Consider the following 60,948-nt stretch of genomic DNA (forward strand, 5'->3'; position numbering starts at 1 on the left):
TTCTGGGTTGTCTTGCCCTTCCTACACATGTGCTGCATAAACTTTCCACTAGGCACAACAACAGGGATGTGAGTGCCATCTATTGCTCCTATGCAACCCTTGAATTCAGGGTAGAACCGATTGTTTTGCAGCCTAGGATGCAATGTTGTAAAGTGTGGGTCACGAGGTTTAATTATGTCGGCAGATAAGTCTACTAGACTATTGAGGACTTTGTAAAATAGCTTATGAACTGTGGCTAGTGATCTCTCGAATCTATCCTCTGCTTGCCTAACTGATTGCGGTGCCCCACATATCCAAAGGAACAATCCTAGAGCCTCAATAGTGCTGGTTCTGTTAGATGTTGTAAGACCGTACTGAGATGTCAACAAATCATGTAGGCTATGAAACATGTGTGGGGTCATCCTAAACATATTGTAGCAGGCTGAATCATTGTCAAGCTTGTTAAGTACCCATTGCTCCCCACTCAAGGCTGGATTCCTATAAGGCCGCCTATTGCAATAGTTGTCTACATGAGTACCAGAGGCATACATACCGTGTTGAGACGCCTGCTGCAACCACGCGTCCAACCCGGCCTTGTAAAGTTCCAGCACTTCGTCCAATTCATCTTCTGAACTTTCATCTTCGTACTGTTCATCTAGGAAGGCAAGACGTACCAAGGCTTCAGTGCCATCTACTACTGCTTGAAGAGCAGCAGTTCGAGCAGCTTCACCTTGGACGGCTTCATCTTGTGCAGCTTGACCTTGTGACCCATCATCTTCTGTAGCATCAGAAGGTTCAACATCCTGGGTATTGGAAACAAGACAGGCACAGTTAGTTCAATTCAGTTTCTATCAACATTACTACAGCCCCCTACCTCCATTCAAACTCTCATTCATGTCACACAGAGCCAATCATTTTCAGGAATAATAATAAACATTTCTAAAGGAAAGAACCATTCTTGTAATTAAACATAGGCTGACATAGTTCGTCATAGTTCATCATCACAGCTTAAATAATTAGGACAACAACATAAATGACCTACACGCCATGACCATCACACACAAAAGACAGGCCATCATGCCAACAGTACTAAAGGGACAGTAACTAAACAATGCATGGATGTTAGGGTCTGGTATTAGACCGTAGGAGCATTTTGCTTGATCATGGTTAGCCTTGCTTCATCTGGTGCAACTATGAACATCGTACGTAGATCTTCATCCTTGCTGATGTTTACCACACCATGCCATAGATTTGCGTCCATGAGGTGCACTCCAAGCGCTTTTGCTGCATCTGTAACTTGTTTAATTTCTTCTTTCCGAGCACGCCTTTCTTCAATGACATCTTGCTTTGTTTGCGTCAGCTGGGCAAACATAGCGTCCCTTGATTGGTCCTGATGTGCGTGCCTAGCCGCTCTATCTTGTTTCCTCTTCTCCAGTACCTCATCAATGCCCTGCTTTATGTTATCGACCACCACCCTTTCCACTACAGGTGCCAATCTCTGGCTGCGAGGTGTGCTGCCCTTGTTCTTCTTGGGGCTTGTACCTGTGCTGCGCAAGCTGCTGGTGCTCCTCTTGCTCCCAGTGCTCACAGGGGTCGCACAGCTCCGAGGGGTGCCACCCTCAGCTTCAGCGTCGTCGTCCTCGCCGCTGGATATGAAGCTAATCTGCCGGTTGACTCCGGGAACAAAGGAGGTCTCTCCAGTGACTGCAACCCCACTGAACATCCGGTCCAAAAGATCAATGTACGGTGGCCATCCGTCCTTCAACTCAGACCACTCAGTGTGCCCCTGCAATGCATATACATCACACATAAACTCCTGAAGGTAGTACACATATGTTCTAATTACACAATGAGGCTTTGACTCATCATTTACCTGTGTCTTACCCTCCCACCACTCTTCAGACGCAACAACAGAGCCATCTTCCCTGTGCCCCAAGCCTGTGCACTTGGTGCGAAGATAGTTGATGAATGTCCACAGCGACCTCAAACATCTGTACTTGTAACCAAACTGCTCGCTGGTTCTAAACTTCCCTGTGGCCTCGAGGAACTTATCCCTAACATTTATCCAGCCCCATTTGGTCATGTTACCGTTCTTGCAGGTACCCAAGTCAATCTGCTGGTAGTAAAGCTCACAGAACAAATGAGTGTCCTCTTTGGTCCACTTGGCTCTGGTTCGCTCATTCTGTGCACAATGTAATTGAAACAGCAATGCATGAAACAGCAATGCAATGTATGCACAATGTAAGCAAACCAGTAATGCATGAACTCGTATGACAGTAACCATAACTAGCCTACACACATGACTGTCCTACAGATTTCATGGCAACCAGTTGAACAGGTAATGGAAGGCAAGAGGGGGTGAGGCAGCAAGTACCGAAGTGTTGTCGGCCTGAACTGCTGCAGCGGCGCCTCCACGCCGGGAACCGCGGCCCGTGCCTGCAGCTCGCCGTTGCCGACGCCCGGGAGCCGCGCCCTGACCACCGCTACCGGAAGCCTCTCCGCGGGGACGGGGGGCCCGGCTGCTGCCCCCTGCTGCGCCATGGTGGCCGGACCGAAGGATGCCTTCGTAGTCCTCCATGTGCGCCCAGCCGGAGGAGGAGTTGAGGTTGAGGCCCGACATGCCCAGGTGGCTTGGGGTGGGCACGGTGGACGACGGCATGTGCTGCGGCCCGGAGGAGTAGGGGTTGTACGCTCCGGTCCCTGAGCCCGGCGGCGCAAGGGAGAAGAAGGTCCTTGTGCGGTGGCCGCCATCGAGGTCGGGGGCGCTGCCGAAGTCCACCCCCGAAGAATCGCCGTATCCCCCGCCGTGGTAGGCGGCGGGGTTGCCGGAACCTCCGGTGCCGAAGCCCGCGGAACCTCTGGATCCGCCGGAGAGGAAGGGCGCGGGCACTCTGGATCCGCCGGCGTTGAATGCCCCGGGGTACCCGGACCCGCCCGGGTACCCCTCGGAGCCGGTCCCGTCGCCGTTGAAGTCGTCCATCGCCGCGGACCGGGTCAAGAACGGTGGATCCGGGACAGGGCGCGGTGGATCTGACGGAGAACGTCCTAGATCTGGTGCTGCAGTGGTCTATTCGAGCGCAGGCGGCGAGGTGAGCGGCGGGGGAGACGGCGCGTGGCGGGGGAGGGGGACAGCGGCCGGGTCTGGGGGAGCGGCGGGGGAGAGGGAGAGCGGCGGGGGAGGGGGACAGCGGCCGGGTCTGGGGGAGCGGCGGGGGAGAGGGAGAGCGGCGGGGGAGGCGGCGAGCGCCGGGGGAGAGGGAGAGCGGCGGGGGAGCGCAAAGCGGCGCAGGGGTAGAGGGAGAGGGAGTGGGGGCGGTGCTAGGGTTCGGCGCGCGGCCGGTGGTAATAGAGGTCTCGAATTTTGGGCCGAAATCGGGACTTCCTGAGGCCGAATTTGGACCCAACTTTGGAAGCCCGTTTACTTGCAAACTCCCAAAAGGTGGCCCTTTTACTGTGCAAACACCAATTCGGGCCACAAGTGAACAAGGGCTAGATGCACTCCCGCGGCTGCGAGGAGCGCGTCTAGGGGACCCACCAGCAGCCCTCCCGGACCATGAAATAGGATGGAGCAGTGCATGTCCCTCCGTCGATTGGATCATGCTAAACCTCCCCCAGGGGTAGTCCCAGCTCAAAACATATGAGTGGTGGCCTGCTAATGACTGGGCCTTTGGAGCTACAAGGGAAATGGGCCAAATTCCATTGAAAAATCAGAATTTGAGTGGTGGCCCGTGCTGCCACTAGGCCAATGCTGGATCACCCCTACCCCCCGGCCCCCTCCCACGTTTGCACCGTCGGAGCTCCTTTTCGGGTCACCGTCGGAGCTCCTTTTCGGGTCCGTTCATCCAGGGTGTTACCATTACCGGTTGTTGACCGCAATAGGGAGGGAGAGAGACACGATAGAACGGGAGAGGCGTGTCGAACTGAGAAGGCTATCCGTTCAGGAGGGAGGGGGAGGTGGTGGCAATTTTGTTGTAGTTACAGCCAACTCTAGGGACACTTTTGTACTGAATGCTGCGAAGCATCAGGGAGCCGGTTTTTGGAACTCCGCCCCTTCAGTACAATAATTCAAAGATCGAGTAGATTCTTCAGTGCTCCAGTGCGGAGCTGTTTTTATACGTGTTTGGTAGAAGCCACTTGAGAAGTCAGGAAAGCCCTACCAAACAGGCATGTAATTCTTCTCTACATTATTATAGTAGTTTATTGATTTCTACTGCTTTATAATACCCAACCAACATCTATAACTCCATCCGGACATCTAGGAGTTATTACCTACTCTTTTGTATGAGTTACTAACTCACTATTTTGACCTTATTCTTCTCAAGGGCATACATAAAGTCTTGGAAGGCGAAGAATATATAAAGAAACAAAGAAGTACTGTCCCGCAAGGCATTTCTTTTGAAGGGTCATGCTGTGTCAAAACCATGAAAGAAAAGTGCATCCTTGTTTCCCTAGTAGAGACTTACATGTATGGTGGTTTAGGCTTGGAGGGCAACAGGAGGAAGTGACATGGATCCAAGCGATCCCTAAGATTAGCCTACGGAAAGGACAGTTGATTTAATTGCCCGGGTAGGGCAATCCCAATGAGTCTTCCTACTCGAAAACCTAGTCCACGCCCTTTTCCCTCATCCGTTCCTCTAGATGTCCTGGTAGGGCGAGGCCAACGAGTGCTCTATCCTACGTGAAACCCGAGTCATCCGTGCACATGCCGCTCATTTGGTGAACATCTGCACGTCCACTTCTGGTATGGCATTGCCGGCCTCATCAAGTTTAGTAGTTTACCATCCTTTTCACTCAGATTGGCCGTAGTAGTTCAGAGCAATGGTTTGTTGCCTTGTACTCCCGCCGTATCAAAAGATTTATCGTTGTTGGCTTTTTCTTGCAATGTTTGACCATGCATTCCTCTTTTTAAAAAATTATTGCAAATGTTAGAAGTGATGCTCAAAATACCTATGATGGTAAAGTAAACCACAAATAAAAATAAATGATACTTACATAATTTTTTTGAATAAGACGGATGGTCAAACGTCGTGATCAAAAGTCAACATCAACAAATATTTTGATACGGAGATGCTATGTTTTTACAGAGAAGGGAATAGGCCGGCTATATATCAGTACAATTATCAGTGATCACAGCACATAGCAAGCGTATGTTGGCGTCTTATTTTGAATAATGGAAGGTGTAGTGTCCAACTTGAAAAGGGACGATGTTCTACGCGATGCATGGCTCGTGCCCACTGAACAGATTAGGCATGCACAATTCAACTGAACTATGTCAAGGTTTGTTGGAGATAACCACCTTGCAATAGCAAATAAGCATGTTAGACACACAAGACAAAGAGTTGTTTGGTGTCATTATTAACCATTTCTGAATCTGTTTAATCCACCACAGCATATACTCTCACTCTCTCTCTCTCCATTGTAAACACAATAATTTTTATGATAAATAAATTAATTAAAAATATACTATACCTATTTAAAACGAATGTAGTAGGTGCATGCACACAGTATCATTTTAGGGCGGCACAGTCCACCTCACATGTTCAACCAACCTTCGTCCTTCTCGATATATACTGCAACAACTTGTATACAACTATGCATATATGAGTTGCGGCATGCGACACTTAATAATCACACGCATAAACACAGGAGCCTCGACGAGCGAGCGTGGCGTGCCAACATTACGTGCGGCGAGGTTTTGATGGGAATCCAAACACACACATCCTTAGGCAGTTAGGCTTTGGAGGCAACGGGAAAAAGGTAACTTGGATGATTCTGGACCGTCATCAGTTGCTCTTGGTATCGTGAGCAAGCTACGTGGCAACAGCGAGCGCTCCCGCTAGAAGGTTTACAAACTGGGCCTCCATTTGCCAGCAGCACACAGACTGATCATATGCTATCGTTGAATTGCACACAGGCTGAACAGATAGCACCAACAACCCCAACCATATACGGAAAGAAATAAGAAAGAAATCTTTGTTGCATATATCAATCACCATGTCCACTCATTTTTATTTTAGAATCGGAGGATCTTTTTCAAGTTTTCATTCTTTTTTCATGTTGAATCTGGCTCTTCTATTTTCGATTTTTTCTTTGTTCTTCTAAATTTAATTTTTTTTATTCTTTCTCCATCTTTCTTGCTCCTTCCCATTCCAGCTTCTTCTCCACACTTCTCAAGAAAAATCCTGAATTTGACCCAAAACTGACTGAATTAGATGTGTACAAAGAGGAATATGTATGTTCCAGGGAAAAGCACAATTCATCTCCTCTTATAAACAAAAAAAACGACAAAATCTTTTGGAAAAAAAAACTACGGCACTTTCTTGCTTCTTCTTTTGACCAATTACACGTTTTCTTCTTTTGACCAATTTTGGTTTTATCATTCACAAAGGTTATATATATATGCAATTGTTTTGGAAGCTGAAGAATATATAGCTAGAGGGAACGAAAAAGAACAAGAGCCCGTTGTTAGTTTTTGCCTCTCAAGGCATTGTCTTCTGAGAGATCATGCTTTGTTTGGATTTTGGGGAAAATGGCATCCTGTGTTTATTGGCAGTGACAATGTTGGTCTAGGTTTGGAAGGCAGCAGGAGCAGATCGCATGAATCCAAGAGATGGCTAGAGCGAGCGCACGGAACAGTCAGTTGCTCTTGATCGACCTCATGAGAGCGCGAAGAAGAACGCGTCCCTGCACGAAGCTCTTGTCACACTTAATTGTCCCTCGTTGGGTGAGCATCTCACTTCCAGGCCATTTAGGACCAGGAACCTGCAAACAGATGGCTTGGCATCACCGGTTCCGTCGAGTTTCCTAGCAGTGCTTGACTTCTTTGTGAAATCAGGTATCCCTCCTGGTCATCGAGAGAGATTGCTAATTGCCTTGTATCCATGTACTCTCGCTGGCATCTTCTTTCAGGTGTAACCAGTGCATTGCTTGCCGCCTAACTCAAACATATTTTCTGCAAAAGAAAAAACACGGTCGCTTTGAAAGAAAATAGAGAAAGAATTGGTCAACTTTGCCGTCTCAAATAATCCGGGTTGCCCACCTTTTATTAGCTTCTGAACAACATTTCGGCTCAATTTGCTCCCAAACCATTTCAATTAGTCCAACCTACTCATAATGAGTTTTAAGTTCAAATTTTGTCGTGTTAAAATTTAAAATCTTGTGTGGGTGATAAATATAGTTTTCTATATGTTAGAAAAATACTTTGAACTTTAAGTCAACTTGCATGTGTTTAAACCGAAACAAGATAAAATCTTATTTGGGGCTAGATGAATCAGACAAAATAGTTTGGAAGATTAAGTTGTGCTCAAATTATGTTTAGGGGTCAAATATACAAAAGTGAATTGCTCAAGTAGTAAAATAGTTATTTTTTAGAAAAGACTGCTGGGCCTCCCTGGGCCTCCTAAAAGGGCTATGGCACCAATCACCATACAGCGTGAGCCGGCCCATATGACAAAGATCTCCAGGCCCAGCCCGACATTCCCCATCACGTACCACCGCATGCCCAAAATCATCCTGGCACAGTGACATCCAGTGCAGTCCTTAATAAGTCTCACTTTACCCACTCTTTTATACTCTCTCCGTTCGAAATTACTATTTCTTTTAGGTTTTCTACATACATAATTTTTACCATGCACCTAGATATATATTATATCTAGATGCATAGCAAAGTTATGCATCTAGAAATGTCGAAACGAATAATAATTTGGGACAGAGAGAGTATTAGTTATGAAATCATTTTTTGGGTTTTATTCTTATCAAGGGTGATATATATATAGATCTCTTGGAATTCAAAGAATATAAAAGAAACAGACAAAAGAGTTCCCCTTGCTGTGCCCCACTAGGCATTGTTTTTGAGAGATCATGTTGAAATGGTTTAGGCTTGGGAGGCAACAGGAGCAGATTAAATCGATCCAAGCGACGTTCTCCAAATGTGGCACTGCGTTACCGGTCCTGTCGAGCTTTATGCCGGCTCACCGAGATCGCGTGGTGGTCAAATAAGATCCCTGGTCAGTTCCTGCGTGGCATTGTCTTTTGAAAGAAAAAATGGCATCCTTGTTTTACTAGCTAGCAGTGGCAATGCGATGTTAGATTGTTAGTCCAGCTTGGAAGGCAGCAGGAGCAGATCACATGGATCCACCGTACCACACTGCAATGCCGAGCGCGCGGAACGGCCAGTTGCTCTCGACCACATGAGAGGGGCTAGGCGAATGCTATTGCTGCAGAACATTGCACTTGTCCCTCTTTTGGTGAGCATCACACGTCCAGGCCATTTAGGCCGAGCTCCTGATGTTGGTGGCGTTGATCACGCATGCATTGCCTGGCATCACAGGCCCTGACGAGTTTACTGCCACGATCACACTGCCACGAGTTTCCTGATGTGGTGGCGTTGATCGTTGAGAGCAGCAGCTACTTCTTTCGGATGTAACAATAATTTTTGGGAGAAGTTTACATATAAGGTTGGGGTTTTCAACTTGAAAAAGGTGTGCTCGTGGTCAACTAAGTATGGTGGAATCTGGAATGAGCATGCTCCCATGGGAAAATCTGGCGTATTTTCCAAAAAAAAAAAAGAAAGAGCATGTTTGGTAGGTGAAGCCAACGCATTGCTTTTGGAAGAGCATGTTTGGTTTGTTTCCTTAGGTAGCCATGCTAAACTCAGGCCGTCTGTATGGTGAGCGATTCATCCACCACACTATCAGCGAGTTGTAGCGTGACGAAACTTAATCATGAATCCAAACAGCAGCATGCCAAACTTAATTAGGCTTGGGAGGCAGCGGAAGAAGGTAGCGTAGATCCAGGTGTGAGCAAAGGTAGGTTCGTAGGCCTTCTAAATTGTCAGTTGCTCTTGATCTCATGAGTAAAGATGGGGGTGGTGCGGTTCAGCCCATCGGTTCGCTGAACCGACCCATGAAAATGGTTCTAATGGGCCCCTTTTCTAAACCGTGAACCAAGTTTGGATCGATGGATCAGAATCACTCGAACCTTGGCATCCTCGTTCCAAGCAGCGGCGGCGCTCATGGAGACGCGCGCCCCCCAGTTCATCGGCGGCCACGTTCCTCCGTCGGCACCATCTATCCCAACTTCTCCCGCCTGCCATCCCCTTGCTCACTCACTTCTCAAAGTACACTTACGGAGTTTTTCATGATATAAATGTTTCTTCTTCAATTTAAATGAGTGCCACTGTCACTACTAAAAAACATTGTATGCATTCTGATGTATGTGCCTGTCTCGACCATGAATCCATGATCACAACATCATCTATCTTCCATCATAGTCCGATATATTGTGATTCATTTCTGCTTCTTCTGGCAACATCGGGAAGGACATGCTGAAAGGTAGTTAAACGTACCTATTTATATTGCGGACCCAGTATCAAACTGAAACTCAGATATGCGGTTACTGCTTGTTGCACTACACTTGAGAGTTTATAAAATGTAGTATAGTGTTCCTTCTGATTGTGCATTTCAAATCTGCACTTGTAACTTCATATTGAGGTTTTGAACTGGAGGCATATTCATTCTGATTGTTCAGCTGTTAGGTTCTCATCTAGGTACGTGGATCATTCAGTTCTACATAAGTTCTCTGAATGGCCATGCGTTGCTGTATTTAACTCATTACCTTCTCAATTTCGAACCACTAGTTCCTCCTAAGTTGGTTCTAATTTTTTCACTTCACAATTTTGAACTTAAAATTCAGTTTGAGTGTTTTTAAACAGAAAGAATATAAATCTTAGGAGGGGCTAGTTGGGATCAATTGAAGTAGTCTGGAAGAGTTAAGCTGAAATAATGTTTAGGGGTAAAATGGATAGAGTGAATTGTTTGAGGTAGTAAAACAGATTTAGAAGAAAAACAGATTTGAATTATGTGAAGGCAAGTTATGATTTCTTGTGGTACCTCAAAAAATTTAACTTAAAACTCAACTTGCATGTGTTTTAAGAAAAATGAAAGCCAGGATTTGACCAATTGATCCAGTTTGGGAGATAAGTCGAGCTGAAATGTTGTTTAGGGGCCAAATATTGATATGCTGGGCCTCCTTCGGCCTCCTAAAAGGGCGTTGCGCACCAGCACACAGACAGACAGCATAAGCCGGCCCATACGAGCGGTCTACAGGCCCAGCCCACACATTCCCCATCACATCCCACCGCTCGCTCCAAATCAACGGACCAGATCTCTCCCGCTAACCCCCGCACGCAAACCCTAGTCACCTCCACCTATATAGCCTCTTCCCCTCGCGCCCCGCCTCCATTCGCACCCCCGCCGCGCCGCGCCGCCCCAAAACCCTAGCCGCCTACGCCGCCGCCATGGTCGCCTTCAGCCGCCCCCTCGTCTCCGTGAAGGCCCTGGAGGGCGACATGGCCACCGATGCCACGGGCCTCCCTTACCCGGCGGTCTTCAGCGCGCCGATCCGCCCCGACGTCGTCACCTTCACCCACAAGCTGCTGTCCTGCAACAAGCGCCAGCCCTACGCCGTCTCCCGACGCGCCGGCCACCAGACCTCCGCGGAGTCCTGGGGTACCGGGCGCGCGGTGTCCCGTATCCCCCGTGTCCCCGGCGGCGGCACCCACCGCGCCGGCCAGGGAGCCTTCGGCAACATGTGCCGCGGCGGGCGGATGTTCGCGCCCACCAAGATCTGGCGCAAGTGGCACCGCCGCGTCAACGTCAACCTCCGCCGCGTCGCCGTCGCCTCGGCGCTCGCCGCCACCGCCGTCCCGGCCCTCGTCCAGGCGCGCGGCCACCGTATCGAGACCGTCCCCGAGCTGCCCCTGGTCATCTCCGACTCCGCTGAGTCCATCGAGAAGACCTCCCAGGCGCTCAAGATCCTCAAGCAGGTTGGCGCCTACGCCGACGTCGAGAAGGCCAAGGACTCTGTCGGCATCCGCCCCGGCAAAGGTAAGATGCGCAACCGCCGCTACATCAACCGCAAGGGCCCGCTCATCGTCTACGGCACCGAGGGCTCCAAGATTGTCAAGGCCTTCCGCAACCTCCCCGGTGTGGATGTCGCCAACGTCGAGCGCCTCAACCTGCTCGACCTCGCCCCTGGTGGCCACCTCGGGCGCTTTGTGATCTGGACCGAGAGTGCCTTCAAGAAGCTTGAGGAGGTGTATGGAACATTTGACACCCCGTCACAGAAGAAGAAGGGCTTCGTGCTGCCAAGGCCCAAGATGGCCAACGCTGACCTAGGCAGAATCATCAACTCTGACGAGGTCCAGTCTGTGGTGAAGCCACTCAACAAGGAGGTGAAGCGCAGGGAGAAGAGGAAGAACCCGCTGAAGAACATGGCTGCTGTGCTCAAGCTCAACCCCTACCTCGGCACTGCCCGCAAGATGGCTACCCTCGCTGAGGCTGCCCGCGTCAAGGCAAGGAAAGAGAAGCTCGAATCCAAGAGGACCAAGCTTAGCCCGGTATGACCATTTCTCTCCCTCCATTTCATTTCTGATGATGTCAATAATACCTGAATTGGTCACTTAGATTGCACATGTAGTTCTGGTGTACTGTTTATGACTTGTAGTGTTTGCCATGGTACATTTTCTGCCCCTTGTATGAATGGTTTAATTTGTTTGATGTATCATAATTTGAGCAAATTTCATTGGTTGAAAGTATTAGTACTGCAGTTCTGTGTGAACAACATGATTCTGCTGTAGTGATTCTTGTTGTGGTTTATTTATGTGCATTGATCTAATGTTGTGCCAACAAATATTCTTGTAATTGTGCGTTTGTGCTGTATCAGTATGCATGGGTAACCTAGTTTGTCATTGTTTACTATTTGCTCAGGGTGTTTCTGTATCCTTAATTGTTTTTAGTAAGACATTCGACTGTGTTCTGTTCCATTTCTTTATATGCTAGGAGATATCTGAGCAATTGTTTGTTCTACTCTTTTCTTGGAAATGATTTATGGTACTGGAAGCTTCGGTAATCTTTGCACATATAGCATATGACAAGCCCTGTAACTCATAGGTCAGGGTTTATCTTGAATGTGTTAGTTCGATCCCTCTTGTTGATTTGTGTTCTGAATTGGTAACTTAGGAGTATGCCTTGTTAGAATGTGATGAATAGATTGATGTTTTACTGAGTGTTTTGGTTACAGAATTCTTGAATGAATGTTATTACATTATCCATGTTTCAAACTGAATCCCAAAACTTCCTGAATCCCTGCACATCCATATATCTCCTGAATATTTGTTTAACTGTATAGTTTGATATGTTTATATTGTTGTCAAGATTCTCCGTTGCATGCCCATATATCTCCTGAACACTACAGAGCTGACCAATATCTGAACTACTGTTGGTTTAATATATCAGATGCTGATTATTTTGTTCAGCTGTACGCCTTTTTGTCAACAAACATGTACTGAACAATATCTGTTGATCCATTGTTGTAGGAGGAGGCTGCCAAGGTCAAGGCTGCTGGAAAGGCATGGCACAGGACCATGATCTCAGACAGCGACTACACCGAGTTTGAGAACTTCTCAAAGTGGCTCGGCGTGACTCAGTGAGCGGGTGCTATCTAGTTAAGTTTTGAGTAGTAGTGTCGCTGAACTTATCTCGAGAGGGTTTATCACTCTGTTTTATCCTGCACCATCATAAGACCTGTGGGATTTTAAGACAAGTCTTCCTTTTTGTTAATGTGTTGCTGTGAGAACATAGAGTATGAGCAGTTTCAAACCGGTTACCTAAATTATGCTTGTGATCCGTGCACCGTGATGGTCAAACTTGTTCTCCATTTGTGGCCATGCATGAGAATTGAGAACTGGAGACCATTCTGAATTTTTGCTCCTTACAGATTGCTTTGTGTATCCCTTGCTCATTATGAAATTCGTGGCGTGATACGTCTTCGTGACCTTTTGTACTTTAGTTGGCTTTGTTTTTGGATTTTATTGTTGTGCCTCCGTCTTCCATGTGGCGCTGATATTCGTCTGTGGCACGGGTGTTGGTGCTGCTATACGCAATGGGACTTCGCTGATGAGTTTTCCTTTGGCTCACAATTGACGCAGTTGGGTCGGGATGGTGTTCAGCTGCTGTTCGCTGGTAGACTGTTTATTTTTTTTGGGAGTATAAAGGGGTGGATCATCCATCATATCTCAGCAATATGATTAGTGCAAATCATGATGGTCAGCGTCTTGTTTCTCCTATCGTTTTGGTCAACCAACCACGGTTTCTTTGATGGTTTCCTATTCATCGTAATCGCTTTCGTTGCTTGCTTCTTGCTGCCCGCATTCCTATTCTCCCGTCGGCTCGTCGCTTCATCATCAGCCTGTTTTGCTGGCAGGCCTCCTGAACACTTAAATTTTGACGGAAAACTTCCCCAAATCTTGTAAATCCCCAGCTCAAAACGAAAAAAAGAATCCTATAAATCCTATAAAACAATCACCAGCGCATGCCAAATCCATGGATCTTCCTGGTTAAAAGCATTCACATTCACCACTTAAATCCATTGATCTTCAGGGTTAAAGCTGGTTAAAAGCATGGAGATTAATACTTTGCTTTAGATTGAACGAGCCAGGTAATCTTGTCAAGAGATTCAGCTAAAGACGGTCATCATTCTGATACGTGGTTGAGCCTGGAATGATGACATGAGCTTTTGTACCTGCAGACCTCCGACTGACTGAAACGTTGTCCACGGATTAGTTGTTTGGCACTGTCATTCTTTCCAAAATTATGTGCTAGCCCATCCCATGTCTGTCCGTGTCCGAACATCTTCATGTTCCAGCCCATGGATTTGTTTCCTCTCTCAAGTTTTGAGAGAAATCTTGCCTTAAAAAAAAGGTAAATACCTAGACAATGGCGCAATGTGACGTCTCACACAAAGTACCCTACCAGAGGATTTTTTTTAAGAATGCAGAGAAAGAAACATGCCTCTGTTTTCCAAGCAAAGCATATATTCTTTCTGGAAGGTCAACGACAAGGCCCCGGCTGTTCCAAGCTTCTCGCTGGCCTAGCCGTCGCGTCCATTCCAAGCTCAGAGTCAGAGGCGACTGCCGTTCCGAGCCCCAAGGGCCCACGCGATGGGAAGCGGCGCGGTTCTTGACGGTAGTGTTGTTCCTCGCCGCGGGGGTCCCCTTCGCGCCCGAATCGCTGGCGCCTCGGCGGCCACCGCATGGGGCACCGGCCTCTGGGTCGCATTCATCGGCGGCACCATCCTATTCAGGTAAGTAAGCGCCGCCGCTGCCGCTTCGTCCGCCCCCAAATCAGATGGTTGGAAGCAAGCGAGGGATGGATTCTGTCATGTTTACTAATATACCATTATACCCAAGCCTGAATGTGATATGCTGCTGCTGTCATAGCATTCACATTCAAATCCAATTTCGTGCGCAGCAATGTCTACGAAGAACTCTGAGGAAAATGACAAGCCTCATGATTCTGTCCTTGGAATTATATTAGTTTTAGTTGCATAATAGTTCTTTGGTCCTCACGAATCCACTGGATCAGCATCTTAATCTGGTAACCATTGGTCCGGAAAAATCATTCTAGTAAATATTCACCTTGACGATCTGTTGGAAGGACAAGGACCACAAAAATTATGAATTGGGTTAGCTGGAGGATTTATGTGCTGTATTGAGAGAGCCTGTAGGTGCTAGATTTCTCTGGAAACGTTTGATTTAAGCTTGTGGATATTGTGATGAATCCCGTCACCATTTTTTCCCATGAAACATTCTGAAAGTTCTGGTAGTGGTAGCCACTGCTGCAATTTTACAAGCATGTGGGGTTGTTCCTCTGTTTGTTGATTAGGTATTATGTTTTGCACAGTCTTAAAGTTTAGAAGGTAATTACCCAGGTGTTCAAGTATACCTTCAAGTTTTCTTTTACACAGTGTACATATTACCTTGTTATAGTGAGAACAGAGAAGTCCACTGCAAAAGTAAAGCCTAGCATATATTGTTCTTGCAATAGACCATGTGTGGATATGCCCCTTTGCAGGTGATTATTCCATTCAGAACCTAGCATGGACCTCTATAGTGTTTTGGATAATTTTTTTTATTATAAAGGTACTTGCCGAGGCACCAATTTGGGAGTCTGTGGGGTAAAATGTTCCTGGCGTACTTCATATTGATATCAGTGTGTTCAGCGATATCTGTGGCAGCATTCGCATACCTGCACCCCTGGAAGACAGCATCAACCATCGAGCGTTACCAGCATGGATTCCTTCTTTCGGCCCTTACCTGTAACCTTTCAAACCTTCTGGTCATCACACCTATGATGGTTGAAGTGAAATACTTTGTTCGTGGCCTTGAGCTTTTAGTACCTCTCGTTTTGCATTTGCCAGATGCTATTGTGCTAGTTACACAGAATATCACAAAATTATAGTTTGAGTATGTGATAATATCATTACTAATGAATGGAAGTCTTACATTTTTTATATGCAATTTTGAGATGTACTATGCTGATGGTAGTTGAGGTATGTAAAGCAAAAGGAAATTACTTTTAAATTATCAGGCCGGCAGGCGGCCCAGTCAGGGCAGCTGCAAAAGCAGGCCGGCCACCAGCGCCAGGCACGAGGCAGCCCACGCAAGGAGCAGATCATCTCCGCCAAGCACAGTGAGCTTAATCATCTAGTCCTCTGTTAATTCTTGCCCTTTGGTAGTTAATCATTGTCATCTTGTTTAGCTAATTAAATAGTACTTTGTATTGCTAATCCTTATATGCTTAGTCAGAGTAACGTTTAGTTAATCCTTCCATGCCTAGTTAAGTAAGTGGTTAGTAATATCTTTGCTTTATCTCGTTTGTGCAAAGTTCTTGAAATTGGAATCACTTTGTGCTTTGCTTCGGCTATGCTTGAGCATCTCAAATCGATTCAAGGGTGAAGTCATCTTGACGATAAGACGCAATGTGTTTTAGGATGGCAATTAGAACATAGATCTTATTCTCATAGAAGTATTTTAAAGACTCCCATTCACTCCCCTCTGGTTGCCCATTCCAGTTTCACATCAAGCTAAAGTCCTTGATTTTGATCACAAAACAAGTCCCAGACTGCAAGCTGAAGAATATATAGCATATTGATCGAGCTCCATGCTCCAGCTTTTTTTCCTTATTTTTTCTTTTGAACTATGGCGTGTTTGAACTCAGTGTCCGCTCCAGCGTACACAAAACACATACACAGCTAGCACTTTCATTTCATGACGTGTTTGTCTACATTACTGCAGAAGTACTTGCCATAGAATAGGTCAACAATCCAACATACTACTACCCATGTTGTTGTTCGACAAGCTGTCTAAGCTGCTGCTTGAATACGAACTGAAAGTGCTGAACTTTGTCCATGTTATGTTGGTAGCATATCTAATACTGCACTTTAGATAGCACGGTCTTTTGCAAAGGTCTCATTGTCGAGCTCTGTTTCTTCAATGTTACGTCTTGCAATTGCAGTAACATTTCTGCTGGTAATTCTGTAATGGAATTGAAAAGAATCGCGATGGACCACGAGAATATCTAGTGTTGTAACGCAAAGCAGAGGGCAAGTAGTAATGCACAGAAACTCTTAGGCCCCGTTTTCTTCCATTGACTTATTTTTAGCACCCGTCATATCGAATGTTTAGATACTAATTACGAGTATTAAACGTAGACTATTTACAAAACCCATTACATAAGATTCGTCTAAACGGCGAGACGAATCTATTAAGTCTAATTAGTCCATGATTTGACAATGTGTTGCTACAGTACATATTTGCTAATGATAGATTAATTAGGCTTAATAGATTCGTCTCGCCGTTTAGCCTCCACTTATGTAATTAGTTTTGTAAATAGTCTATGTTTAATACTCCTAATTAGTATCTAAACATTCGATGTGACACGTGCTAAAAATAAGTCAGTGGAAGAAAACGCCTCCTTAGACATTGCTATTCGAGTTGCCATGAAACGTTGGGATGGGTGTAAGTAACGGATCATAGAGATTCCATTGGCAACTTGTCATTATTAAACAAAACTACTATTATTTTCCCTCCTGGCCTCGAGATGCTAATGGATGGTCCAAAACTAATGCAAGATGCACATGCTCTCACATGGTTTGAAATTTTCACATGCTCTCAACCAGAGACGCAGATCAAGATGTACAGATCGATCACATGCTCTCGTATTGTGGCAGCCTGATTGCACTACCAAAAGGGCCATTATTGGTTAAACAACCATTTGGCGGAGTTGAAACTGTGTGCTGCCGCTCTGCATTTCCATCACTGAGGAAACTAGACTTATCTGATTTGTCGGCCCTTGAGAGGTGGGGGCAGCCGAAGGAACTCCAGGAGAAGAGGTAACATTTCCTCTGCTGGAGAACTTGAGGATCGATGATTGCCCGAAGTTGACTGATCTCAAGCGCACTGGCGCTATGGACATGTTTTGCACAGCTAGTAGATTTGAAGATTTTGGATTGCGATGCTCTTGTCTACTGGCCACAAAACGTGTTCCAGGTCCTGGTATGCTTGAGGAGCTTAGTGATTTACAGATGCAGCCAATTGATAGGACGCACACAAGCTTTTGATGAGCAATCTGCTCTAGCTCCACAACGGAATGGAATCCTACCATGCCTGGAGTCTCTAGAGATAGAAAATTGTGAATCTTTGGTAGAGGTCCCCATCCTGCCGGCATCTCTCAAGACATTATGTATATTTGTAGCTGTAGTAGTAATGTGGGGTCCATCGTATTTGGTCACCCGGAGGATACGAGATTGGTGAGTGGAGAAGGTGTTGTACGGCCGAATACGTCATCATTAATTCCAGGGTGTAGCAGCAGTGAGGCCACAACGTCTACAGCTGTATTGAAGTTGTCATCTGCAGCCAACCATCGCTTCCTTCCATTTCCATGCTTAGAGAATCTCTGGCTGTGACAATCTTCAATCCCTATCAGGACAGCAGCTAGATGCCGTCCAAGAATTAAGAATTGACTCATGCAGTAGGTTGGAATCACTGGAACCTTGCTTAGGAGACCTCCGGTTGTTGGAAGAACTCAAGCTTTATGGATGCAGAAGACTGGTATCCTTGCCAGATGGACCTCAAGCATACTCATCTCTTAGATTTCTTCAGATTAAAAATTGTGATGGTATAAAGTTGCTTCCACCAAGGCTACATGAGCCGTTTGGGTTACCTCGACGGGAGCTCCATTGTTGCTGCACATTAGGAAGGTAATCTCCAGTTTCTTTAACAAAATGATCAGGATGGAGCTCAATTGTTGTTGCCTAAAATGCAACTCTGTGCTTAAACATTCTGCTAGCTATTATAAGATGTGGTAGGGTTCAGTGATAAAAATTTAACGAGCGCAGTATTTAGAACCTTTAGCCAACTGTTGTTGATACATACATTATATCAAGTACAATGCACCACTAATACCTATATTTATGTGCACTTGTGTCGCTTAAATCCATTAACTTCCATATATTGCACATTCGCGGTGTCTAAACACTTACAGCTGGATAAATTTAAGAAATTTATGCACCAATATATATACGCTTCACTTTACTGTAGTCATCCTTGTATATCTCCTTTTCGTCCGTACAAAGAATTTAACTATAAGATGATCTTTGTGGTTATAAACTTGTAATTTCTAACTCAAATCATGTAATAAAATCAATCATCTTCCTTTAGTTGTATACTAAAGCAGCGTGACATCACGGCAGCCGAATTCACTAGCTCCGATAAGTGGCACTTGTCCTAGCGTTTCTCTGCAAATTCACTAGCTCCATTGCATGGCGGCGAGATTGTTCCCCTGTTCCCTGCGATGAAAAGTGACACTGGGCCAGTGTGCTACAAACAGCAGACAAAGGACCAGATGAAAGTTATCACCAAGGTTTGTAATGTTAGTGTTCTGGATGATTGTTTTCAAATGGTGTGACCTCCTTATAGGACCGTTATCAGACCTGCAAATGCTGGATTATTGTGACTCGTTCTCAAGACAATCTTCAGTGAAGTCAAGCCGAAGTCCTTGATTTTGAAGAAAGCCCCAGAGTGGAAGCTGAAAGTTTTAGCATATAGAGCTCCGTGCTCCAGTTTAGCTAGATTTCTCGGCCACAGGCGAGGAGCTCGATTTCTCGGACCCTCGACGCCGACGATGAAGGTGGTGCTGCGCCGGATCCTCGGCGCGCTGGGCCACAACAACAATGAAGCTCGACGCCTCCACTTGGCCCTTGTCGGCGATGTCCGCCACCTTCGGTTGATGCGGCGGGCCATGCGTGGCGTGGTCGACGTGACTCCGAGCACTGCACTCGACACCAGCAGCAAGCTCTCATCGACGCCTGATACGACCCAGGGCGTCTGCCGGCCTCCCGAGCACACCTGTAATTCTAGTGGAAAGCTTACCATAAAAGTAAAACCCTGCTAAGCCCAGCGTGGAAGCCACCGACAGTCTGAACTCACTCTGCAAGTAATAAGAGGTAATGCTCTTGGTTTAGCGAGGTGGGTATCCCTTTAAGGGCATACAGTATGTTTTCTGTTCTTTAGGCAGAGTGCGTGCATGTGATACTCTGATTTATACTAGATCTTTACACAGCATGCATGGTAGCCACCATAACACACATGCCAAGACTCTTTTTTTTTTGGCCTCTAAAGTAAAGTGGATCGCCGGTACTGACTTTATGTTGTCCTTGTGACCAAACGCGGTCATCGTATCCGTGACCATGTCTCCAAAAGGAAGCGGCAGAGGTCCATGGCGCGGAAATCGTGTTCGACACCTAGGGAGAAGACAACACGTCGACGGGGGTGGGCAGACGGGGAGGTGACCGCAATGGCGATTGCAACCAGGAAAAGAAGGAAAGGAAATACCAATTTGGATGTTTAAGGAATCAAGAAAACACTACGTGTTATTCTCGTCGCGACTAGCAAGGATGAATGGACTATATCTCTGTACGTAACTTTCTTTCTGTTGAAAGAAGGCCCTGTTCTCACATGGTCACGTCCAGTGTCGACAGCCTTACTTGGTTTAAAGTAGATTTTAGAATAACAGTAGCAGTGTGGTTGTTCGTAGTTCAACACATTTCAAGGTTTGTTGTGCCACCCGTATGGCTAATTATGTCATGAGCAAGTCATTTGTATATTAGTTGAGATATGTGGTACATATATTCCGAGTAGATTAGAGGAGATGTATTATTCACAAAACAAAATTTTAAAAAAATTGGCAATGACACAATGCACGTGCATCCCACGTAGACCTTCTAAATACTCATTTTTTAAAAAACAAAATTTAATTATTGTGTATACAAACCGGCAATGACACGATGCACGTGCTGCCCACGTAGGCCAGAACCGCAAACTCACCCGCATCTCCACCGCATTCCGCTCCCATTCCCGTGGCCACGCACTCCCTCCTGCAACCACCGGCGCCCACCCCCCTCCCCTTCCTCCTCGCATGGGCAGGCCACCTTGGCTAGGGACCAGCTCCAGGCGCTCGCAATCGGCGGGATGAACGTGGCCTGGCTCAACATGTTCCACCGGGAGTGGCACCGGGTTAGGTGTTCGGCAATGTCTGCATTGTAGTAATTCATACTTCTACTCTGGAAAACTGGAATTTACCCAAGGCCCCGTTTGGATCATTGGAATTGAATTCCATCATAATAATCATAATTTAGACACAAATTAATTAAGTTAATATAATTGTATGTGGAATATAGTTGTATATTATAGTTGGTGATATGGGAGAGATACTTATATGCTGCACTTCTACTATAGAGAAGCGAGTCTAAGAGCGTGCTATAAGAATTGAATTCCATTCTAATAACCATAATCTATAGAATCAATTTCCATCTCCCACCCCATGAATTTAAGATAGGCTTATATATAAACTTTGGAAAGTTGTGGAATGCCACATTCCAACATAAATTAGCCTACTCCATTAAATAGATTCCAATTCCTTCATACCAAACGGGGCCCAAGGGTTTTCTGATGACACAAGCAAATTGATCCATGTTGGGCTTGTTTGGGTAAGGAATCTGTGCTCGTAATCTAGGAGGGGAGGTGGTGAATTAGGCAAACTTAAAACCTTAACCTATAACTTCCACTACTTTGCATAAAAACATAGACTAGATCATGATATCAAAATGTGCAACTAAGGTTGATCTAGTGTGAAATCCTCATCCCAAAAGGAATATTGCACCCTATAGCCAATCCTATTAAGATACTACTCTATGAAAGTAAAGGTACACAAGTTGCAAGAACGAAATGCGAAAACGTAAAAGGTAGGGATGAAGGGAAGAAGCAAACTCTTGACACGTGGATTTATCCCGTGGTATCGGTAGGTACTAAGCCACCCCTAGTCCATATTGTTGAAGCACTCACAAAGGGTATTGCTTCCCGGTCACCAAGTCTCTTCCGGGACGCCTCTTGACTTGCCACAAAGTGGTCACAAAGGCTCACGCCAAATCCCTCGGTCACCTTGAAGCCACTTTCACTACAGAGCTTTTCCATTAAGTAAGAGGGTCTCCTCATCCCCAACACACGGTCGTCGTCGCCGCTCCACACCAAGCTGAAGGGTCGAAAACTTGCCAGCGACCCACCAAGACCCCAAGGCGCCGGCGCACCAAGCTTACAATGGTGGTTCACTTCTTGACCCAATCACAAGGTGGCAGCACCTTGCACTCACTCTCTTTAGGCCTATCCTTGCACTAATCACTCTTCTAAGCTTGTGCTAAGCCTTGGATTATCGGTTTTGCACTTTTGGTGCATGGATGTGTTCTTGATGAGTCTCGACCTTGAATGCACTTCTGGACACTCTAGCTACTCCAAATAGGAGAGTGGAGAGGGTATAAATAGCCCAAGTACCTCAAAGAGCTGTTGCTTCAACGGCTAGTAAAAATTGCGAGCATCGGATGATCCGATGGTCACTTTTGGTAGGCATCGGATCATCCAGGACCCCCTGCTGATGCAAGTAGCCATTGGACCCCTGACAAAATTACTCCGACGCTTCATCCGATGGTACCATCAGAACATCCGGTGCTGAAGGAGTTTTGCCCGAAAACTTTCTGGATGATTCAAAAGTAAATATGTTTCGTCCGACGCCTCCAACTTCTAGCCATCGGAACATCCGGTGCTGAAGGGTTGTCTTCGTCTTCTCTTCGAATTGCTTCGACGCATGTAAAATACAGGCCGCCGGATCATCCGGTGCACTTGAAAATTTTCCCTGTTTTTTCTGTTGCACCGGTTACTCCGAAGGTTAGTCCGATGGTTGCTTTCGTGGACCATCGGAACATCTGATACTAATTTTTCTAAGTTGAATACCACCATTTTAGCACCAAATATACTATCACTTGGATACTTGAATACCATAGAATAATTCTAGATACCATAGGTTGGTCACATAAATACTACCATTTGGATACAAAAAATACCATCATTTGGATGACTTGATTACCATGATTTGCTTTGCATTCTTGGGACCTAGAAAACCTACAAGGCACGTGCTTGATAAACCATTGGTCCTAATGATTATGTTATCACTCAATCACCAAAATCACAAACAATGACCTAATAGGACCATGTTAGTTACAATTTAGAATGAAGGGACGAATTTCGCTGGGGTTTTCTAGCTAGAGAAAAGGAATGTCTGAATTGCCTGAATTTAAAACATGCCACTAGAAAAGATTTGCTATATAACTCCATAGCCACCTGCCCCAGTGCTGCTTCAGCATTTTTATCCTTCCATGAACCATGGTGTCACAGAGGGCTAATAGCCTAATAGTCCACGAACCATGATCTCTGTTCTCAAGGTTTGCCCATTATCCACACTTCCAGCTTGTTGGATCATCTGATCTCGCATTCCTTGCTACTTGCTGTTAGCCGGTGCACTGCACACAAAGAACAAGAGGACAATCAAAAGGTGGGGAGTAAGGAGAGAACAGAGCAGACATCAGAGCATTACTAAAAGATCAAGCAGAGTGGCAGACCAGACATCCAAATTAAGTAAATAGAGTACTAGAGTGCTAAATACTTATCTAACTGCCACTAAGAAATAGCATGTACAATCTACAAAGCATGACAATAATACGAAGCCGAGCACTAAGATTAGATGTCACGCACTGAAATTTTTGAATTGCAGGATGTGATTAAAAAGAATAATGAAATAATGATTTTCTCATAATTTTAAAATTTTTCCAACATTTATTTTCTTGACGTGAAATTTAGTATAGGAAAACAATTAGTTTTTTTTAAATTAAACAAGGTTTTTCTATGTGTGTTGCATTCATGCTGATGCATTGTGCTGTTTTATGAGTGCAATAGTTTTAAGAATGCGTTTAGATGCCTGTTAAGTTTTTCTGAGAATTTTCTAGCTTTTTCTAGAATATATTCTCATTTTCCTAGAGCTAAATCCAATTTTAGAAAGCTCTATAATCCTTTTCATGAGATTAAAGTATTTTAATTGGATTCCTCATGCCCCAAACTATCTCTAGGAATTTTTCCTTGAATTTTGGGATTTTCAAAGTATTTTCCATGGCTTTTATTGAAATATCTGGATTTATCTAGATTTTCTTCCCACGGGAAATTATTTTTTGAAAATAATCAATCTTTTTTCCTATCGGGGCGAGCCTGTGGGCCCAACCCGCTTCAGCCGGCCCAGCTAGGCCCATGTGTCGCCGCCACCACCGGGCATTGGCGTGTGTGCCACACTAGGTCGCGCCTCGTGCCGCTATAAAAGGCCGACCCCGAGCCCTACGCCCTCCTGCTGCGCTACCGCCACACTGCCTAGCCACCTCCTTCGCCATGCCCCCGCTAGCGCTACATCGCTCATCGAGCGGCCGTGCGCCATTGTTGGCCGCTCGTTTCGTCGGACCAGAACGCCGGAGCAACCTGAAGCCGCCAGGAGCTCCGCGAGGCCAAGATGCACGCCCGCCACCAACCTCCATCCGCATCCCGTCACCGGAGGTGCTCCACCCTGCATCACCGAGGCGGCCTCTGTCCTCCACTGCCGGGCCAAATCAGCCAATGCAGCACCTCGCCGCCACCGGTGAGCTTTCCCACAGCACCCCCTTGACCTCCTCTATCTCCTGCGCCACCCGCCCGAGACACTACGTTGCTGGAGCGTCGACGATTTAACCGCTAGAGCTGCCCTTGGCGAGAGGAAGAAGAAGCCTGAGCTTTTGCGTTTGGGTCCCTGGAAGATATCGTTATAATTAGATCAGATCTTGTGTCTTGCAAGTTTTCCAGAAAAACTCCTGAACCTTATAGATCCTTTCAATCTAATCCAACCCGAGGTCTTTTGCAGATCTGACCCTAAAGATCCATCTATTCACAGTGACTATTCACTGAGTCTAAGATTTCTTCTTTGCTAGCCCCTGTTGTCTAGGGTTAATCACGTTTAGACCCCTGCAACTTGTTTATCCCATAGAACCTACGTTTTAGCTCCGTTTACCTTGTTCTTGCTGCGTTAGATTCCTATCAACTTAAATTGCATGTTAGAAGCAATATTAATCCTATTCTGTGTTTCTAAAATTTATTTAAAATATTAACATGATTAATGGCTGATGCACTTGTTTTCTAATTAAAAGCTAATTAGACCTTTATCTCGCTTTCATAATTAAAGGTTAATTTGATTAAATACTTATTAAGCTTGTTTTCTAATAAAATCTAATTAGATCTACAGCTCAATTTTCATAGTCAAACTTCAATTGATTAATGTTTATTCAATTTGCTTTCTAAATAAAAGTTACATAGGTTATATCTCGAGTTTTCATAATTAAATGTTAATTTGGCTAAATACAAATTGTAACACCCAGTGTTCATGACAACTTAAGAATAACATTAAGAAGTTAATGGTAAAGTTGGATTAAAGGAAGGTAATTTGAGCCAAAGTCAAATTTGAGCCAAATTTGATCAAATTTGCAATTGGGAGTTTCAAATTTGGATAAATTTGGCTAAGATATGAAATGGAGACTTGAGAGTATTTAGAACTCAAAAGGGTGAAGCTTGGGGTCTAATTCAAGTCCTAAACCTCTTGGAAATATAATCGAAGAAGGAATCAACAAAGTTACTATTTCGCGTCCGAAAATATGCGAATCTGAAAATCATAACGAGTACCCAACTTCGGAATTGGTTTCTGCATAATTTTTCATGTAAGGGGGCAAAGGTTTCTGAACACTAATGAGATATGGTTTTAGACAAGCGAAGTAAGATGTTGTGGGTCAGAGGAAGCGGAGAAGTCACATTTATACTGAAGTCCAAATATGGCAGGTTGAGCTGATTTCAGCCGAGAAGACGCGAGAAATTTCTAAGTCTGAAAACAGCATTGATTAGCAATGTTTGGAGTCACTTTCAGGAAAATCCAGTGTAAAGGTTATATGGTTTCTTGTGCAAAATGGAATCTTTGTTAGTTGTAGAACAAGGATAGGCAAGGTTCAAGCAGTATGGAAGGAGTTTGAGCAATTTGAATCGTCAAGGTTCAGTTACAGCAGATTCTAGCCAAACTTCGAGCTTCAAAATCTCGATGTTAGAGTGATCATTTCAGTTGGAGGCCAATCTATCAAATAAAGTACTTGGATTACTCTACAAGTTTGCTTAAAGGAGTTTTACAAGTTGAGATGGAAAATTTCGAGTAATTGAGGCTGAACATGTCGGTTGAGAGGAGATAAAGGAGAACAGAAAAACAGAGACGACAGGAGCCGTGCCGCCGCCGGCACTTCTGCCCGCCGGCTAGCGCAACGGCCACGTCCGCGCTCTCACAGGCCTGCAGGTGGTCGAGGCGGCACACATGCACGGTAAAAGTTTTGTATCACTACCGCCTCGCCCTCATCCGATTAACCATCCGCCATTTTTACTACCGCAAGTCGAACTCGGTCATGCAGTACTGCCGCTGGCCGTTTCACCCACGCTGCCGCTCCTCTTCGCGATTCCACCCGCCCAAAGCTCCGCCAGCTCCTCCTTAACGTCCCACACCACTCCGTTCATTAGTTCCTCACCGTCAAGCTCCGAATTGCCGCCGCTTTAATCCGCCCGCCACCACCACCGTCCTTTCGGTGAGCTCCTTCGTGCCGACCCTTTTCTCATCGATTGTTGGTCCTCGGAGAGTAGCTAGGTCGCATCGGAGGCCATTTTTGTGCCGCCGCCGGGCCTTGCGCCGGCCGGCCACCGGCCATGGCGCTGCCTCTTGTGGGGAGCCCGGCACAGGCCGCCTCCAGGAGGGCCGCCGCCGCCCGCAGGTGCGCCCCGGCCTGGGGTTGCTCACTAGCCCGGCCATGCCGTCGGGGAGGCGCCGCCGGCAAGCCCCGCCCCCTACCTGTCGTGCCCCTATTTTGACGCAGGGAGGAAGAAGCCCCTAGCGCTGGGGGGCCATGCACCAGGGAAGTTGAGAGGAGGAGAGGGGGCTGACGGTAGGGGCCCAGGTGCAAGTGGAGGAGAGAGGGGAGGGGCGACGGGTGGTTAGGGAGGAGGAAGTTGGGCCGTTGGCCTGTGCGGAGGGCAGGCCGGTCGTGAGGAGGCCCGTTAGAGGTTGGGCGCTCGTTGGGCCGGTTCAGCAGGCCCATGCGCTAGAAAGAAGGGAGAGGGAGTGAAAGTGGGTCGGTGGGCCGACGGGTAGATCAGGAGGGAGCGAAATAAGGTCGGTCCAGCAGGCCTAGCGCAAGTGAGAAAGGTTAGGGAGGGGTCGAGTGAGAAAGGTTTGGGTCGCGGGTTTATGGATAAACCTTAGGTTTTTCTTTTATTAGATAAATAGATTAAATACGGTTTTCACCATTTAAATCACCGGAATTTTTAGGAGTGTCCAAAATTATTGAAACCAATTTTGTTAGGATTGTTTTATTTTCCCTTATGCATTAAAATTCTTATACCTTAGGAAAAATAATAAAAATTTAGGTATTTATTTAATGCCTTTTCATTAAGGTATTTAAATAAATGCTTAACCTTTATTAAATGCATAAAGTATTGAATAATGTTTTCATATTCACAAAATATTATTAATCCATAGAATTAAGTTTTGAGATTAGAAAATTTTATAATACTTTTCTAAAATAAAATAAAAGGCTTAGGTAGGTTAGTAAGGAAATTAAAATTGTGGGTTAATCTTTATGAGTAGTTTAGTGTTGGCTTGCAACTTTATCATGAAGATAGGTTGTATAGTCACTTGTTGGCTTGCAACTTTATCATGAAGGAAAGTTGTATAGTCATGTATTCAAAAGTTTGCATCTCTAACTCCTGCATATACTAAATCGTAGACGGCGAAGCTCCTGAAGTGGAATTCGTGGAATTCAGCTGAAGATTGACACAGTCCGAGAAATGTTGAAGTGCCTCTTTTACTAAAGGGGTTTTCCGAAGAACTAACATTTGTTGATCCCAGGCAAGCCCCGGTGCATCTATCCCTATCTACTTTGGAGTTATTATTTCATGTGTCCAATTATTGGTTATTTTCCATATGACTGCATTAAGTCTAGGAGTTGATTGAAACCTACTCTTGTGCACGATCCTGCCTTGATTAGAGGACATCTTTGCCACTTGTTCACTAACTAGTAACTATCCCATGCTTAGCATGCTTAGATACCTATGAGTAACTTTGGTTACTCAACGCTAAGGCTAAGATGGTCATACATGTTAATCAAGGAATTGGCCTGAGATTTTGGAAATACGGACAGAAGATAGGGATGGTAGTTCTATTTGCTAAGTTAATATGGTTAAGGACCGTTCATTGTATTAACCTTTGATCAAGTGATTTTACGTGGTTGCTTACTGGGTATGGGACCAGCAAAGCCCGGTAGATTAGTTGGCTTTCTGATCGGGAATATTTCGTACCTGTGCTTGACGTGCTGGAGAATGGCAGGGGCACAGCCTGGAACTCACATGGAGACTAGGCCAGACGTGGGGTCCCATGTGGGGTGCATCCCTGGGTTCGGGTAGTCATATTCCCAATCTTTGAGTATCACTAATTGAAAGGTTGTTGTGTATAACCCGTACAGTTGTACATGGCTGGTGGTCGGGTACCTCCTGCAGGATGTAAATCGGTCCGGATCGCCGCAATTCTCGGATATGAATGCACTTGATCATTGCTTGAGCATCGTAGTGTAACCAAGAGAAGGGAACCATTTGCTTTGAATAAATATGTTGTATGACTCAGTTCCATCTGGTTGCTAAAATCTTTTCATCATTTAGATTGGTCAGGTAACAAACTCAATCTAAAGTAAAAGATAAAACTAAGGTTTCACTTATAGTAAGCTCTTTCTGCAAAATGTGAGCCAGCCAATAAACCATAAAGCTATCATACAGTATACAAAAAGTATTTATATTGGTTAGACGGGTCAGACTTGAGTACTTCGTAATCAGGGGATCCTTTGTTGCTGTTTTCAGAAACCCAGCAGGGACCACCCAGGAGGAAGCCCCGAAGAACTAGGGTATCTTATGAGTCTCACGATACCCCAGAATAAACTTAGATGTTTAATTACTTGCCCCGGACAAGTTTATATTTTAAACTCTTAGTAATGGTTTAACTTGCACTGTTAAGTTTCTTTCAATCTATGGTTTGTAATAAATCGTACCTCTGTTCTGTATGTAAAATGTAATATTTGTTGATGCTATCCTATCGCGGAAGTGATCCTGATGTATGGCTATGGAATACACCGTGGAGGTTTTCAAGGAGTTCTGTGAACAGAACCCTTGACGGACTACCAGACTTACACTGTTTTAAGTGCGTTTTGGATAATTGTTGTTCCGACAGTAATTAGACGCACTTAAGCCAATTTAAGTTGGGCGGTTCCACCACACAAATAGAAATTTTTTTTGAATTATAATTTTGTTAGTTAAACATAAATCATAACGTGTGCGCTTATATGTTCCCACATATGTTATTCTTTGCCAAATTAAATGATTCAAAGTGGTATAAATTATACATGAACATTTGTAACTTAAATTTGATTAAATTTTACTTTGTGTTTTCAAAATATAAATATAAGATGAGTTAATTACAACTAAGGGTATTTCTATGAAATATCTTTACATTATTTTTCTCAACTAAAATAAATGAAGCATGTAGTTCTCATCGTTTCTTTTATGATCCAAATATCTCGATAGTGTATCTTTTCAATCATAGCACCATTTCTACTCTTTCTTGCGCCCTTGCGTTCTAAAAATTGAGCCCTATCGCTTAGTGCGTTCTTTTAAAGTTTTTCTTTTGATTGATGTATTTTTCTTAGTTCTACTTGTTTGTTTGCTTTGTATGCTTGTGTCGATGATTGCTTCGAGTAGAAGGATTGTTGTTCGAAAGCTTTGAAGATTAAGAGTTTCAAGAGAGTAAGAGCTGAAGAGCAGTAAGAGTAACTTTTCGTTGGAGAAAGGCAAGTGTCCTTAACCATTTTTTGTCTATGCTTATTTATAAGAATACCATGCATGCATTAATTGGAACATGGAGAACCACCCAGGAAAATAGTGCAACCACAAGAACTACATGGCTCTGGTCTTGGATAATTAATTAGAAACTCTAGTTTGAAGTGGTCTTACCGAAAGGGCAAGAGGGGCGGCAGCAGATGGGGTATAACCTGGCTCTCAGATTGATCTATTCTATGGTAGCTTCGCAGTCTTGAGAGAGGTTTATGCTCTGCTACTGATCCGAAAATCTTAGCGGACTACTTCTTATTAGAGAATCTTTGTAAAGGCCTCGTAGTGTCCCTATGCAGTCACACCTCGGTAGTATGATAAGTGCCTACATTTACTCAGCATGGTTGGGTCCAAAGTTCTTCTGAACTTTTACGCGACTTGTGGTAAAAGTGTACAACCTCTACAGAGTGTAAAACTGATATATCAGCCATGTTAACTGTCAAGAGCGGTCTAGATCCTCACATGATTAATAAACTTGAAGAGCGGTCTAGAACCTCACATGATTAATAAACTTGAAGATGGATTTAAATGGTTATTATGATTATTTCGTATGGCCTTGCTGAGTACCAACCATAAGTGTACTCACCCTTGCTAACTGCTGCTCAGAAAAAGAAGGTATGTGAAGTTTTTTAAAGATGATGCTAAGTTCTAGATGTACACAGCCCCCGTCGCTTGCTTATGAAGTTTAGAGCCTCTATTTCCAGGATTAAACTGTATATCTCTGATATACTCGTAAGTTATTATTTATATTCTTTTACGTGATACTGTTACTGTTATTCACTGGTAATGTTACTATATGTATGGAACTAAATCCTGGCATACATATAGGTAGCATTTGGTTTTGTTTTAAAATTGGATGTGACATTAGACTAATCAGGTGAACAGCTTTTTAAGTAGAAAGAGTATGGGTAATATGCATTTTTATACTAACTGATCGACAAGAACATATGCACAATACAGAGATTCAGAGGTTAAAAAAGAAATGCACATGACAGTATGGTAGAATCATTAAACATAATACATTTGAATTGCCTGAGTTCAAAACATGCCACTAGAAAAGGTTTTCTACGTATCTAAAATATTTCCACTTGACTACCAATAAGGCAATCATTTATGTAATATTTCCACTAGAAAAGAGTATAGATATGCCACCAATAAGGCAACCATTTATGTGGCACTTTTAAGGTGGCCCATCAGTTAGGGTGAATAATATATGCCCGTGCCTACTCGGATAGCACTTTACAAGTGAGTGCGCATGCTCTCACATGATTTGAAATTTTCCTTAGTTTATGCAGCTATAATGACACATCCACTTGACTCCTCAAAGGTCGTCAATGCTTGCAGCTTGCATTTTCCACAGAAGCAGCAGCTCTTGAACCCACTGTCCAGCATCTCCCTCTCCACCCACCAACACTGTGTTTCCCTGTCTACTGCGCGTGTGTTTTGGAGCTCCCGGCGTAGCCATGGCTGAGGTACTGGCCACCATGGTGGTCGGGCCACTGGTGTCCATGGTGAAGGAGAAGGCCTCCAGCTACCTCCTGGACCAGTACCAGGTGATGGAGGGCATGGAGGAGCAGCACAAGCTCCTGAAGCGCAAGCTGCCGGCCATCCTCGATGTCATCGCCGATGCCGAGCAGCAGGCGGCGAAACAGAGAGAAGGGGCCAAAGCTTGGCTGGAGGAGGTCCGGACGGTGGCCTACAAGGCGAATGATGTCCTCGACGAGTTCAAGTACGAGGCGCTTCGCCGCAAAGCCAAGGCGGAGGGCCACTACAAGGCGCTCGGCATGGATGTAATAAAGCTCTTCCCTTCTCACAACCGTTTTGTGTTCCGTTATAAGATGGCAAAAAGGCTCTGCATGATCTTGCAAGAAATTGATGTCCTCGTCGCAGAGATGAATGCGTTCAGGTTCAAATTCAAACCGCAGCCGCAAATGCCCATGCAATGGAGGCAGACGGATGCTTGCATCGCCACTGAGTCTGTGGGCATTGCCATCGAATCAAGAGCTCAAGAGACGAAGCATCTTGTTGATCGATTGCTTGCTGAAGCCAGCAGTATGAATCTCATGGTCCTTCCGATAGTAGGAATGGGGGGGTTGGGCAAGACCACCTTAGCGCAGCTCGTTTACAATGACCCTAAAATTCAGAAGCATTTCGAGTTGCGGCTCTGGGTGTGTGTCTCTAATGATTTTGATGTGGATTCCCTGGCTAACAGAATAGTGAAAGAGAATGGTTGTCAAGCAAGTGGAAGTTCATCAGCACTGGACAATCTTCAAAAGGCAGTGAGTGGGAAGAGGTACCTCCTTGTATTGGATGATGTGTGGAACCGTGATGAGCCCAGCAAGTGGGAAAGGCTCAAGTCCTACCTTCAGCATGGTGGCAGCGGTAGCTCAGTGCTGACAACAACTCGCGATGAAGCTGTTGCTAAACTAATGATGGGTACAACTGAAGGAGCCTATAAACTTGGAAGCTTGGATGAAGAGTCCTTAGGGAAAATTATCAAGGCAAGAGCATTCGGTTCAAAACAAGAAAAGGAGTGGCCTGGTGAACTAGTTAACATGGTTGGTGAAGTTGCCAAGAGATGTGCTGGTTCTCCTTTAGCTGCTACAGCATTGGGCTCTTTCCTGGGTACCAAGACCAGAAAGCAAGAATGGGAGGATGTACTAAATGGAAGCACGATTTGTGATGAGGAAAATGGGATTTTACCAGTACTTAAACTAAGTTACAATTGCTTGCCATCATACATGCGGCAATGCTTTGCTTTCTGTGCTATGTTTCCCAAGGATTATGAGATTGACGTGCAAATGCTAATCCACTTGTGGATGGCCAATGGTTTTATCCCAGAGCAATCAAAAGTGTGTCCTGAAACTTTTGGAGAAAGAATTTTCATTGAGCTGAAGTCAAGGTCATTTTTTCAGGATTTGAAGAATGTCCCATTTGACAAAAATAAATATTCTATTTATGGAGAGGGTGATAAGCACAGGTATTCTTCTAGAATTACTTGTAAGATCCATGACCTTATGCATGATGTTGCACAGTCTGCTATGGGAGAAGAATGTGCTGCAATAGCTACACACCCAAGTGAAAGAGAGGATGTTCTTCGTTCAGCTCGTCACTTGTATTTGTCAATCCGTCGACCAGAAACTCTTCTGAATGCTTCCCAAGAGAAAGGATCTCCAGCTTTCCAAACACTGATTTCTGACGGATATGTAGAAGGAGATTTGAAGATTTTATCAAAATACAACTCTATAAGAGCTTTAAAGATCATGTTTTGGAAAAGAAGAGCTTCAAAGATCGATTGTGGTTCAATCCTAAGGCCGAAATATCTTCATCACCTGAGGTATCTTGATCTCTCAGAAAGTGATATTAAAGCACTTCCTGAAGACATTAGCATCCTTTATCATCTGCAAACACTGAACCTTTCTTACTGTAAGTGGCTTGAACGGCTTCCAAAGGAACTGAAGTATTTGACTGGCCTCCGTCACCTCTACACTCACGGATGTAGAGATTTAAAAAGCATGCCTACAGAGCTCGGACGCCTAACTTCCCTGCAGACGCTTACATACTTTGTAGCAGGTGCCGACGACTCCGGTTGCAGTAATTTGGGAGAGCTGCAGAATTTGGACCTTGGTGGTACACTGGAGCTTAGGAAGCTAGAAAATGTGACAGGAGCAGATGCACAAGCAGCAGGTCTTGGAAACAAGAAAAAACTGACCGAACTGGAGTTATGTTGGACCAATAGTGACCAGGAAGCACAGAATAATAATCATAAAGAGGTGGTGGAAGGTCTCAAACCTCATGATGGGTTGAAGGCTCTGAGGATAACTCACTGTGGGAGCAGAACTTTTCCATGGATGAATACTTTGAAAGGCATGGTGGAGCTCAAATTATCTCTTTGCAAAAAGCTCGAAGAGCTTCCTGCACTCTGGGAGCTACCACCTCTGCAAATTCTTCACCTGCAGGGTTTGGAGAGTTTAGATTGTTTGTGCAGCGGTGGTACTACACCCGTCACATTTCCAAAACTGAAGGTGATTGCCTTGTTAGAAATGGCAAAATTTGAGGCATGGTGGGAGACATATGAGGTACAAGGAGAAGATCCAGTATTTCCTGAGGTTGAGGAGCTGGTGATTAAGAAGTGTAAAAGTTTGACTGCATTACCAAAAGCAGCATCGGTGATTACAGAATTGTCTGGCAGAGTTGACACTAAGTGCCGCTCTGCATTTCCAGTATTGAGGAAAATGACCCTAGGTGAGTTGACTATGTTTGAAAGATGGGAGGCAGGCGAAGGAATTTCAGGCGAAGAGGTAACCTTTCCTCAGCTTGAGGAGCTGTCAATCGAGTATTGTGGCAGCCTGAGTGCACTACCAAAAGGACCATTATTGGCTAAGCAACCATTTGGCGGAGCTGAAACTGTGTGCTGCCGCTCTGCATTTCCAGCACTGAGGAAACTAGAATTATCTCATTTGTCAGCCCTTGAGAGGTGGGGGGCAGCCGAAGGAACTCCAGGAGAAGAGGTAACCTTTCCTCAGCTCGAGGAGCTGTCAATCTCGTATTGTGGCAGCCTGAGTGCACTACCAAAAGGGTCATTATTGGCTAAGCAACCATTTGGCGGAGCTAAAACTGTATGTTGCCGCTCTGCATTTCCAGCACTGAGAAAACTAATATTATTTGATTTGTCGGTCCTTGAGAGGTGGGGGGCAGCCGAAGGAACTCCAGGAGAAGAGGTAACCTTTCCTCAGCTCGAGGAGCTATCAATCACGGAGTGTGGCAGCCTGTGTGCACTACCGAAAGGGCCATTATTGGCTAAGCAACCATTTGGCGGAGCTGAAACTGTGTGCTGCTGCTCTGCATTTCCAGCACTAAGAAAACTAGAGTTATCTCATTTGTCAGCTCTTGAGAGGTGGGGGGCAGCCGAAGGAACTCCAGGAGAAGAGGTAATCTTTCCTCAGCTCGAGGAGCTGTCAATCACGGAGTGTGGCAGCCTGTGTGCACTACCGAAAGGGCCATTATTGGCTAAGCAACCATTTGGCGGAGCTGAAACTGTGTGCTGCCGCTCTGCATTTCCAGCACTGAGGAAACTAGAATTATCTCATTTGTCAGCCCTTGAGAGGTGGGGGGCAGCCGAAGGAACTCCAGGAGAAGAGGTAACCTTTCCTCAGCTCGAGGAGCTATCAATCACGGAGTGTGGCAGCCTGTGTGCACTACCGAAAGGGCCATTATTGGCTAAGCAACCATTTGACGGAGCTGAAACTGTGTGCTGCCGCTCTGCATTTCCAGCACTGAGGAAACTAAAATTATCTCGTTTGTCGGTCCTTGAGAGGTGGGGGGCAGCCGAAGGAACTCCAGGAGAAGAGGTAACCTTTCCTCAGCTCGAGCGGCTGTCAATCTCGTATTGTGGCAGCCTGAGTGCACTACCAAAAGGGCCATTATTGGCTAAGCAACCATTTGGCGGAGCTAAAACTGTATGTTGCCGCTCTGCATTTCCAGCACTGAGAAAACTAATATTATTTGATTTGTCGGTCCTTGAGAGGTGGGGGGCAGCTGAAGGAACTCCAGGAGAAGAGGTAACATTTCCTCTGCTGGAGGATTTGAATATTGATTTCTGCCCGAAGTTGACTGATCTACCTGAAGCACCGAAGCTAAGTGAATTATCCATAAGAAGAAAAGGTGATGATCAGCAGCAAATATCCCTAGAGACAGCTAGCAGATGCATCCCTTCATTGTACCGTCTGAATCTGGATGTGTCACCCGATGAAACAGAAACAACATTGCTGCATGTCAAGAATAAATTGAATGGTACACTCGCCTTGGCAGCTATGGGGTTAGGTCGGTGCGACCTTTTTTTCTCCTCCCGCTCAAGCGCACTGGCGCTATGGACATGTTTTGCACAGCTAGTATATTTGAGGATTTGGGATTGCGATGCTCTTGTCTACTGGCCAGAAAACGTGTTCGAGGTCCTGGTATGCCTGAGGAACTTAGATATTTCCGTATGCAGAAATCTGACAGGACGCACACAAGCTTCTGATGAGCAATCTGCTCCAGCACCAGAACGTGGTGGACTCCTGCCATGCCTGGAGTCTCTACAGATAGTAGAATGTAAATCTTTGGTAGAGGTCCCCATCCTGCCGGCATCTCTCAAGGAATTACATATTCACAGCTGCAGTGATGAAATCGAGTCCATCGTATTCTGTCAGCAGGAGGATACGAGGTTGGTGAGTGGAGAGGGTATTGTGCGGCCGAAGACGTCATCATTAATTCCAGGGTGCAACAGCAGCTGTGAGGCCACAGCGTCTACAGCTGTACTGAAGCTGTCATTTGCAGCCAACCATCGCTTCCTTCCATTTCCATGCCTAGAATTTCTAGCTATAATGCATTGCAGTGGCTTGTCAGAGGTTGCCAATCTTCCTCCGTCTATCAAGGCCTTGAACATTTCTTTATGCGGCGAGCTTCAATCCCTATCAGGAGACCTCCGGTTGCTGGAAGAACTCTTGTTTTATGGATGCGAAAGACTGGTATCCTTACCGGATGGGCCTCAAGCATACTCATCTCTTAGAGTTCTTCGGATAATGAATTGTGAAGGTATAAAGTTGCTTCCGTCAAGCCTACAGAGCCGTTTGGGCTACCTCGAGGAGAAATATCTAGATGCCCGTTACGAAGGTAATCTCCAGTTTCTTTATTTCTTTTAACAAAATGGTCAAGAGCTCAATTGGTGTTACCTATAATGCAACTCTGTGCTTAAACATTCTGTTAGCTATTACAAGATGTGGTAGGATTTAGTGGTAAGAAGTTTATGAGTATTACTCTGCGTTAAACATTCTGTTAGCTATCTAGCCAAGCCGTTCATGATGTATACATTATATTGACTATTGAGTACAATGCACCACTAATATTTATGTGCATGTGTGTCATCGAAATACATTAACTTCGTGTATTATTGCCATTCGGGTATCTAAACACGTACAACCAGATCAAGAACCGCAGTCATCCTTGTATATCTCCTTTTTGTTCGTACAAAGAATTTATAGCTATAAGATGATCTTTGTTGTTCACTTTTGATACCTTGGTTGTAAACTTGTAATTGCTAACTCGAATCATGTAATAAAATCAATCATCTTCCTTTAGTTGTATTTAAAGCAGCATGGCATCATGGAATTATTGCAGCCGAATTCACTAGCTTCAATTAAAGTGGCACTTGTCCTAGCGTTCCTCTGGAAATTCATGATCACTAGCTCCGTTGTATGCAGTTCAAGTATGTGTAGTTTTCTTTTCATGGCTTATGCCTTTTGACATAAATAATAATTTTCCTTTGAAACATTTACTATTGGGTGCCACAGCATATTCTCCTGTGTATATATATACTTTCTAACTTTGTGTTGATTTGCATGCATAAATTCTAACATCATGGCCTGATTGCCAGAATTGCCAGAACCAACCTGGAAACGTTCAATCAGGAAGCTGGTGTGCTCGAAATAGTAGATCAAGGCCTGACCAAAGAAAATTATCTCCAAGGTATTTTTGCAAAGATATCACCAAGGTTTGTAATATTAGTGTTCTTGATGATTGATTGGAAATGATGCTAGCTCCTAATGCTGACTTCCTATGCGCTGTGACTTCCTTGTAGGATGGTGCCAGACCTGCAAAAGATGGATTACTGTGACTCTTGTTTAGAATGTATCATATGCGCATTCTGAAGATATTCTCCAGTAAAGTCAAGGCAAAGTCCTAGATTTGAGCAGAAAACAAATCCTAGATTGCAAGCTGAAGAATTTAGCACACAGAGCTGCGTGCTCCAGTCTTTTATCCGTCTTCAAACTGAAGACCTTTATTTTGAGCAGAAACGAAGTCCCAGACTGCAAGCAGAAGAATTTAGCATACAGAGCTACGGGCTCCAGTCTTTTATCCTTATTTTTTCTTTTGAACTATGACATGTTTGCATTCGTGTCTGCTTCAGCCTCCAGCACAAGCGAAACACAGGCAGAGGATACTTGCCATAGAGTAGACCAACAGTCCAACGTACTCATGTTGTTGCTCGACAAGCTGTCCAAGCTGCTGCTTGATATGAACTGAAAGTTCTGAATTTTCTCTCGTGTATGTTCTGTGTATCAAATACTGAATGGTGTGCAGGGTGATCCTGCATCCTGGAAGGCTTTGGATGGCACGGTCTTGTGCAGAGATCTCATTGTTGTTGACCTGTTTCTTCAAAACTGCATGTGCATGAGCAAGAATGGTGATTGTTATAGTACATGAGCAAGGAAGAAGCTCTGGATGCAGGGGATGGAACAGAACAGAGACACGGACTCTGTCAACAGCGATGCTCCCAAGCGAGCAGAGGCAGAGCAGCGAAGTTGCCACACGCCACCGCATCTCCCTCCACTCCACTCCCACTCCCCCGCCACCGCCATGGCCGCCGCCGCCGCAGCGCACTCCCTCCTGCACCCACCGGCGGCCCGCAAGGCCCCCACACCTTCTCCCTCTCCTTACCCTTCCCCATTCCTCCGCCTCCCGGCCCCCGCGCACCCGCGCCTCCCGCTCCGCCTCCGCTCCACCTCCCCGGCCGCCGCCTCCTACCTCACCGACTTCCCCAACCCGAACGGCATCCTCGCGCCCATCGACGTGGACGCCGCCACGGAGGCGGAGCTTCGCGAGAACGGGTTCCGGAGCACGCGCCGCACCAAGCTCGTCTGCACCGTGGGCCCGGTCACCTCGTCGCCCGAGCAGCTCGAGGCGCTCGCCGTCGGCGGGATGAACGTCGCCCGCCTAAACATGTGCCACCGCCGCCGCCATACCCCCTGTCACCCCTGCGTCGACCACTGCGCCAAACAAGTCAAGCTTCGCTGCCTTCGCCCCTGCGCCACCACGCTTCGACGAGCTAAGAACGATGGTGCGTGCACAGGTCGAAGCCCTCTTCAATGCTCAGGCCATGGCGCTTCAGCACACATTCCAGGCCATGGCTGATTCTCAGGTACGCTCAACCCATTTGCTTAGCCCGGATTCCTCTGTGCAACCTTCACCCCGCAAGGATCTTGGAGCTTGCGGCGTCGACGAGTTTTTCACCAGGTCCTGCTCTCTGCTGGACGGACTGGATGCTCCGCCGTGCCCGGCGGGGAATCAAGCCTGGTCCGACACCCCGGTGCGCTTGGTGCCTCTGCACCGGGTCTTTGACAGGCTAGGGTCGGCTCTTCAAGGGCGCCCCTCGGTGCGGGAGGTCGAGCTCGCCCTGAACCAGCTGCAGCTTCCCGCTAACACTCCGGCTTCCGATGACCTTCGCGCCGCCGCGTCCAAGTCTTCTCCGGCCGCCGGATCTGCCCCAACGGAGCTGCTGAACCAGAGGCAGGGTGCTCCAGAGAAGACTGCCCAATGGGCCAACTGCCAGGCCCCACGGACCAGCTGGGCCCTGGGACCTCCTGCGGCGGCGACCGCGCCGGGCGTTCACGGGGGGCCTCGGGTGAAGGCGGCCCCATGGGCCGTTTCCCTGGGGCCTGCTCCTGTCTGGCCCAGCAACGGGGCTCCCGCTGGACCACCTGGGCCTGTGCGTACCGCGCCAGTCCTCACCACTGGGCCGGAGACGCCAGTGGGGAGCCCGGGGGCCGGCGCGCAGACAACCTCCAATGGGCCCGCTGGAAACAACTTAGGCCGCAGCACTGAGTCTCACCTTTCCGTTTCCCAAACTCATGACATGCAGGTTGCCACTGTTGAAGCCATGGAGGCCCAGCTGACTACTCAAAGTACTGTGGAGGAAACACACACTGTGACTGCAAGTGGGGCCGTTGATGATCTCTTCGCGGCCCCGGCTTCGCCGATTCTACGCCAGCCCCCGCCACGTCGCCAATGTCGACGCTTTGATATGACCGCGGTCCGACGGAGTGCAAGACTCGCCCTCAAGCCGTCGGTTCCCGCGCTGCAGCGTGCCCAGCACAACCTCTGGCGCAAGCTAGGGGTCTCCGACGACGAGCTACGCCCAATAGAAGATATCCTACAGGACTACGTCAACTCTCACCAGTGGCCACTTCCAGATCATGTCATCGCTGCGATGACGGCACTATTTGACCTGGACGATGAGGGAGCGGAGCAGGTAACTGAAGCTTTGATCCAGCATGCAGGACAGGCGGTCCAAGACATCCAGAACGAGCTCGCCACCCGTCAGGAATGAGTCATCAGGACTCCACTTGTTTTTGGAGACTTGTTATCTCCATGTATCAGTACTCCCTACCGTACACCTTTTCTTTTAGCTACCCTAGCCCTGCTGGCTGCGACCTTCGGGCTAGGAGCTGCACTAAACTTCACGACTCGACCTCCTGGTCTTCTCGCGCGCGACTTCGCCCTGCTGGCTTCGACCTTTGGGCAATCCATATGCACGATCTGCACGATCAGCGACCCTCCAGCACATCTGTTGATAGCGCCTGTCCCACCAAGAATCGTCATCTTAAGTGCGTCGACGTGCTCGCATATACCCTGATCGGGGCCACCTTCACACACCAGCACTACGGATAGTGTGCTACCATCCCCTGTGCGATAGATCTTCCAAATGCTCACATCCAACTTCGACACCCTTAGTTGGAATGTCCGCGGCCTCAATGCCCCTGCGAGATGCATGCTTGTTCACGACACTCTAAAAGACACGCCTTGTCAAATTGCGTGCCTTCAGGAAACCAAATTAAGCCAGATCGACGCTTCTCTGGCTGCCTTTTTAGGGGGTTATCGACTGTCAAGCTTCGCTTTCAAACCGGCGCAAGGCACTAAGGGAGGAATACTCATCCTTTGGGATTCTAACTTCATCGATCTGACGGATATCCAAATTGGGAGCTACTCGCTTTCAGCAACAGTTTCACCGAAAAACTACGACACCGACTTCCGCCTTACGACAGTCTACGGCCCTTCCAGGACGAACCTAAAGCCAGCTTTCATGCAGCATATGCGCAGTATGAAGCCTGACAACGATACCAAATGGCTTATTCTTGGCGATTTCAACCTCATATACAAGACACAAGACAAAAACAATAGACGCTTGAACCTCAGCCAAATGCGCCGTTTCCGCAACACCCTCGCTTCTTGTGGTCTCAAGGAAATTCACCTACAGAACCGCAAATACACGTGGAGCAACGAACGCCGCCAGCCTACGATGTCACGCCTCGACCGCTTCTTCTGTAATGAAGCCTGGGATCTCGCTTTCGATGACCTGACCCTCCACGCCTTGTCCTCCTCCCACTCTGACCACTGCCCTCTGTTACTAGCACGTTTATCCGGCCCACGCCAACCGCGGCCGTTTAAATTTGAGAACTTCTGGACAAAGCTGCCCCACTTTCAAGACATTGTAAAGCGAGCTTGGTGTTCACCAACACATCATACTGAGCCTTTCCACCGCCTAGGGCACAAATTACATCTAACGGCACGGGAGCTACGGAAATGGAGCAACTCCATAATCTCGGACGCGAGACTGAAGCTACAGATGGCCCAAGTGGTGATCCTCCACCTCGATTCGGCACAAGACGTCCGACCGCTTTCGGAGGCGGAATTTGATCTACGAGCTAAACTCAAAAAACGTGTCCTAGGCTGGGCCGTGATTGAACGTGCTCGAAGGCGACAGGCATCGCGCGTTAAAAACCTCCGAGAGGGCGATGCCAACACGCGCTACTTCCACCTAAAGGCCAACGGGCGACGACGGAAAAATTACATCCAAAGACTGCGATCCGATTCTGGATGGGCACTTACGCATCAAGACAAACAAAAAGTCATCCACGACCACTTCTGCAATTTCATGGCAGCACCGCAGCAACGTTCGCGGGATCTACGGTGGGAAATTTTGCCCAACTCCCAGGAAGACCTTTCGGACCTCGACCGGCCCTTTGACGAACTAGAAATCTTCCACGCCATCAAACAGCTTCCGCATGATCGGGCACCTGGCCCTGACGGATTCACTGGTCTATTTTTCAAGACATGCTGGAACATCATTAAAGGTGACATGATGGCAGCGATCGACGCCTTCTACAACATCCGATGCAACGACCTTAACCTGCTTAATAAGGCTAACATCGTCCTTATACCCAAAAAGGAAGGTGCGGAGGCCATCCAGGATTTTCGACCAATTAGCCTTATCCATGCGGTTGCAAAAATTATCACTAAAGTCCTGGCACTCCGTCTACGACCTCATATGAACGCCATCATCTCACCCTGCCAGAGCGCATTCATCAAGGGCCGTAGTATCCACGACAACTTCCTCTATGTCCGAAACACTGCCCGACGTTTACATCAAAAAGCAGCACCGGCCCTGTTCATGAAACTCGATATCTCAAAAGCCTTCGATTCAGTACGATGGGACTACCTCCTTGAACTACTTCAACATAAAGGCTTCCCTGTTCGCTGGAACCAATGGATCACGGCCCTTCTTGCCACCTCGACATCAAAAGTACTACTGAATGGGGCGCCTTTGCCGCCGATTCATCACGGACGAGGTCTTCGACAGGGCGACCCTCTTTCTCCCCTCCTCTTTGTTCTAGCTATCGACCCACTACAACACATCATCTCTCAAGCCACCCAGAGGGGTCTCCTTACTAAGCTAGGAGGACGCGCAGCACGGTTCACAACATCCCTGTACGCTGATGATGCGGCGATTTTCATTAAGCCAACACGAAAAGACATAACCAACTTGACGAACATCCTGCAGCAATTTGGCGAAGCCACATGCCTACGTACAAACCTGCACAAAACACAGATTGCACCCATCAGTTGCAATACCGTCGATTTGGATCACTTACTTCGCGATATGCCGGCAACAAGAACAACATTCCCAATACGCTATCTGGGTATCCCACTCACGACAAGGCGCCTAAGGAAAATTGACTTCCAACCCCTCGTTGATAAACTGGCCGGCAAGCTATCAGCATGGACGGGTCGTCAGCTAACCCAAGCTGGCAGAATAACCCTCACAAAATCGGTCCTCTCGGCACAACCGGTATATTTTCTCACAGCTATCAAACCGAGTAAAGAGGTGCTCCAGGATATCGACAAAATCCGGAAAAAATTCCTATGGGCAGGGGACCAGCAACTTACTGGAGGCAAATGCAAAGTTAACTGGACGAAAACCTGCCTCCCTAAACAACAAGGGGGCCTGGGTATCCCGGACCTTGAGACATTCGCTCGAGCCCTCCGTCTCAGGTGGCTCTGGCACGAATGGGTATCCCCGGAAAAACCCTGGAACAACACGGGAACCCCTTGCGACGAAGCTGACAGGAAGTTGTTCGCGGCATGCACCTCCATCACTCTGGGAGACGGCAAGAAAACTAGCTTCTGGTCATCCGGATGGTTGCAGGGCCAACGCCCTAAGGACATCGCCCCGCTCCTTTACGCCATTTCGCGCCGAAAGAATAGGAGCGTCCATGATGCTCTCAGTCGAAATAACTGGTTACGCGACCTTGTGATCGACCATAACATCACCGTTTCTCACCTAGCGTCGATTGCACAGTTGTGGGAAATGGTCAATACTACGGAACTCAGATCAGGGGAGGACGACACTATCACCTGGAAGCTGACAAGCTCAGGACTATATACTACGGCCTCGGCATATAAAGCACAATTCCTGGGTTGCACCGAAACACCACACGTTTCCTCCATATGGAAATCTTGGGCACCACCAAAATGCAAATTCTTCGCGTGGTTAATTACGCAGAACCGAATCTGGTCCGCTGATCGCCTAGCCAAGCGAGGCTGGCCGCACAACACTTCCTGCGTCCTATGTCGTTCCGCTATGGAGACTGGACACCACCTTTTAGCTGAGTGCCGATACACACGGAGAATCTGGAACCAAACGGCGACATGGCTAGCGCAGCCTGCACTACGACCAAATGAATGGAGACCTTCAGCCAATGCTATCGAGTGGTGGACGGCTATCACCACAACACCGGACTCGCCACGTAAAGCTCTACGCAGCCTCACCCTTTTAATCATGTGGGAAATTTGGAAGGAAAGGAATGCACGTACTTTCAATCGGCATGAAACATCACCGTCAACCCTAATGACGAAGATCAAAGACGAGGCCTCCGCTTGGCTCTTGGCAGGGGCCAAAGACCTAGCGACTTTACTATCTCGCGAGTAATCACGTTTCGGCCTCTAGTGTTTTTTCTTCTTTTTTCCTTCCTTTTCGCTTTTCTATCCCGATCTGTCGGGACTCCATCTGTTTTTTCCTACTATATCAATGAAATAGGCACCGTCTCGTGCCCGTTCGTTCAAAAAAAAAAACATGTGCCACGGGGACCGGGAGGCGGGAGTGGCACCGGGGCGCCATCCGGGCAGTCAGGAGGCTCAACGAGGAGAAGGGCTACGCCGTCGCCGTCATGATGGACACCGAGGGCAGCGAGATCCACATGGGGGACCTCGGCGGCGCCTCATCGGCCAAGGCGGAGGTGAGGTGCTGTGCTTGTATGTAAGCTGCTGTCCAGTTTTGGACTTGGCGTTGCAGTTTTCAGTTTTCAGATTGAACGTATTCCGTGAAATGTGCTTGTGCAATGTGGCAATGTGGATGAGAGGAACGGGTGGTGGCAGTGGCAGTGTCAGGCATTGCCGTTTCATACTTCTGCAAAACCTAGCGAGTCAGGATTTCACCAAAATGTTTTTTTTTCCATCTTCGAAATGGCTCAGTTGATTTAGATTTTCAGCTCATGTTTGAAATTGTTATAGAAGGAAAAACATTCAGAATTTCAGATTGTCATCAAACACTGGATTGTGAAAGTGGTAATCATTTTCAAGGCTTTCAATCTTTCAAAAAAAATTCAAGGCTTTCAGTATCAGTGCAACTCAAATAAAGTGCATGGTAAACATCACCATGTTTTGGCTTTCTCTGCATATAAGACACGGTGCTGGAGTCGTTCGACCGCGCTGAGGTCCCAATCCAACCGGTCAGGTTTTTTCAAGGTGTCGAGTTTGAGTGCTTACATGCGTTGGCCCCATTCCAACCGGGCGAGTCTTTATTTTATTTTCGTTTCTTTTCCTTTTTTTTGCCCATGGCCTCCCAGGGCCGTAGTCTTGTATTTTCTATTATATCAATAGAAACTCGCACTATCTTGTGCGGTTCGTTCAAAAAAAAAAGTGATAGGCATTGAGCTTCTGAAGGTCGTTGTCTAGATATTAGGCCCAAGCCTCAATGGCTTTTTTTCCCTGTTGCAAACCTTCCTGTAAGTAAAGGGCACACCCAGTGCGAAAGCTCCCACACAAGGTGGGGTTTGGGGAAGGGAATTCCTAGATAGCCTTACCCTTGCAAAATTCTTTTAAATTTTTGCAAAGAGGTTGGTTCGAACCCAGGACCTCCGGGCCACAAGTGGAGAGTTTTACCACTGCGCCAGGTCCGCCCTTCCAGCAGAATCTCTTATGCTAGGTTTAATTTGAATTAGCTTTATTAGTAGAATGCTTGGCCCATTTATTGGTAAATGGTAAAATTCATAAAGATTATCCTCATTCCCTTAATCAATTTTAGGTGTTTAACTTGCAGCAAATTCGAACAATGACAGACATGCAGCATATTGTTAGTTCATCTGTAAGACTTGGCTTGCTGGTTTAATGCTTTGTTAAAGGTTTGAAGTTAATGTGTCTACTGGTAGCTATTGAATCTCTTTATAGTTTATTTATATCTTTTTTCTTTATTAGTATAAAGCCATGTAGAAGTTTTCAGAATACTGAAATTTCTAGTGTTCGTTTTGTGGAGTCTCTGCACCTACATCCTTTTTTGCAACTGCATTTCAGATCCTTCAGTTATAGCATGAATAATTTTTTAAAAAAGAAAATTCTAGGTAGATTCTTGCCCGTAGTTAATGGTAGTGTCCGATGATAGTTGTGTTTTAGATAATACATTAATATTAGTAATCCAAAGAAACTAAACTACTTCCATGATGCTAACTGTCATCAGTGCTAGCTAGGGTCACTATACCAAAAAGGAGATTCTATCACCATTCGGCTGTTTATCTTAAGTTTTTAACCATACAGTTAGAAGTTTGATTGTACACCTATTCAATAATCCAAGGTTTTCTTGAGCCACGTTATTTACCCAATGACTTCCATTTTTCTTGGTATTAAAACCTTTCTGAAGTAATTAACAAATCATGTCACATTTGTTGGATTCCACAGGATGGAGAAGTCTGGACATTTAGTGTTAGGTCATTTGAATTGCCTCTCCCAGAACGAACTATTAATGTGAATTATGACGGGTTTGCTGAAGGTATGTAAGCTGACCTATTTGTTGATATCTTTTTCTGTTATTGTTCACTGCCATAATTTTGTCCTACACAGATGTGAGAGTTGGTGATGAGCTTCTTGTGGATGGTGGAATGGCTCGGTTTGAGGTGATTGAGAAGTTGGGACCAGATGTTAAGTGTCGCTGCACAGATCCTGGTTTATTGTTGCCACGTGTGAATCTTACATTCTGGCGTGATGGCAGTATTGTCCGTGAGAGGAATGCTATGCTTCCTACAATTTCATCAAAGGTAAATGCACTAGCATAATAAATTTCTTGCTGTAATTACCAAAAGACCGCAAAACTTTGTTAATCTATGCCACCCCTTGGTACTAGTATTGCAATGGATTTACAGCTTGTTTTTTGTTTTGTCAATGCCATGGTCAGTTCAAAACAACATGTATTAGTTCAAAGCCTTACATTGTGCACTGAAACTCATGTCTTGATAGTTTTTATCAGCTATTTCTTAAGAAGGCTTCTACCACCTAGAGTTGTTTAACTGAAAATTTAATCTTCTAGTAGCAGATACTAATATTATAAGTTTATAATAATGCTGCTCCTACCCCCGACGCAGCTTGCCGGAGGCCCTTGACGCAGCGCCGCCATCCGCAAGCCCTAACGCCGCCGACGCGCCCCTCTCCTCGGTTGATTTGGGAAGGCGCGGGACTGCGGCAGGGAGATTGGGAAGCAGAGCTTCCTGTTCCTCGTCTGCTACTCTGCTTCAATTGGGCACCGGGAAAAGCGATGCTGCCGGGTGCTCGGGTTCTTGGAGAGGGGATGGAATGGAATGATGGATCGATGCGGGATGCGTTGCTGTTGCTAGCGGCTTCTGATTGGAGAGAGGAGAGAAGCTGGTTGCTTGTGTTACCGTGAACGTGAAGGAAAACAGAGTAGGGAGGAGAGCAAGCTGCTGGTGCAGGAGCATCATGGCTACGGCAATGGCAGCGGTGCGGTTCGTTCCGTCAAATCCCAGATTTCGGCCACATTTGATTGATGCCATTTAATTTGATTCCTTATTGGTCGCCAGCCACGCATTCGATTCATGGACGCGCAGGCCCCGGTGGTGATGCAAGCCACGGTGGTTCCTGCATGACAATAGGTTCTTGTTACAAGACAGTCATCAGTCATATTGTGAAGAACTGATGACAGTTTTGAACACAAATATAGGATTTCATCACGATACACTAGAGGTTTACAATCATCAACTACTGCAGGGGAAAAAAATGGAGCTAGTATTTTTGAAAAATGGCCCGATGTTGAATCTGTGATAATGCAACTTATGTAGCAGAGCAACCATGGTAACACAAAAATGTGCCAAGAGACTGACCTGATCTTCTTCAGCCTCTCTCCAGGTCATCCCCGAGCTTCATGTCAAGGGTGTTGGAAACAACCTGGGAGAACCTACCATCCTTGTAATCCTTCTTCATGATGAGGAATCAGTCAGGGACCATGAACTGGCGGGGGTTAGGAACCACATTCTTGAGGCGCTCAAGCTCATCTGGGGACACCTCACGAGCTCTGCACAAAAATATTATTATCAGAGCTGAACTTCATGCAATGGGGCATTCTAGCTGTAACATACAACAGCCTACTGGCCCAGTTTGTTATTGTGGCACATGGAAAATTAGTGGGAAAGTGGTGCAATGCACCCATCTCAAATCTCCACCTTCAAAAAACATGAATGCCAAAGACTTCTGCATAGGCTGTCTTTACATGGCTGATGTTTTTTAAAACACGTTTTCCAATGGGCTTCACTCTCAAGTAGATTCAGAAAAGCTAATTGATGATCGGCACCAAGCCACAGATGACTGCCACTAATGAACAGCAGTAGATAATTTCTGCCTTGTTGCCAAGATAGGAAAACCAAACTGATTGAACATCTCGCCACAATTTCTTAGATTAACTGAGCCCATCACCTACGGGAATGGAAGGGGGGAAAAACCAAAAACTGTTACCAACATTACAATTTGTCAAATAATCTTCATATTCGAATTCCCTTTACAAAAATACCGCTTTGCCAGACCGGACCAGAAAGCAAACCAAACCTAAATTCAGTATATTTATACATGTTGAATCGTCTCTTGGTCATGTTTTCTTCATTGAAAAGAAGTAATGAGAAGAAACATTCTTCAAAAATTACTGATCAAAACCATATTTTCAGTGTGCTACGATTCTACAGGGACTTCAGTACAATGGAAACATTGGTGCTACAACGAAAGAGCTTCTGATAAAGTTAGGAGTGATTTTAATCCACTTGTCAAGTTGGAAACCAAGTGCAGTTAAAGCTACTTCACAAGGGCCTACTTACTCTTCCAAGCACAGCGATTAAGTTGGTAGTTTAGTTGCGCCAAAAGAACACGTTACACATAAGCCTATAAATCACACTACAGCTAATCACTCACAGCGACCCTTACCGTCAGGATCCAAAGGCCTCCACTACAAGAGCCAACGCCAAAAGCCATTTAAAAACTCACCGTTGTTCAGGTCGATCAGTCGATGTCAGCCTTCTTGCAAACGATGCTGGAGAAGCGGCGGCCGATACCCCTTGATGGAGGTGAGCGCGAACATGATCTTCCGTTTCCCTTCCACGTTGGTGTTGAGCAGACGCACACTGACGCAGGATGTGCTGGAAGTCATCCCCCGCGATTAGCGACGGCAAAATCAACCCCAGCTGCACGTCAGACGAATTGCGCGCGAGGATGTGATATCTCCACATGGTCCGATAAAACTATAAACATCAAAACCCAAAATGATGAAAATTTAGCAAGAAAATAAAGACCAGGAGCCATGTTGAGTCGATTGGTAAACATATTCACTGTGGTAAAATGCACACTACAGATAAAGGTCAAATTAGTCCCTCCATCCTAGAATATAGCTGCTTTAGCAAATTTTGTTCTAGCAAATTAGGCAGCAGCACTAGCCAACAAAGACGCATGCACATATAGGCCCACAACGCGCGCCAGAGTCACCTGCTGTGTAGCGGGACAAGTTAATAGAGGTCAAATTAGTCTTTTAATCTCTGTCTGACATGAGTCCAAAACTAGCTACGTACTGTATATTACAAGATGGACGGCAGAAGCACTAAGTGAAGTAGACTGGGGAACATGGTAAAATAGATGATCCCAAAGCAATTTCTAATAATAATGGACCCCCGAAGTTGAAGTTATAAGATATTTAAGGATACCACTGTTGAAGAGTAAAAGGGTGAATCGATACATATGAGGGGAAAAAAAGTTAACTACACCAATTTTCTGGTACTATACGACTACGATCATGATATCTTTATCATTTAATGAAAATATAATTACTTAAATTTGCAGGATAAAGTCTATTTTCACTCACCAAATGTATTAGATAAGTAATTCTAATTGCATTATGTCGAAGTTCAATTCTAAAAATAGAATGATACACACACTCTTAAAAAAAATACAAAATCCAATTTTTATATGCTTATTAAACATGTACCTTATAAAATGCTAGGAAAAAAGATAAATCATAGAAAATATTGCAAAAATCAGAAAACAAGTGGACATAAATTCAGAGAACTTTACTAAACATCACTAACAATAAAAATCATTGCATCTATCCTATTTTCTATAAAATTCCTTATCTATGCCATGGTGAAGATAATCTAAAGTAACCAGTGAATCTGAATGTAGGTTATTAGGCCCCTCTGCCATCATAAAAACTATAAATAACCCGTAATCTTCATCTAAATGATCTATCTAAGTTTGCAAATAATGTGCCACTATTAAAAAAATAACTCCTAAATTTGCATCAAAATTATCTGCCTCTATTATTGAAAAATACCCAACGTGCTATTATACGTATGCTTCAAAATTATCCAATTTATCTTTGTTAATATAGAAAAACTATGGTTTTAACTAAACATGTCAGAAACATAGCTCGAGTAGTGCAAAAACAATGAACATATGAAAGGAAGATAATGTAGAGTAATTGGTAACTAACACTATTAGGGAATGGATCTTTCGTCCCGAGCCTCAGTACCAGTTGCATTCCCACCCGGTACTAATGTGAGCATTAGTAACAAGCCTAACAGATAGTCCCTGAAGAGGCCCCCATGACCCCCTTTAGTCGGGTAGGGGCTCCACCCAGTACTAAAGGTTTCTCCCTCCGTTCGCGCGAGGACTTTTGCACCGGCGCCCTCGAAAGCCTTAATTACCCAGCTCACCCTCCACCTCCCTTATCCTCTTCAACCAGCTCCCTCCACCTCCCTCAGCTCCTTCTCTCCCTCCGCTCTCCACCAGCACCCTCTTCCTTCCTCCCCAGCCTCCCCTCTCCTCCCCCTTTGCTCGCCCCTCACCTCGTGCCTGACGTGAGGAGGGTAGGCGGTGAGGCGCGGCGGGGCGAGGAGCGGCGGAGGGCGAGCGGAGAGGCGGAGGCGGGGCGGCAGGCGGCGACGGCGGAGTAGGCGGAGAGGCGGAGGCGGCAGGCGGCGACAATGGAGGAGGGCAGCAGGGGCGGCGGGAGCGGAGGAAGGCGAGCAGGCGGCGCCGCGGCGGAGAGCGAGCGGGTGGAGGAGGGCGGCGACAGGGCGAAGCAGGGCAGGCGGGCGGCGGAGCGGTGGGCAGGGCCGAGGGGATTTTATTATTTTTATTTTTTAATACCGTTTAGTACCAGTTATTTCAACCGGTACTAAAGGACCCCTTCTAGTAACTAATTGTCAGTACCAGTTGGACAACCGTTATTAGAGGGGGTTACCGACCGGTACTAAAACCACATTCCCTAGTAGTGTAAACTCTATCACAACCTGATAAAGATATAAAATGTATATATGAGTATTGTGTTATAATATCGACAAATGTCGGAGCAAATACATTGAATTTTAATTAGCTGTGGACGCAAATTTATCTATAATCCTTATAATATTTATATTTCCTAAAATTATGTGTCCGTGCGAGAGCACGGGTTGATGGACTAGTTAAGATCCAAATCGGTTTGAAAATATTTATTATTATATTTTACAAATGTACCCCTAAATTGATCGCGATCCAAATCGAAGGGTGTTTTGAAAATAATCATCCGTCATGACCCAAACAGCTCCAAACATACTGATGTCCAACAGAAAAACAGCACCAATTTCCATGGAGACGCTGCAAGACTGCAAGGCCGATCACTTGTACAGTTGTTGAGACGATGACTGCTGGCCTAACCTCCTAGGGTCCCCTTCCATTGTCTCCTTCGGCGTCAGCTTCTCCGACGCGACATGGCGAGCAACGTGGACCGCACCTTGTTGCTGGTCATGGCCAGGGGCCCGGCGACCTGGTGATGGCGCTCGCCGACATGCTGCATTCCGTCCAGGTGACGAGCGTACCCGGGAGGGGCCAGTATCTCCGTGTCATGCGATCACTGTCTGGGATGCGACACGGCCTTGATTGATCGCCAACACCTTATCGATGAGACTGAGGGGTGGTTCATTGTACCGAAATATTCGCTTTTACGCCGTTCTTCCGTCCCAAAATAAATTGGAGTTATCATTATAAAAATATACTTTATAATGGATCTATCCGATGATACTAATTTGATGTTATAAATATAGGCACTATTTAGACTAAGATAACTTTATTCAGGATAAGACTAGAAATAAACTTATTTTTGGGACGGAGGCGCGGCGAAGACGAGACAAGTGTAGGAATAGTTTGCGACATCCAACCTACTGTAAATAAGAACTGTAAATAAGAACAGCGGTGTTCTTATCCGTCTTGCTTAAATTAATTTAAGCCTATTGCTATGGTAAATGTATGCCAGGAAAAAAATATAGGTGTGCCGAATTATTGAGAGAAAGATCAAAAGTAAAAAATTGCATGACATGTGCACTAATTCACACCACATTCACATATTGCAATTGTGCATATTATAGCCAAAAAGTAGGAGTAATTCTTTGAGTCTACATAAAAAGTCACTATCACTAGTAGAGAACTCGGTATTAGTCCCGGTTGGTAGAGTGCAAATCTCCCGAAAATCTATTCGGGATAAACTAATCGAGACAAAAGGGGGGGCTTTTGTCCCGGGTCACTCAACCGGGACTAAAGACCCCCTTTTATCCCGGTTGGTAATACATTACCAACCGGAATAAAAAGAGTCACCACGGCGGGCGCTACAAAAAAATCCTCCCTCCCCCCCCCCCCCACACACGCGCGTCACAAGTCACATGATTTTTCACGCGAAATATGGGCGTGCGCGCTGCGTGGGATTCGAACCCATGACTCCAGCCTCGCGCGTAGCTTCCTTGCCATCCCACCTACACATCACATCTAACTGTATAGGGGATGCAATCTTTTTGTATTAACTCGTGGGGATTCTTTTATCCCGGTTGGAAACACCAACCGGGATAAAAGGGGGGTCTTAGGGTATTTTTTTTCCACTAACCTTTGCAACCGGGATAAAAGGTCCCGGTTGGTGAGCCTCCCGCCAGTGATTGAGCTTTAGTCTCGGTTGGTGAAATTTTTGCCCCGGACCAACTTTAAATCGGGATAAAAGGGGGCGTATAGAAGGTGAGTTCTCTAATTAGTGTATTGTGCTCCACTGCCGGAGAAATGTGGTTAGATTGCAAAAGCTTTTAATCAAGCACGACAATATCGATCTTGGGGCAGTGCTGGCACCTCACCCTCGGCCAACTCCTGCTGCTGTCAGAGTCGCCCCTGTGCACTCTAGAGGCTTTCTCCGTGGCCGCAACCTTGCCCCGTGCCAGGTTGCTCTCACTTGCTCTTGCTCTACGAGCCTCTCAGCTGCTTGCCTACTCCGGCTCCGCAAATTCGAGTTGTCGATCGGTGACGCTCCTGCTCCACGCGCTCGCGCGCCAACGTCGGCGGATGGGTCGTTCATTTTCTTTTTAGAGGGTACATCGAGGGCGCCACGACCCACACACTCACACCTACCACTAAACGCGCATGCGTGTGTACCTTGGACCTAGACCGGGATCTCCCGACGGTAACGAGAAAAATTAATCCCCGGTACCAAGCGTCGATCCTTGGGATCGAACTCGTGCCTGGCCGCTCGCGCACCTAGCGAGCGGACCAACCGAGCAACATTTGGTATCCGTTCTTTTGATTGATTCTGATTTGGGTCGTTCACTGGAGCCTTCTTTTCTGGGCTGCTGTTGGCCCGGCAACATGAGGACCCATATTCATGCTTCATCTCCGCTCGCTCGTTCTCATCTTCCAGACTCCAGCCATGGCGATCGATGCCAGGCAAGGCAGAAATTGGGTGCAGCCCGGATGCGAAACACGCATCCGGTGCATACCCACTGCCCCCGCGCGACGCGTGGAAGAAAACTCCATCCGACGGACGGCGCTAGCCCCGGCGCCCAAACACGCGTACGTCCTCGGCTCGGCTCCCTCCCAGCGCTGGCGTCCAAGCAAGACGGCTCGCTCGGATCCCAGGAGGCCAGGAGACGGAGGAGTTTGTTGGAGTTGTTCCAAATTCACTCCAGGAAATAGGCCGACCTTCCCGACCCTTGATACTCAGGGTCGGGCGAGGCGGAGGATCTCCCGACCCCGGGACTCGGGGCCGGGCGAGGCGGAGCGTCTTCCGACCCCTGGACTTTGGGGTCGGGCGAGTCGGAGCATCTCCCGACCCCAGGACTCGGGGTCGGGCGAGTCGGAGATAGACCCTCAAGGGGTCAGGCGCATCCGACCCCAAGCTGGAGGTCGGACGAGGCGAAGTCTCAGGCGCACCCGACTCCTGGACGAGGACGACTCAAGGTCGGACGAGGAGGTTTCCATCCTCGCACGGGACCAAGAGTCCGTACCGCTCAATACCCCCTGTTGGGGTGTCGGTACTATATATACTAGCACCCTTGCTAGGGTTTTGTACCGAGAGTCAGAAGAGAAAAAAGAGAGACAGAGAGATTCTCTTGTAAGCCGCCATAGGCGTGTAACCCCAAACTCTTGATATAGTGAGATTGTTGCCGGCTGGTGCCCGTGGTTTTTCCTCTTCACATTGAAGGGGTTTTCCACGTAAATCGTATGTCTTCTTGCGGTTTGATTCTTTACTTCATATTCCATACGCCGTTCGTTCCTAACAGGACGCGCACCGGATTGGCCGCCGCCGCGGAGGGGACGACGACTCAGCTTCCCGGTGCTCCGCGGCCGAGCTCCGTCGGCGCCGCGCTGCCCTTCCCGGCCTCCGCCATGGTTGGGCCGACCGCCGCCGCTAGGTCCATCTGCCGTGGCCGGAGCGAATGCCGCCGCCGGATTCTTGTGTATCTGCAACCAGATCATTGGTCCTTCAACTGAACTGTCATTCATATCATCCCCTCATCGCAACAGATCATCTCACTCTATCAAAGCTGCAGCGTCATAAGAGAAGTCTGCTATCACATTCAGAACTTCGCACACTGTTCTTTTTTATAAAAAAAAAACGAACCGGGCAAAAGTCCGCACACTGTTCTTGAACAAGTGAAATGCACAATAACGAAAAATCAGTCGTATATCGATAACTACTATTTTTACGAGTCGCTGTTTGTGCAACATCATAACTAGCACGAGTAAAAAAGGTTAATGAGGAAAGGGCAGGTCATAAAGCGTATCTAGCTACAAGAAAGCAGGGAGCATTCCTTAGAGCTAAAGGCCATTCAGTTTTCAGGCTCACCTGCCTGGCGGTGCTCCCTTTCTGCCCTGCCTCTGCATGTGGACTCAGGACATGGGTCACAGTCATAGTGAGCCCACTATTAAGTGCACATGAAAGTGATCAGTACTTGATGACTTTTGTGCTGCTCTTCTTTCACTTGAAAATGGCCTGGGAGCATAATAATCATGCGTGCATCCTCCATGATATCCCTACCAAATCATCATCCTACCTTTTTTTTTGGTTGCCGCCTTTTGTATATATGGTTAGTGTAATAATTTCCCAACCAATCATCACCTTGTGCACTTACTTCTTGTAGGGCTTGAAAATAGGATAGGCATTCTTCAACCACTGAGGCGAAATAACCACTAAACTTCAGCACACAACTGGAACAGTTTGGTCTCACAGCAACTAAACTTCTCATCGGCTCTGAAGGTTGGCATTTCCTTCCAAGACTAGATCACTTAAACTTAAGGCTAAGTGAACAAACAGATTAAATTCCCTTGTTTGTTTCACACAGATTAGTTAAACTGAACTAAATCTTGCCAAATCTTGCTGACAACAGCATTTCTGGTGAGAGGATATATGGTATGGCCTCATCTCTTCCTTTTAGTCCTCGGAAGTGATTGAGCAGTAGCTGATGTGAGCTTCTCAAGGTGTTTGTTGTTTAGCTAGCTAGGGACTATATGCATGGGTCTTTTGATTGCTACGCACATAAACTGCATGACGAGGTTCTGCACAACATCACGGTTTCTGAATGTGCCTTTTTCTCCTAGATCCTAAGGAAACTAGTGCTTAGAACACTTGAACTGCATTCATGCGTGTCAAAATGTAAAATTTCTGATGGAAGCTTCTTTTCTTCTGCATTGGCAAGCCAAAATTAACATAAAAATGTTGAATTATTCTGAAAATCTGAACACAAATGGCAGCAAATTATTCTAAAAAAGAACAGCATATTAAATTAGAAAGAGAAATGGTGCTTACTTTCCGAATTGATTGGTGACTCTAGTGCTTTAACAAGAGATTTACATGGAAAAAAATTGGATGGACCCTGGGCTCATTGCGTCCACCATGAGCTCCCTCCCTGGATGAAGGACGCGTGGAGACGCGCTGCATCAGACGGTCCTGGAATCGAGCGTGGCCGTCCGTGGAGTTAGCGGCTCGTTCAGCATCGAGGACGTCCCGGCTTGGCTTCTCTTTCCGTCGGCTTGGCTTCTCTTTCCATCGGGGAAGAGTCCACGTTTGTCCACATCGCGACTCTCTCCTACGATGCCGCCGCCGCCTCGCGTGCGACCTGCGTCGCCGTCCGACCTGGCCGTGCCTCTTCCCCGAGCGCCATGGCCGCCATCTGGATCTAGCCACGCCCGGTGTTGGCTACGCCGTGGCCGCGCCTCTTCCCCGAGCACCCTTGCTGTGTACCGGCAGCCGTGCCCGGCGCCGCCTATGCCGTCGATTCGCCCGCTGCCTATGCCGTCGATTCGCCGCCGCCTGGACCTTATACCCGGGTGCCCTCCGCGACAGTCTGCTGGCCTACGTCGTCGCCGTCCGATGCCGTGCTTTTGCCAGGTACGTGGCATTGGGAATTTAGTCTGAATGTAGATCTGAATTTTTTCCAGAACTGAAGAAAAATTGGGTCTGAAATTTGTCTTTGATTCATGTTTTGCAGTAACTAGAAGATGAGATGCCGTACTCCTTTGAATATACGATTTGTAGCAACTCTGAATGTGCTGCAGTATGACTGTTATTAGTTTTTTGCTGGAACAATATGATGATGTGTAATGTCCCTGTTTGATCCGGATTTCCCAAATGATTTTTCCATGAATCATGACTGTTTTACAGAATTACAGTGAAGGGAAAATACAGTGAAGGCGTGAAGCATGGCTCCCTTCAAAAATGCTGCAGTATGGCTGCCCAGCATCACTACAAGATGTTTCTGGCCTTCTGGGGGAGCATCAGTAGACTACATGGGTTTATGGCTTATTTCGGCAAGAAGCAAGGCATCCGGAAGATAGGATGGTGAACAAGATTTTTTGATAGGAAAGAGTTGAATCCGTGTAAACAATTGTATCAGTTTAGAGTTGATCTTTTTTTTGAGACAATAGCAGTTTGACAGGAACTATGAACAATTTGGTGCCTTTCATTTATGCTGTTGAAGGATGTATCAGTAAAGAGTTCATTGATACTTGTAAAATGTGATTTTTATCTGAAATATATTTGGATGTTTTGAAATCAGCAGTGGAATGGATGTCTTAAGAATCTCATTGTTTCTCTGAATGCATTGTTCTAAAAAGCTCCTATTCAGAGCAAAAGAGACTTTCTAACAGCAAAGCAACAAAGTTACATAGATTTAAAGGAGACCAAAAGAGACTTTCTAACAGCAAAGCAACAATGTTACATAGATTCATTTTTCTTCCACTCCATCAAAATGTAACTTTCTGACAGCAGTTTGCAGTGTAGCATCTTGATCAACTCCCATTAAGAGATTTGTGTATCCTCCTGATATGTATGGAGCAACCATTGTAGAAGGATCAACAAGTAAATTGAATTGTGGCATTGTGGAGATAGCGTATCCAGCTTGCACAAAAGGAGCATCCATGGCTGAAGATGGCCCAACATTAAAATCCTGTCATAGAATAAGAAAGAGTTCAAAAATCATGTTTGTAAGGGAAATTTTTGGAAAATAGGTAAATGTCTTACAGTTAATTGGTTTGTTTCAGCATGTTCATCTCTTGTTTGGACATCATCATTTCCCTGATCTTCACCTACAATGAATATATATATATGATAATACAATATTTAAAACATTATAGACATAAGCAAAAGGTAGTGGCCAGGTGAGTACCTTTTTTCTGACCACCCTTCTTCTTCTTTTTTCCTGACTTCTTTTCAACAACATTTTTGAAACGTGTATTCTTTGGTCCTTTTATTACTTCAGGAATTCTAAATGATATCACACCATTTATTGGTTGCTGGACACTTTCATTTGGAATTGGAGGAACCTCGTTGGATTTTTCATGCATCTCACTTAGATAAGTATCCGCTTCCAGGTTCAAGTTATGTATGGCTTTCTGCAATTTATCAAGCAGTTCTTGTGATGGCGAACACTTCAGTGCAAGAGATGTGGCCTGTCGAGATATAAGTGCTGCCTGTGTCTTCAAATCTCCTTTCTCAGTTCTTTTTTTCTCAATATAAAATCCAGTTTTCGCGTATTTTGTCCATCTAGGCAATATATATTGCGATGGCAAATTGTATACTCTATTTGTATTGAAGACTCTGAGAGCATGCTTGCACAATAGACCTGTAAGATATAGTTGCCAATTACTACATATATTACATACAGCTTACAGTGTATAAATCTAAATGTAAATAGTACACATACCTATGGATTCAAACATCCGACAAGAGCATGTAATGGTGGAATCTTCAGTGTTCAATACTACCGTTGCTCCATGGTCAGACTCCATATATTTAACAAAGAATGTCAAGTTTGTCCTCACAGCTTCCAACAAATCACAAGTCAATGTAAATTGTCTCTTAAATTCTTCCTCAAACTCCGAATACATTCGCCTTGTATATGATTCAGCTGCAGTATTCAACATTGGTAGACTTGGAATATATGGAATCGGATTCTTTCGGCGTGACTGAAAATCAGCTTCCAACTCATTTGCTTGGAGACTAACTGCAACCTTCTCACATTCTACAAGGAGTTCCGAAAGACCAAGTCTCCTACGAAATTGTTTCTTGAAAACATTATTCATACCTTCACTCCTCTGGGTTGAGTTCATGTCTGCTGTAAAAGAGTCACGATATATTGCAGCCCATTTTGTCCTCAAAGCATATAGGTTTGCCATCCAAGAGTTATTCTCAAGATTGTATTTAGCCAATAGTTCTTGCCATTTCTCTAAGAAATAAGTCTCTGACCTGTTTTCGTAAACACAATTTTTAAAATCTGTTAGTAACTTGTTACCTTTCTTATCCGCCTCATGAATTTCATGACTAAGATGTTTAGCGGCATTTAAGCAAATGTGCCACAAACAAAGACGGTGGCTTGTATTTGGAAATACATAAGCAATTGCTCCTGCCATAGCCACGTCTTGATCTGTAAAAATTGTGCTGGGGTGCTGTCCTGACATTGCTGTTAGAAAGGTTTCAAAGAGCCAAACAAATGATTCAATAGTTTCATTAAAGAGAAGTGCACACCCAAAAATTATTGTTTGCTTGTGATGGTTGCAGCCAAGAATCGGAGCAAAAGGCATTTCAAACTTATTAGTTTTAAATGTGGTGTCAAATGACACAGCATCGCCAAAGCATTTGTAATCCATGATAGACTGACCATCTGCCCAAAAGAAATTTGCTATGCGACCATCTTCCTTGTCTACCTGAAATGCATAAAAAAATGTAGGATCCTCTAACTGTTTATTTCTCAGATATTCAGATAGTGTTTGTGCATCATTGGCTTCTAAGTACTGCCTGCGCTCGCGACCAATCTCATTATCACAATCCATCTTAGCAAATGGTATGTTCTCTTCTCCTCCATAAAACTACTTCATGAACTCATAAACTTGGGCTGGCTTCATTCCAGCTTCTCGTATCTGCCCAATTAATTTTCTATCTGCCTCTATAACCTGTCTTTGGGACCTCAACTTGTGTGCCTTATTTGGGCTAGCAAGATAGTGATTGTGCTGTTCTATGACCTTTTGTACCTTCCAAATCCCCTCTTTGCTGATACTAAACTGGACACGAGCATCACAACCTGTCCTTGTTATGTCCTTTTGCGATGCCTCATTTTCTCGATGTCCTTGATTACTGCAAACTATAAATTTCTGACATAGACTTCCATCTCGGCGGTGCTTTGTCTTGCTCTTTCTAATACTAAACCCAACCTTGCCGGCATAGGTGTTGTACATCTCATAAGCTTGATCCTCAAATTCAAATGTCATTCCAACTGTAGGAGTGATGAAATTTTGCCCACCTTTACGAACCACCTCCTGTACATATGAATTTTCAATTAAAGGCGTGCCAAAAATAAAACAAAATGTCACATATTCTGTAAGTTTGTTAAATATTTTTTTACCTCATCAGGTACTTCATTCTCTATGGATCCAGACGTCTGTAAAATGGTGCCGATGTTCTCTACTCCCCTGGTAACCATGTTGTTCTGTCAAATATGGGCAATATATCTCAGATACCAAACAACATAGAAGAAAAAACATTTGTCAAAAAAAAATGCAGAACGATCTAAGCAGATAACTAACCTGTGTTATCTGTTCGTCTTCTCGACCACCATCACCAACGGCATCAAATTCTAGTGCACGTGAATCCTCCAAGAGAGAAGAAAATGTCATCCGATCAACAGTTATCATTCCATCTTCTTGGCCTCTAATGTCTTCCATGCAGGCCACTGGTTCATCCATGGAAGCAACAATGGAGGAGTGCAATTGGGCTGGTTCATCCATGGAAGCAGTAGTGGAGGCGTGCAATTGGTCTAGGGCTACTGGCGGCGGCAAACTTAGGGAAGATGAAACGAACGAGTTTGACGGTCTGACTCTCCGATGGAAAGAGAAGCCAAGCCGACGGAAAGAGAAGCCAAGCCGGAACGTCCTCGATGCTGAACGAGCCGCTAACTCCACGGACGGCCACGCTCGATTCCAGGACCGTGTGATGCAGCGCGTCTCCACGCGTCCTTCATCCAGGGAGGGAGCTCATGGTGGACGCAATGAGCCCAGGGTCCATCCAATTTTTTTCCATTTATGGATAATTTTGGATAGGTTTTTCTTACTAGGCATGACGCCAAGGACGGCAAGATCAGAAGTTCCTAAGCTCGGGATAGATTAACAAAGTAGATAGAGCTGTTGATGAAGTAAAAATACTCAAAGGAACAAGAGACAGACTAACCCCACCCAAAACAGTTCAGCTGTACCGCGTTGCAATGTCCAGTTTAGTGGTGTCCAAAATATTTAAAGGTTTCATTCAAAAATAGAGCAAAAAAAACTTTCACTGTGACGAAGGCCTGCGTAAGCCTGCCTATGATTCATGTTAATCTAATTTACAAAGATGAGATCATAGAATGTGCCAAAAACTTTTGGTAATCAAATTGTGCATACACCAATGCTGATCCCTATTGGGTCCATTAAACCAGACTTAGTCAACTTTGTGGCTAAAACAATACAATACAATATATATCAAATCTCATCTGCAGAGTGTAGACGATCACCGGTATTGAATCCTGAAAGATATAAACTGAACTATGGATAGAATATATTTGAAGGACACGGATGGAAAGAGACATACAACATTCACCACAAGTTCGTCTCACAAAGAAAAATGATTAAATCTGAAAAAAAATAGAGAAGTTACATTGATTTTTTTTGTTTGTCAATGTGATTGGGAAAATTAGACTGTGCAAAAGCTTGTTGAGGACATTTGTGTTTTTAAATCAACTAATTGATTTAGCGTATCCATCATTCCATCAAATAATAATTAAGCACGTCATCAAGCCAGTTGCTCATATTAAATCATCGTGCCTTTGGCTTATCCATTCCGATCAGATCATGCAGTCAGATGAAAACGAAATGGCATGGGAGGTGGTGTTCTAGAGAGCAATAATTTGGCTTCTTGCTTGGGACATCTTCCTGTTGGGAAACGGGTACGCTAACTATAACAATTATGTCTCCCGCGTTTGATCTAGGAAACTGAGTAGAGGGGGTCATGGATCGTTATCACTAGAAGCGCAGTGTAAGAAGAATTGGAGCAGCCGATCCAACGTAGATGCCCATCAGTGTAGAAGAAGTACTTGATTAAGATTGCCTCGTCCTCATCCTCGTCCTCGTCCCAGCAGCAACCTCGCACTGCCGTAGCCGATCAGCACAGCAGCAGCACCTCCACGGAGTCCAAACGTATGGGAGAGAAACGTCATGCG

General features: G+C 45.8%; 3 protein-coding genes and 1 long non-coding RNA gene across 5 annotated transcripts; all 4 read left to right on the forward strand.

Annotated features, from left to right (window-relative positions):
• The first annotated feature begins 10,225 nt into the window (after positions 1–10,225).
• LOC101763849 (60S ribosomal protein L4-1) lies at positions 10,226–12,755 on the forward strand. The gene is made up of 2 exons (XM_004955589.3): positions 10,226–11,377; positions 12,356–12,755. Exons 1-2 carry the CDS (start codon positions 10,277–10,279, stop codon positions 12,467–12,469), a joined length of 1,215 nt encoding a protein of 404 aa, XP_004955646.1. The 5' UTR covers positions 10,226–10,276; the 3' UTR covers positions 12,470–12,755.
• A 17,782-nt stretch (positions 12,756–30,537) lies between these two features.
• Positions 30,538–37,219, forward strand: LOC101767257 (putative disease resistance protein RGA4). 2 transcript variants are annotated; one of them, XM_022824174.1, is made up of 4 exons: positions 30,538–32,487; positions 32,518–35,881; positions 36,642–36,733; positions 36,846–37,219. In XM_022824174.1, the coding sequence occupies exons 1-3, from the start codon at positions 30,691–30,693 to the stop codon at positions 36,695–36,697; spliced, it is 5,217 nt and encodes a 1,738-aa protein (XP_022679909.1). In that variant the 5' UTR covers positions 30,538–30,690; the 3' UTR covers positions 36,698–36,733; positions 36,846–37,219. The 2 variants fall into 2 exon arrangements, with proteins under 2 accessions (XP_022679909.1, XP_022679908.1); XM_022824173.1 differs by lacking the exon at positions 36,846–37,219 and having other exon boundaries at positions 36,642–36,734.
• Positions 37,220–43,474: 6,255 nt separating this feature from the next.
• On the forward strand, positions 43,475–46,100 carry LOC101766844 (pyruvate kinase isozyme A, chloroplastic). The gene is made up of 4 exons (XM_012843779.2): positions 43,475–43,620; positions 45,335–45,425; positions 45,497–45,690; positions 46,015–46,100. The coding sequence occupies exons 1-4, from the start codon at positions 43,552–43,554 to the stop codon at positions 46,030–46,032; spliced, it is 372 nt and encodes a 123-aa protein (XP_012699233.1). The 5' UTR covers positions 43,475–43,551; the 3' UTR covers positions 46,033–46,100.
• A 23-nt stretch (positions 46,101–46,123) lies between these two features.
• On the forward strand, positions 46,124–46,686 carry LOC111256337. The gene is made up of 2 exons (XR_002676417.1): positions 46,124–46,387; positions 46,468–46,686. It is a non-coding gene; the product is annotated as an uncharacterized LOC111256337 (long non-coding RNA).
• Positions 46,687–60,948: the final 14,262 nt, after the last annotated feature.

Source organism: Setaria italica, chromosome II (assembly GCF_000263155.2).
Source record: "Setaria italica strain Yugu1 chromosome II, Setaria_italica_v2.0, whole genome shotgun sequence".
NCBI lineage: Eukaryota > Viridiplantae > Streptophyta > Magnoliopsida > Poales > Poaceae > Setaria > Setaria italica.

Coding starts and splice junctions, on each gene's coding strand:
- LOC101763849 (XM_004955589.3), top strand. CDS start 10,277: ATGGTCGCCTTCAGCCGCCCCCTCGTCTCCGTGAAGGCCCTGGAGGGC. Junction 11,378..12,355: donor AGAGGACCAAGCTTAGCCCG/GTATGACCATTT, acceptor CCATTGTTGTAG/GAGGAGGCTGCCAAGGTCAA.
- LOC101767257 (XM_022824174.1), top strand. CDS start 30,691: ATGGCTGAGGTACTGGCCACCATGGTGGTCGGGCCACTGGTGTCCATG. Junction 32,488..32,517: donor ACTCTATAAGAGCTTTAAAG/ATCATGTTTTGG, acceptor AGAGCTTCAAAG/ATCGATTGTGGTTCAATCCT. Junction 35,882..36,641: donor TCTAGATGCCCGTTACGAAG/GTAATCTCCAGT, acceptor CCTGATTGCCAG/AATTGCCAGAACCAACCTGG.
- LOC101766844 (XM_012843779.2), top strand. CDS start 43,552: ATGATGGACACCGAGGGCAGCGAGATCCACATGGGGGACCTCGGCGGC. Junction 43,621..45,334: donor CCTCATCGGCCAAGGCGGAG/GTGAGGTGCTGT, acceptor TGGATTCCACAG/GATGGAGAAGTCTGGACATT. Junction 45,426..45,496: donor TTATGACGGGTTTGCTGAAG/GTATGTAAGCTG, acceptor TGTCCTACACAG/ATGTGAGAGTTGGTGATGAG.